General features: G+C 33.9%; 1 protein-coding gene across 2 annotated transcripts; it reads left to right on the top strand.

Moving 5' to 3' along the window:
- The first annotated feature begins 33062 nt into the window (after window positions 1-33062).
- On the top strand, window positions 33063-62743 carry LOC131077970 (homeobox-leucine zipper protein ANTHOCYANINLESS 2). Of its 2 annotated transcripts, none has more exons than XM_058015581.2 (8): window positions 33063-33260; window positions 33508-33862; window positions 34269-34370; window positions 34478-34687; window positions 41346-41514; window positions 41629-41900; window positions 61668-61763; window positions 61909-62743. In XM_058015581.2, the coding sequence occupies exons 2-8, from the start codon at window positions 33587-33589 to the stop codon at window positions 62254-62256; spliced, it is 1473 nt and encodes a 490-aa protein (XP_057871564.2). In that variant the 5' UTR covers window positions 33063-33260; window positions 33508-33586; the 3' UTR covers window positions 62257-62743. The 2 variants fall into 2 exon arrangements, with proteins under 2 accessions (XP_057871564.2, XP_057871563.2); XM_058015580.2 differs by having other exon boundaries at window positions 33065-33260; window positions 41626-41900.
- Window positions 62744-72089: the final 9346 nt, after the last annotated feature.

Raw genomic sequence — 72089 nt, 5'->3', positions numbered from 1 at the left:
GAAACTATCAAATTTTAAATACCATTGTCGGGGTGCTTGCTTTAGGCCATACAGACTTTTCTTCAACCTGCACACCAAGTTCTCCTTACCTTTGACCTCATATCCCTATGGTTGCAACATGTAAATTTCCTCCTCCAAATCTCCATGGAAAAAAGCTATTTTGACATCTAATTGTTCAAGATGTAAATCATCTGCAGCCACAAGACTAAGTACAGTTCTAATTGAAGTCATTTTTATAACTGGAGAAAATATTTCATCATAATCTATACCCTTTTTCTGTGCAAAACCTTTTACCACAAGTCTGGCCTTATATCTTTTCTGACCTCCTTCCTCCTCCTTTAGCCGATAAACCCATTTGTTAGGCAAAACTCTTTTTTCTGCAGGTAAAGGGACTAAGTCCCAAGTCTTATTTTTCATCAAGGAGTCCATCTCCTCTTTCATGCCTAGCTCCAATTGTTGTTTGGCATCTACCTGCATTGCTTCTTCATATTCTTTTGGTTCACCAGAATCCGTTAATAAAATAGAATACAAAGAAGGAGAAAATCTTTCAGAGGGTCTACTTGTCCTCGTAGAACATCTAACACTTGCAGGAGTTTGTGGGACAATCTGTTGTTGTTGAGCATCGGGTACCTGTGGCATTTCATTTTCAGGAATCTCATCCAACACCACATATTCTTGTTTGTCCTGTTCATGCTTCTTTTCCTGCATCTATTCTTTATACATGACCTTCTCATTGAATATAACATCTCTACTTCTAATTATTTTCTTATTTTCAAAATCCCATAACCGATAGCCATATTCATCTATCCCATATCCAATGAAGGTACATTTCTGAATTTTAGCATCAAGCTTGGTTCTATTTTCTTTATCGACATGGACAAAAGCTTCACAACCAAAAGTTTTTAGAAAAGAATAATTTACCTTTTTACCAGTCCATGCCTCCTCTGGAATACCACCATCCAAAGCGGTTGAAGGTCCTCTATTTATCAAATAGACAGCAGTATGTACAGCATCTGCCCAAAAATGTAAGGGCAATCCAGCATGCAATCTCATGCTCCTCGCGCGTTCCATGATAGTCCTATTCATTCTCTCTGACACACCATTTTCCTGTGGAGTTCCTGGAACTGTCTTCTGCTTTCGAATCCCATTTGAGGAGTAGTAATCTTCAAATGCTTTGCTGTAATACTCACCTCCATTATCCGATCTGAGACACTTCAACTTTTTTCCTGTCTCATTCTCAACCAAAGCTTTCCATTTCTTAAAAGTTTCAAAAACATCTGATTTTTGTTTTAGGAAATATACCCATGTTTTTTTGTTTGAGTCATTAATAAAAATAACATAATAACAAGAGCCATCAAGAGATGATACCTAAGCCGGTCCCCATACATCTGAATGTACAAGCTCTAACTTCTCACTCTTCTTCTCTTTCCCAACCTTAAGAAATCTGACTCTTTTCTGTTTACCATAAACACAGTTTTCACATAACTCTAAATCAATCTTCTTTAGTCCTGGCAATACATTTTTGGAGTGAAGGGTTTTCATCCCTTTCTCACTCATGTGCCCAAGCCTATGGTGCCACATTATCGAATCTATTCTTGCAACATTTATTGTTGTTGTCTCTGCAGTAACTTTATCTGTAGCAGCTAGGGTAGAGTAAGTGTTACCTATACACAGATATAATGTGCCTACCTTCGCACCTTTAGCTATTACTAATGATCCTTTAGCGACCTTCCACATACTATCTGAGAGGGTAACTATGCAACTTTCACTACCTAGTTGCCCTGCAGAAATTAAATTTGTTCTTAAATTAGGAACATGTCTTACCTCCTGCAGAAACTAGTCATTTCCATTCTACAACTTGATCTTTATCTTTCCTTTTCCAACAATTTGACAGGGCTCATCATCACCCAAATATACCTGTCCAAAATCACCTTGAACATAATCTAGAAAATATTTTCTATGGGGTGTAGCATGAAATGAAGCCCCAGAATCTATTACCCAGGAATCATTAACATTATCCAAACATAAGATTAAAGCATCTTGTAAAGTATTACTTGCAATATTAGCTTCCTTACTGTCATTTTCATTTTTGTCTCCTTCTTTGTTTTTCCGAGACCAACAGTCTTTCTTTAGATGACCAGGCTTTCCGCAATACCAGCAATCTTTCTTTCCTCTAGATTGAGAGCGTCTTTTCTTTGACTTCCCTTGTGACTTCTCATTCCCAGGGCTTTTTCCTCTTTCCTTTGATCTTCCTCTATTCTCCACATTCAAAACACTACCTGATGATGTTGGAGTCTCACCTGTGCTTTTTCTTCGCATTTCCTCGCTTAGGATAACACCAACAATATCATCAAATACCAAAGTATTTTTACCAGAGACAGAGTTACTTACAGCCATAACCAAGCTATTCCAGCTTTCTGGCAAAGAACATAAAATCAAGAGAGCCCTAACCTCTTCTGCAAAAGTATTTTTTACCGAAGACAATTGACTGGTAATTGTATTAAATTCATTTAAGTGCTCCGCTATAGATCCTTCCTCACTCATTTTCAAATTAAACAGACGCTTCATAAGAAATACCTTATTCGAAGCTGAGGGTTTCTCATACAACTTAGCCAATGTCGCCATCAAATCTACAATCATTTTTGCTTCTGTTATATTGAATGCTACAGACGGTGCAAGGCACAATCAAATGGATCCTAGTGCCTTTCTATCTAAAATGTCCCACTCTTCATTTGACATTGTGGTCACTTTCTTTGCCTTTCCTTCCAATGGCCGCCACAAATCCTTTTGATACAGGTAATCCTCCATCTGCATTTTCCATAACTGATAATTTTGGCCATTAAAATTTTCGACCTTGAATTTGGAATCCTCCATTGCTCCCACTCAAATCTGAAAGTCCTACCAATTTACAGAAAACCTCGCTCTGATACCAATTGTTAGGGTTTCAAGCAGATCCGAAACAAATATGAACTAACAATTATATGCAGATTTAAATACAAAAGATAAAGAAATAAAACAGGACATAGATAACACAGAGATTTAACGTGGTTCACCCATAATGGGTTACGTCCACCATACATAGCCGTCCAATCTTTCTTATTATCCAGCAAAAATAGTACATCAACCTTACAATGCCTTAAGCATCCCAGCCGCTTATAACATGCGTTTTTAGGGCAAAAACAAAGTCGATCATTTTAGGGTTTTAATACAATGTCGATTTTTATCAACGAAAAACGACAAAAAAATTTCTCGGGGGCTCCCACCCTCGAACCCCTGCCCGAGGCCCGGCCCGGTCCCGGACCCTGGCGAGGATACGTGCTGAGTGTACAGTACTTTGCTGATCAGTCACCACATTTCAACACAACAAAGATCAAGGCCTTTTATAAACAACCGAATCGTGAAACTTAGAAAATGAAAAATCAACCAACAAGTAATAAAGGATTATCAATGATCATTCATCAAGATGATTATATCAATTAATGACCATAAGAAGATGTGAATAACATACAAAATTCAGTGTTTATATCTTGATTTTATTGCTAATAATGTACTCTAGGCGACTCAAGGATGCCCATGACTAGAGAAGCTATGATGGGGCATGATTATTTTCTTTGATTGTTGTCTGTGGTTTATCTCTTATTAATGTATGTACTTGTCTAAGGATATGATTGACAAAAGATCAAGGAGGATGTTTCGATTCATGCATGAAGGGGATAATGCTTGTCTGTTCTGCAAGAAATACTCAGGTCAACCTGATTCATTATATCAAGTTGCTTGTATAAACTTGTTATATCATCCATGTAAGAAATACCTAGGTCATCTTGTAATGTCCCCTACTAGGTTGAGACATGTTTTAACCATAATCAATCTATTTCAATATACTTATGACTCAAACTAAATATATTAGAAGACATTTCCACCTTAACATGAATCCAGTCAGGGATATTCCATAGTTCAATCAATCAATTTATTAATAAGTAAATTGTTCATCCCTCATATATCCATAATAAGTTTACAGATCCAAGCCCTTACCTGTCTTGGGACCATGCCCTCAAGGTTTATGGGTCGCTGATCCTTGCCTTGTCTTGGGCTCATCCTATTAGTTGGATTTAAACCGTCCCTCTGTGGAACATCTCAATTCCCAACTTCTAGAATACTGAGAGCAGTAACGAGGATTATATATTCGTCTAACTATTTATTATCTTGTGAACTCTTTCTGATTTTACAATCTATTATTTTTATTTGTCTGATTAAGACATTATATATAATCTTCTTGATATTACATCACTATAATATATATATATATATATATATTTGATTTGAACATTTAAAAAATAAATAAATACATTATATTATATTATATATCATTTATATATTTATTAGTTATTTATTTATGGATTACCAACTATTAATACATTTGTTAATTACCTTTCGTATAAATCACTAATACCACCATTTCCTAAAGAACATAAGTTAATAGCACTTAGTATATTGGTGGTTGTAAAGATAACAGATCTGACATGCGTCAGATCTGGTCTACCATTATAAATTAAATATGACTGCTATACTTATTGCAGTCTAAATTAATATTCCTATTAAATTCTGCATAAGCATTATCAAGCTTCCTATAGTAAGCATTCTTATCAAAGGCATCCCCATGCATACCAAAAAAAAACAAGGATGTTACTGTCTACAAATTAATAACAGTTCTGATGGGGGTTGTTTCGTTCCCTTCCAGCTCTTACAAACTGGAGTAAAGAAAACCGAGATATATCCCCCTCTTGCTAGAATGATTGTGACTTCCTCATTATATATTGTATTTAGGGAGATTGCACCTTTTCATATTAGAGGAGACAAAACTCCTACTAATCGATCCTCCTCATAACTAAATCGGTTTATACTAACAATATCGATTAGTGTTAGCACCATCTTTATTACTAATTGCTATTATCAGTTATGCGAAATGATCTGATATAGTTGTATTATTCCATTAACTTGTGACCATTGATTAATTCCCATGCTGATAACTAATCAATATCGTATCTCTTCATGAAGGTAATTATTTCTTCCTTAATCGATAACTAATAGTTAACCTCGATGTTTATTCAATCGATATTTAATAAATATAGTAATATTTGATATCATATTTAATGTTTAATATTTAATATTACTATTGAATAAATATAGTAATATTTAATATCGTATCGATATTTAATAAATTTTAAATAATCATTCATTGGTAAGTATTATATTAATTAATAATAATGATTGCTTCATATATATATAACGATTAAGGAGGGGACATAACACAACTTGAATCATTATGTCAAGTTGCTTGTATTTTCTTACAACATTTTAAAGCTCAATGATGAAATCAAGCATTGTTACAAGACATCGTATGAAGAATGGAAGTATCATTTTAGTTAGATCATTTTTCCGATTAGCTCATTATTTATCTGCATTATAAGCATTCATTATCAGTTGCATTATAAGCATTTCATTCCATTCAGAGATCAACGGTCATAAATAAAGATTGAGTATACTTGGACAAACAAAAAATTTGCATTTGATCATTGTAGGTGCATTTATCTTTAGAATCATTTCAATCATCATTCATTTCATTTAGTTGCATTTGCATTCAATTAAGTGCATTTCATACTCATGTAGTATATCATCATTATTATTTGCATTAGGATCATTATCATTGTAGTTCTTTTTATCTATTAAAGTCATTTAGTTGCATCTTTGCACTCAGATTCACTCATCATAATCATAAGCATTACACATAAGCATTCCATAAATTGCATTTCATAATTATCATTTACATTTTTAAATCATCAAAATAAAAAATATTTGAATTACATATTCAATCAACATCCATTTGCATTCTTATATAGATCATTGCATTTGCATCATTTAAGTTAGCAATCATTTTCATTTGCATCCATGATCATCAAAATAAGAAAAGCAAAAACATTTTTTATTGCATCATATGGAGCATCATCGTCATGAAAAGAAAAGAAAAGAAAAGATCATCATAACATCATCCATGTAATCAATGCATATAGTTCATCATCATATAGAGTAACATGAATAATAAACCAAAGATCATCATATAGAGTCCATGTCTGCATATAGATCATCATAAAAACAATAAAAAGTCCAAGTATACAATGATATCGGATCAAAAATATAAGTGCCTCATCAAACTAAATCAAGTCAAGGTTGTCCTGTGCCACTACCACCTAACTCTATCCGCCTCTGTGGTTGTGGGCGAGAAGATCCTCCAGACGCCTGTCCCACACAATCACCACTCCTCTGAGGAGGTCCCATGACTCCACCGCTGCTAGTATCCATCCTCACAGTGGTATGATAGCTACTTTCCCTATGGCTCTCTGCAACTAATTCCTCATATAATCATCGCCAATGTGTTGTCTCCTTTCCGACCCGAAATAGTGCTCCGATGGTATCAACTGAGAGAGTGCTAGATCCAACCCACTGAATGTGATCAAGAAGACCCTGAGTATCCTGCTGTCTCCTAACAACTTGTCTCTCTCTATCATGAGTGTATGTACCTATGCTCTAAGTTGATCTATCTGTGCTTTGAGACTATCTAAGGTCTCCTGCTCTGGCACATCCTACTAAGGAACATGACCCTGAATCCCCTCATCTCCACCTCCTTGTCCACCTGTTGGAATCTTAGCTCGAGTAGCTCTTAGAACCCATTGTCTAATGAGAGGAACATGATCCTCTGAATCCTCCTCCTCTCCACCATGAGCTCCAATAACCCTAGGGTCTGGCTGAATCTGACTAAAATTAATGCCTCTCCTGCAACCCCCATCCAGTCCAGTGCTCCTGCCCCCTCCTGTAGAGCGTAATCCTCTCACTGATCTCATACCTGTCATGCCAGTGTTCCTCCCAATTCATCTTGCATCTCTCCCACCCATGGGAAGTGGTCTCCCAATCCTGCCAACCGGTCCAAAAGGTCCTCCCCAGACTCTCAGTCGACCTCCTCTCCGTCTGGGTCTCCTATCGCCTTCGCCTCCATCTCCTCCCTCATCTCCATCACTTTCGACCTCCTGAGCAACTCTAAGCTCTCATCTCCATCTCCGTCTCCTAATGACAGGATCATCTGAATAATCCTCCTCATCTCTTGAGCTGGGAGGAGGGTCTGCTGGATCAATAATCCGAGGAAAAGGGTGTGCAAGCATGTACTGAGCATAACCTGCAGTCACCTTAGGATCTAGAATGTGTAATATCAAATCATAAGCCACCCTAGGAGTAGCCAAAAACTTTGTGCGTGCTATCTCAAAAGACAACGACGGTCCCCAATCTCGCCTATCCATGTACCATCGTGCATACATAGTGACACCAGTAGGCATGTGCTGAATGATACCAAACTATCTCAAAATGTGACTAATCAACTGTCGCTCAATAATGTATGGAGTACGACCAATGAGATATCTACTCTGCATAATAAATGGTAATGTTTGTGCATCATCCATCCATGGCTCACAGTCGATATAAGGTCTCCAAATAACGCTATCCAATGAATCCAGAACCCAACGCCAATACTCCATCTTACCCAACTTATGTTGAGTAAGGATACCTGCATATAAATAGGCATATGGCTGCCTCTCACCACGAACTCTATGATGGATAGGTCGAGTAATAGCAATATGCTCCCAACACCAAATCTATAAAAGTGTGTATTTTGTAGACCGACTAGCACTATCATCGAAAACAACCTGATGAAGATCATGATACAAATGAGCAAGCATGTAAACATTCCATGCATATCGAGTCTGATGTTGCATCATGATCTGAAGAATCTCACCCCAACCAACAGCAAAACCTTGAGATCTCCTGTCTGGACAGATGAATCCCCCTATCAAAATTGCAAGAATCATGGGGGGAGTCTCGTAATACATGATCATATCCTCCCATCGGATCTCTCCTCTGTAAATGCTCTCATCACCAAATACGGCTCTGCAAGCCTCTGTCCCTCCACGATCATGAAAATCATATTGGACTAACTCAATAGTCACGAGGATATGGAGAATCCTGTAGACATCCTCGAGTGTCACACTAATCTCACCAGTGGGTAGGTGGAAAGTGTTATGCTCGCTATGCCATCTCTCTGCTAAAGCAGTCAACAATCCCCTATTATGGGTAATATCAAGCATATATAACAAATGGCATAATCCGCAGGCATCTATATGTCTAACCTCAGCCTGTGTAAGCTCTGGCACTAAGTGGCGCATGGCCAGGAATTTCTCCTGACACTAGAGAACATCAAGTATCTCTTGTTTAACAATAGAATTTGATCTCTATCAATCATCAATCATCTATCTATCAAATCCAAAGAGATTGTTAATCTACCACATCAACAATTGATAAATATTTTCAATGAAGCAAATCAAGCTATCAAATCAATCCAAAACTATCAATCATGGTTTTCTATCAATTAATGAGTTCAATCAAACTCTGTTATTCTCTTCATCAAAAACTGAATCAGTTTCTTAGAGCTAATCTATCAATCTACCAATCAAATCAATCGTTATCCTATCAATCAGCATTATCAAAAATTCTATCAATCAAGACATCAATTGAATACCTATCAATCACATTTGCACATCAAAATACCTAAACCACATCATCAAAATGAATTTTAACATAAACAAAATCAAACAAATTCATCTAAAAGTAAACGTGCTAACCTTTTTAACAAAAGCGCTATTCTATTAAACATAGGCGCTAAACCATTCGAAAGCGCTAACGTTTTAAAACAAATGCGCTAATCAACAAGTCAAAAGAGCTAAATCAATCAAATGCACTAATCTTTTTCATATTTGCGTGAACACATGAAACAAAAGCGTGCATTCTATAAAAGCGCTAACATACCAAGCAAAAGCAGTAACCAAACATTCATATGCACTAACTTAACAAAAGCACTAACATACAACGCAAAAGCGCAAACCAAACAAGCAAAAGCACTAACATGCATAGTAAAAAATCGGAAAATTCAAAAAACAACCTAAAACGTGTCGAAAAGCAAGGAAATTAGTACGGAAAGTTGAAAGCAAGCTTGGAATAAGGTACATACCAGATAACCATAGTCAGGAGGTCAATGATATCATCACACACACTCAAATCGATGGTTCTCGAACGAAATCACCATTTTGCCACCTCACCAAGACAATTCTCTTCACTCCACAAGATGACAAGGATGCAAATGAGATTAAAATTAACTTTCGTTAATTTTATATTTACTATTTGGAAGGGTAATTAATGCTTTTGAGTGGGAAATTTTATTTTATTTTTCACAAATGAATTTAATCGAAGGACCTTTTCAATTATCGTGAGATCAAACGCTTATCCAAAATTTTCAACAAATTTCACCATCAATCTCCCGAGGGGGCACACAATCAAGATTTTTATCTCCATCAGATGCACTATTAAGACTTGATTTAATCTTTGAAACAATATTGTCTCAACATCATTTCAAAGAGGGGCAAAATGTATACACATAAAAATAGCTATGAGTGATTAAATAAATATTTTATATTTATTTAATAATTATTTTTCTATTAAATAGTTAATTTGAAAATATTAATTTATTTAATTCATTTCACGTCTTTCTATTAATTAATGTAATTGAAATATTTTATTAATTAATTTATTTATCCTTTTCCTTTAATCAAATAATTAAATATCTAATATTTAATTATTCCTCTAATCAATTAAATATCTAATATTTAATGGTTATTCTTCTATCCTCTAATCTCAAATATTAAATAATTTCTTAATTATTTAATTCATTTCCAACTCACCTTCCATCTCCACTTCATCTTTCCTTTGCCAACTCATCCATCATGTGGCTAAATTAATTAAACAAAATTAAAATAAATAAAACATTTATTAGCCACTTATCTCCAACTTCCAAAATAAATGAAATATTGTGTACGTACACATATTTCCTAACCTTCTTATATATTCTCTCTAACATCCCTACATCTTAGGAAGGACTTGAGTCCACTTGTCCTCTCATGCCTAAATCTTCTCCAACCATCCCTAGATTCCCTCAGTCGGCAACCCAGTCAAGGTGAGATGAGTGACACTTGCCTTCTCCTTCTCCCTTTCTCTCAACCTTCACCTTTGCTCACATCCATCCCGTTGATCCATGACACATCATCTTATCCTCTGAAAGTCTATAAATGTGGGAGTTTGAGTTGAGAAAGAGTTAGTCTTCAAGTTAACAGTTTGAGTAAAACTTATGCATCCGTGAGTTTTTATCTTGAAGCAATTTAGCATTTCTCATTTAGAATAATCATTTAACTTTAAATCATTTGCATTGCATACCATAGTATCAGTTAACTATCAGTTATCAGTCCATTCTTCATATGCCATCTTGGAAGCTATCGGTGCTTGTTTGAGAGCAAATCATCTGCAACCAGGAACAATGGAGTTAGGACACAATGAGACTTAAGTCATGAAGGTAATAATATGGTTTTTATTTTAATATCAATTTCATGTAGTTTCATTGGTTGAGTTTTGATTTCTTGTCCTTTGTATTTTGTGAAACTAATATGTTGCAGGTAGTATTTTGATGATGAAATTCAAGTCGACACAAATCTAAATAAGGAAAGGGCTAAAATCTTGATTAGATTCACTTGTTATTTGTTTGTTAGCCTCTTTCTTAATTGAAATTGAAAGGTAATTGTGAAATTAGGGTAAAACAATGAATAATTAAAGCAACTTATTGAAAAAATATTGCTACAAATATCCCATGAAGCCATAAACTAAGACCTGGGTGCAAAAGAAGATGTTTAGAACCCGTTCCTAGAAGTTTGGCTTAATTTTTTGAGACCAGGCAGTATAGATTTATCGTAGTCCTCTGAATTCTCTCTGTTGAAAGCTAAACCTATTCGTCGTTGTTGACTTTGTCAGAATCCTTGAGTACAACTCTTGAGCCTATTTCCTGCACATAGAAAGAGAGGGAAAGATGTCGTGGATAGAGGTTTTCCTCAATTCAAACCCTAGTTTGGGAATTAACCTTGAAATTGAGATAGAAATTACTTAAAGATGCTTTCCTTTTGAGGGAAAGGCTAGTTCTAAAACAAAAATGCTTGTAACTGAAATATACCTTGATGAAGTTGTGTTTGATCCTCATATAAGGGTTTTAGGTTTTCATGTAGAATGTCTTCAAAGAAAGTTGATCATTAATCCCATCTTGAATGGATAAAATTGACTTCACTTATTCTCCAATGCTTGATGAATGATTGTTTTCTTGCTCGCTTGAATTGAATTACCATCATAATTTTGCCTCTTGGAAAAGTGAGGTTTTCAAATGAAAGGGGTACACCTCCTTTTTTACTTGATTGTCCAAAAAGTAATTGAATTTCTAGAGTAGGCCGACATGGATCAAATTTCCCGCTCATTTGAGATGACCATTATGGGGACAAAAAATGAGTCCTTATTTAGAGGACTTGGGCACTAGCACCTAGGTCTTGACAATCAAGACTCGGGCTTGGAGGGAAGGTAGAGAAGGAGATGAAAATGCATGTCTATGGATGGTGTGAGAAGAATCAGAGCATGCATCAAGAATCAAAAGCCAAAGCACCAAAGTGAGGTCTAAGTGAAGACAACTTGTAGGGTAAGCACACCAAAATGGTGAATAAAAAAGTGGCCACTAGCAAAAAATAAAGCCTAAAATGGATGAAGCACATACATGTTTTTAATAAATTCAAAGTTTGTGTATGTGGTAAGACTCAAAAAATCCGAGCCAAAACATGTACATGTTATTTAAATTTAAAACATGTACTTGTTCTTTAAATTAAAAATGCGTACGTGTTTAAAAAAAAACAAAAAACGTACATGTTTAAAAAAAAAAAACGCGTATGTGTTATGTTTAGCAAGAAAAATGCATGCATGTTATGTTTATCAAGCAAAAAATGTACGTGTTTTGCTTACATTAACCTAGATAAGGAACATGGACTTAAATGACAATTCTTTTAGCCTTCCCTTAGTTTTTTATTAGGATATAAACATAAAATATAACATTAAGTATAAGTTATATAACTTAAACTTTAAGTTATATTTTATGTATATGTTGTCAAGATGTTTGAGAGTGGTTTCAAATCTCTAGGAGTCATAATGCAGCTTCTTGATTTTAGGAGATCTTATAATTTTTCAAACTTAGTCAAAGTTTAGTAATCAGTGGGCTTATATCGTCGTTCTCTTGCTATCTCTTTGTCTCACGCTCTTTGTCTCCCCTAAGCTCTTGACCTATCTATTTTCCTATCTTTCTTCTTATTATCCCTCTCTACCTCTCTCTATGTCACTCCCTCCGCTCTCCCCAATCTCTATATCTTATAATTTCTCAGACTTAATCAAATTTTAGTAATCACTAAGCTCCTATTATCATTTTCTCTCTATCTCTATTTCACACTCTTTATCTTCCTCCATCTCTAGACCTATTTCTCTTCCTATCACTCCCCTTCTCTCCCCTTCTCTCCCCCGTCTCTCTATCTCACTCTCATCTCTCTCCCCAAGATTTAAACCTATATTTCTCACCTTTTTTTATTATCTCCTCTCTCTTCTCTAAATACCATACACACATTATCTCCACTCTATCTTACCTCTCTCCCCCCCACCCCAAACTCTCTCTCTCTCTCTCTCTCTCTCTCTCTCTCTCTCTCTCTCTCTCTCTCTCTCTCTCTCTCTCTCTCTCTACATACCTCTCCCTCTCTCTCCCCCTTTCTCTTTGTCCTGTTAAATTCTGTGAGAAGCAAGAATTGAGCCAGGATCTGATGTCGGTCATAGATCACATGCAACTCCAAGCAACGGATGATCGAAGATCAAAATAGCTGAATGAAGATAAATCCGATATGAGAGAAAAATAGAGATAAAGAAGAGAATTTAGAGAAGACTCTCACCGAGCTATCACTTCCCTTGTGAAGGTGAGAGTATATTGCTTATTATATAGAAAAATAATAACATATACAACCAAGAGGTGCATTAACTCCCACCTCCATAAAAAGTGGGAGGTTTTACCTACTACCCCATAAAAGGTGGGAGGTTTTTACCTACTTGGTAAATGCCAAAACATGTGGCATAACCTCCTTACATGAAAACAAAAAAGGAGTTATAAGAGGTGGCACATAAGGCCAAAAGAGGGTGAGAAACCCAACTACCCCATAACCCACTTAGGAAATGACAAAATAGTGGTTATGAGAGGTGGCACAACAAGCCAAAAGAGGGTGTGTAACTCAACTACCCATGTGAGGTGGAGAGTTACACATGTAGCTAATGTATTCCGCCACGTGTCCTCATATTAACCACACCTAATAACCTAAGCAAGCTTAATAATATATGTGTAGGAAAAATAAATACCCCCTAACATAAGGAAAATAAAAAAACCTACACTAACACCCCCCCTTAAGCGTAGCTTAGGTGGGTGAAAAGATGGGTCCCGGCAAATGAGGCCATGTTAGGTACCCATGTACATAAATATCCCCCCCAAAAGAAGAAGCCCCCCATAAGAGGAATAGACCCCCCTAAATAGAGAGAGAAAGAATGAAGGACTAAGAAGCCCCTCCTGAAGTAGACACCTTTTGCATCCCAAGCAAAGATCGCAAATGAAGGAACTTGCTTTCAGTGAAAGGTTTGGTGAAGATGTCCGCAGTTTGCTCCGATGTAGAACAATACTTAAGATCAATGATGCCTTCCTGAATGAGCTCCCGAATATAGTGCATATGTATCTCAATGTGTTTCGTCCTCTGATGATGAACTGGATTTCTTGAGATCTGTATAGCACTCTGATTATCACAAAAGATGATGGTAGGCTTTCTGACTGGAATACCAAACTCAGTAAGAATATTTTGAAGCCAAATAGCCTCAGTGGTGGCATTAACTGCCCCTCGATACTCGGCCTCTGTCGATGAAAGAGCAATTGCAGACTGCTTCTTGCTCGACCAACAAACTGGACCAGAACCAAGTGAGAAGCAATACCTAGAAGTAGACTTGCGATCCTGAGAATCACCTGCCCAATCTGAATCCGTATATCCTACCAAGTCAATATCCACACCTACTACATACTGAATTCCATAATTGTGAGTACCCTGAATGTAGTGGAGGATTCGCTTAGCTGCTTTCCAATGCAACTCATGTGGCTCCTCCATGAATCTAGAGACCATGCCCACAGCATAAGAAATGTCGGGTCTCGTATGAGTCAAATAAATGAGGCTTCCAACAAGCTGTCGATATAAAGTGCCATCAACCAAGGGTGAAGAGCACTTAGCCTCAAGTTTGACTCCTGACAAAAATGGAGTAGGTGCAGGCTTACAATCAGCCATGTGAAATCTAGAGAGCATATCAAGTGCATACTTGGGTTGTCCAAGGAAGATTCCTGAAGATGATTGAGTGATCTCAATTCCCAAGAAGTAATGCAGAAGACCCAAGTCTGACATCAAAAATCTATCATGTAGAGCAATTTTCACTGCTTTGATGGTGGATGAGTGACTCCCTGTGAGTAACAAGTCATCAACATAGAGAACCAAAAATGTGAGAGTTTCATCCTGTTGCAGAATGTATACGTTCGGATCAGAATGGCACCGAGTGAAACCAACTGTCAGAAGGAATGAGTCCATCTTGGCATACCAAGCTCAAGGAGCCTGTTTGAGGCCATAGAGAGACTTTCGAAGTCGACACACAAGTGAAGGATCCTGAACAAACCCCTGTGGTTGCTCCATGTAGATTTCCTCCTGAAGGTCACCATGAAGAAATGCACTCTTCACATCCATCTGATGAACTTCCCAACGATGGGCTGCAACTATAGCAAGAACAAGTCGGATGGAATTCATCTTAGCAACTGGAGCAAAAGTCTCAGAGTAATCAACCCCTGGAACTTGGGAAAAACCTTTTGCTACCAAGTGAGCCTTATACTTACCAACCGACCCATCCGCTGCAAATTTTGTTCGATAGATCCACTTGCATCGAACAAGTTTCCTTCCCTTAGGAAGAGGAACTAAATCCCATGTGTGATTCCTTTCCAAGGAATTGAACTCTTCTTGCATTGCAGCATCCCACTCAGGAACACCTGAAGCTTCTCGAAAGGACTGTGGATCAGAAGCTGAAGCAATGAAGAGATGTGGAGCTTGCTGAAATTGTGACCTTGTTCTTCTAGTATCTAATGGATCACCAAGCTAATCTCCTGCTGACTCAAATGTTTGTCGAGTCCAAAGAGGCACTGAGGCTGGAGAGTCTGGGGGAGAATCATCAACCTCTGAATGATGACTATGAGAGGAATGTGAATCCTCATCATCACTGTCACCATCTGAAGTAGAGGAAGAAGACTCCTCATCAAGATTAGGAAGATTAAGATCCTCTGAAGAACTGTCATCATAATGCAATTTCTCCAATGTGATAGTGGATGGAGAAGTGGTATGAGAAGAACTAGAAGAACTCTCCTCAAAATGAACACTCCTCTCAATGAACAACTCATGAGTAGTGGGATGGAGAAGCCTATACCCTTTGACATCATCTGGATATCCAACAAATATGCAAGGCTTACTCTGTGGATCCATAGCCTTGCGTTTTTCAGCTGGAATGTGGGCCCATGCAAGAGAACCAAACACTCTAAAGTGTTTAACTGTGGGTTTTCGACCAGTCCAAGCTTGAAAGGGAGTTACCCCCATCACAGCTTTATGAGGAACTCGATTCTGGATGTAACATGCACAGTTGATGGCCTCTGCCCAATACTGAGGTGCCAAAGACTTGGAGTGAATCATACAATTAGCCATCTCCTTCAAGGACCTATTTTTTCGTTCTACTACACCATTTTGTTGAGGACTGTATGGAACCGTGTGCTGCATGTTGATACCTTCTGAAGCACAAAACTGTTCAAACTGATTATTAACATATTCACCCCCATTATCTGTACGCAGAATCTTGATGAACTTCCCAGATTGTTTCTCTGCAAAAGCTTTGAAATCTAGAAAATTTTCAAAGACTTCAGACTTTTGTTTGAGAAAGTAAACCCATGTATATCTGGAAAAGTCATCAATAAATGTCAAGACATATCTAGCCTTGCTGAAAGATGGTTGTGGAAATGGTCCTGCCAAGTCACTATGTACCAACTCCAATAGTTGTGTAGCTCTCCAAGCTTTACCTTTATCATACTTCTCCTCCGGATGCTTACCAAGAATGCACCCCTGGCACACTCCATCAGAAAATCGAATAGAAGGCAACCCTGAAACCATTTCTTGTTGACTGAGTTGTTGCAAGTAACGGTAGTTCAAGTGGCCAAACCGTTGATGCCACAAACAACTCACCTCATCTGCATGAGTGAGTAAAACTGTCGAAGGAGAGTCAGGAACAAAGTGAGAAAACTGATATAATCTAGAATGATGATCTTCTTTTCCCACAGCAATAGTAGACCCATTATGCATTTCGCTGATTACCACTGCATCTGGTGTGAACTCAACTCACTTGCCAGAACCAATGTGAGTGATCTGATAAACAGATAGGAGATTAGTTGATAAAGATGGAACACAAAGGACATCTTGAAATGTTCCTTCACCCACATCAACAGACCCTCTCCCATGCACTTCAACAGGAGTGTCATCACCCATTAGGATGGAAGGCATAGAACATGGCTCTAAAGATGTGAAATCATCTTCTGAAGAAGCCATGTGGTGTGAAGCACCCGAGTCAATTATCCAAGAATTTGGTTGTGAAGCAATAGCAACTAGGGCCTTACCCTTTCCTTTCCCCTTACTCTTATCTATGTCCTTAGAAGATCCTTCCGATGAACTCTGTTTGACTGAATCAGGAACCTTGATATTATTCTTTTCAAGAAGATTTGAAAGGTGATCAATTTGTTTCCTTAAACACTTATGTTCATCATGACCAGGCCTCTTACAATAAGAACACTTGACCTTCTCCTTCTTAGGTTGTTCACCTTTTGATAAAGAGGTCTCATTGTCTGCTTTTGAAGTAGCAGATTTCTGATCTTTCTTCTTCTCTCCTTGGTTCTTTTGTTTCTTATCTTGCTTACTAGACCCTTTCTGTTCTTTTGTGCCTTGATTTACAACTAAGGCATGTGACTTAGAGGGCTTTATTGTACCCATTTGAACCAATTTGTCCTGCTCCCTAGTGAGTTCTGCAGCAAAATCATCTAAAGAAGGCATTTTGAATGTGGTACCTAGGGCACATTTGGTAGCATAGAATGTAGAAACAAACACTGAATAGTTAGGACCAAGCTTAGAAAGAATACTCAAGATCAGTTGCTTATCATCTTTCTTAGTTCCACACTGTTCCAACTGCAATCTTATAGACTTAAGTTTAGTGAAGAAGTCTTGTATAGTATCAAAATTGGTTGGATTCAACCCTATGAGTTCATTCTCCAATTGATGACCTCTTAGTTCATCCTGCTTACCAAAGAGGTTTCCCAAAGTAGTCCATACTGCATTTGGTGTAGTAGCAGATTCAATGTGAAAAAGAAGGTCAGGAGAGACTGACATGCACAATGTACCAAAAGCTTCATCACATTTATTAAACCATTTAATCTTTTATGCAGCATCTTGAGGTTCAGTTTCAAGTCCCATAGTAACACGATGATATCCATGTCTTTTCAGATATATTATCATCTTAGATTTCCATTCAAAGTAATTATATGGTGTTAAAAGTGGAACTGTAGATGCATCCATGATAGCAGAAAAGAAGATTGCAAAGAGTCAAGAAGAGTGCAAGAAAGAAGACACAAGAGACACCCCCCCCCTTTTCACTAGTCTTTGAAATCACCCCCCCCAAATATTACAAGGTTGGCACTTTATAATTAGTGCATTTACAAGGCTTTTATCAGATTACAATGCTTTCTAAGGCTTTAATGGCCAAAATAGAAAGTTTAAATACATATAAATTTAACACAAAATCTAAAAAAATTAGCCTTATTACTGCTCAATGTATCTTAATACCTTTCCAACAACTATTCATTTTTGTAAAATAGAGTTGTGAAAAGAAAGATATGATCTATAGAATGGAAAAAAACATGCAGCTGATTCAACCTGCAATATCTAAAAAAGAAGGGTAGAATATTTCAATAAGACCTGCAATTATGAAGAGTGCTCATTTCCAGCTTTCCGTCAAGTACTCTGATTTTTTTTTTTACTGTGTTCTCCAAACTCTGAATTTGGTGAAATAAAAGTCACTTATGATTTTCACAAGCCTTCTGGACACTCTGGAAATGCTAAAGAAGCCTCCAATATTACCAAAAATGCTGCAATCACCCAGATCTCAAAGAACACATATATAAAACCAGATTTAACTAGAAGCTTATTTTCCTTTAAACTGTTCTGATTCTCCAGATCACACGAAAATGCAGGAGAAGAGCATACTTGGTTTTTAAGAAAAATATTAGCTATCTAACAATCTCAAATCTCTCAAATAAATCAGAAAAGCAATGAGCTATACCAGACAACACAGCTCTGATACCATGTTAAATTCTGTGAGAAGCAAGAATTGAACCAAGATCTGATGTCGGTCATAGATCACATGCAACTCCAAGCAATGGATGATCGAAGATCAAAATAGCTGAATGAAGATAAATCTGATATGAGAGAAAAATAGAGATAAAGAAGAGAATTTAGAGAAGACTCTCACCGAGCTATCACTTCCCTTGTGAAGGTGAGAGTATATTGCTTATTATATAGAAAAATAATAGCATATACAACCAAGAGGTGCATTAACTCCCACCTCCATAAAAAGTGGGAGGTTTTACCTACTACCCCATAAAAGGTGGGAGGTTTTTACCTACTTGGTAAATGCCAAAACATGTGGCATAACCTCCTTACATGAAAACAAAAAAGGAGTTATAAGAGGTGGCACATAAGGCCAAAAGAGGGTGAGAAACCCAACTACCCCATAACCCACTTAGGAAATGACAAAATAGTGGTTATGAGAGGTGGCACAACAAGCCAAAAGAGGGTGTGTAACTCAACTACCCATGTGAGGTGGAGAGTTACACATGTAGCTAATGTATTCCGCCACGTGTCCTCATATTAACCACACCTAATAGCCTAAGCAAGCTTAATAATATATGTGTAGGAAAAATAAATACCCCCTAATATAAGGAAAATAAAAAAACCTACACTAACATGTCCCACCCTCCCATTTGTCTCCCCTGAGCTCTGGACCTATCTATTTTCCTATCTCTCTCCTTGTTCTCCCTCTCTACCTCTCTCTATGTCACTCCCTCCTCTCTCCCCAATCTCTATATCTTATAATTTCTCAAACTTAATCAAATTTTAGTAATCACTAAGCTCCTATTATCATTTTCTTTCTATCTCTATTTCACTCTTTATCTTCCTCCATCTCTAGACCTATTTCTCTTCCTATCACTCCCCTTCTCTCCCCCATCTCTCTATCTCACTCTCATCTCTCTCCCCAAGATTTAAACCTATCTTTCTCACCTTTTTTATTATCTCCTCTCTCTTCTCTAAATAATATACACGCATTCTCTCTCTCTCTCTCTCTCTCTCTCTCTCTCTCTCTCTCTCTCTCTCTCTCTCTCTCTCTCTCTCTCTCTCTCTATCTATTTTTGTTTATCTCACACTCTTTATCTCCCATGTCCTCTCTACCTACCTCTCTTTTCATCCCTCTACTTTTAACTCCCCCAACTCTCTACCTCCTTCCCTTCATCCCTCTACTTTTAACTCCCCCAACTCTCTACCTCCTTCCCTTCATACTATTATTTCTCAATCTCTGCCTCTCTCGACCTCCCTCCCTCCCTCTTCATACTCTCTCTAATTAATTGTCTCTATTTTCCATCCTCTTTGAAAACCTCGCCTTCCCTCACTCGCTCCAAATATCCCCTCCAAAAGTAGAGGTATTCAAATAAAGAGAGAGAAGGGTATTCAAAGAGAGGTAGGGTAGATAGAAATAAGTAGTTAGAGAGAGAGTATGGAGATGGAAGGAGGGAGGGAGAGAAAGGGAGAGAGAGAGAGTGAGGTGAGATAAATAGTAGTATGGAGGGAAGAAGGTAGAGAGTTAGGAGAGATAAAAGTAGAGGGGGGTGGAAAGAGAGGTAGGTAGAGAGAGGGAGAGGGGAGACAAAGAGAGAGAGAGAGAGAGAGAGAGAGAGAGAGAGAGAGAGAGAGAGAGGAGATAAATACAAAAAGGGAGAGGGGAGATAGATAGTATAGATAGATGGGTAAGTAGAGAGGTGGAGGGAAGAAGGGATGGATGTATGAATGGAGAGAGAGAGAGAGGGTGAGACGGAGAGGTAGGTAGGAAAGGAGGGAGATGTATGTATAAAGAGAGGGAAAGGAGAGAGAGAGAGAGAGAGAGAGAGAGAGAGAGAGAGAGAGAGAGAGAGAGAGAGAGAGAGGGGGGGGAGGTATGTAGGAAGAGGGAGATGGGAGGGAGATAGGAGATAGAGATAAATAGAGGGAAATATAGAGATAGGTGGGGAGGGGGAGAGAGAGTTGAGATGGAGGGGAGAGAATGTGTGCGAGGTAGGTAGAGGAGAGAGGGAAGATACAAAGTAGAAGGGTGAGAGAAATAGGTTTAGAGATTGGGGGGAGAGGAGAGAATGATATAGAAATATGGGGGGAGAGAGGGAGAGGGAGAGTGATAGGAAGAGAGATAGGTCTAGAGATCAAGGGAGACAAAGAGGGTGAAATAGGGATATAGAGAGAATTATAATAGTAGCACAGTGATTATTGAAATTTGACTGATTATTGAAATTTGACTTAGTGTGAAAAATTATAAAATTTAGAGCTTCAAGAGAGAGGAGAGATCGAGATAGAGAGAGGTAGAGAGGGATGAGAAGGAGAGAGATAGGAAAATAGATAGGTCTAGAACTTAGGGGAAACAAAGAGCGTGAGATAGAGAGACAACAAGAGAATGATGATAGAAGCCCACTGATTACTGAAGTTTGACTAAGTCTGAAAAATTATAAGATCTCCTAAAATCTAGAATCTGCATTTTGATTCCTAGAGATTTGAAACCACTCTCAAACATCCTAACAATATATACATAAAATATAACTTGAAGTATAAGAAAGATAAAAGACAAAGAGAAAATATAACTTATACTTAAATGTTATATTTTATTTATATAAAAAAATCTACGCGTTTTTAATTTAAATAATACGTACGCATTTTGCCTTGCACTTAGGTTTGGATGACAAGGTCGAGGCTTATGAGCCTTATTTCCCTCATTTTTACATGTTTTCTTCTTCCAATTTGGTTTCTCAACTTCATCGTCACTAGGTTTACACATTATCAAGTAGGTATTTGTAAAATTTCTACTATAATTTAACCCATCTTCTGAGATTTCTAACCATATGATTTATTTTAGATTTGAACAAAATTAACATATTAATTCTTAATTTACTTTACTAATGTCTCTATAGTTCTTAGAGACATATGTGTACCATTTTTTTAATAACTTTTAAAATAATTATAAAAATCTAAAACAAATTATATATTACTATTTTGCACTTCATTCTTTACACTTCAAATAAAAATTCAATTATTTTGGTGCAAGTTATGTGACGCACACGAACAGGTACATGATTTTCAGGATTCGTCCACTTCGAAAAATCATAAAAAAAATTACAAAAAAATACACAACTTCTAGTACTCACTCTTAACTATATTTTTACCAAAGGGTTTTCAAAACACTAAATGAAACTATAAACTTTTTTGATGCTCACACTAGACACTATGATATGTTTTGCTAAAAAAATAGGAACACTTTTGTGTGCACGAAATATTTGACCCCATAAATCTTATCCATTTTCGAAAAACTCTAGTAGTTTGGAAACTAGATTCAAAGTACTACAATTCTTGTTCTTTTGGTATCTTCAAATTTTGAGTGGTCGAGTCTCAAATAGCTCCTCCCAGTTTAGTTTTAGCTGATTTCAGAAGAAACGCGGCCACTTATAGCCCCCTTTTTGTTCACCATCTTGGTGCACTTACCCTGTATGCGGATACAATTTATGACACTACATTTAGCCCCCACTTTAACAGGAGTATGAGACCAAGCATACTCACGGTAAAGTACAAAGTTGCATTGAAAAACTTTCACTAAGATATCAAAGAGACAAGACACAACAAGCCCCTGAGGCCTTTAGGATCTTACTATTCTAAAATCAAGATAAAAGGGACAACACATGAAAGGAAAAGAGAGAGAATGAATGTAATGGTCTATTAATATTTACTTACTATGAGCCATGAAAAAGAAAAATATGAAATTACAAAGCATAAGACTTATCTTGCAAAGTAACTTGAGTATCATGTCATGGTGTGTGCATAAAGTGTAAAATTCAGCGAAGTGTATGCCCCCACATTAAATCGATTGCATATGCCTAATCGAGAGCAATTGTTTTAAGGTAGCATGCAACCAAAAGACAAGCACATTACTACAATTAGATGCCCCCAAGAAAGGACAAATCAAAGGGGGTCACAAAAAATATAAGCAAAAGCACATAAGGGATCCACTCACTTTAGGGCCAATATTCTCTTATGGTAAATAATGTATGTCAAGGATATTTGTATTGAATTGACCTCATCCTTCAAATGTAGTGGAACTATGAACACAATGGAAGAAGAGCACATTAGAGAACAAACAAATGTCTTTTTGAGTCAACATGGAAGAGACCAAAAAGAGATCTCAACACTTTGAATCGTCCCAAGTAGATGACACAAGTCACAACATATACAATAATTGAGATACAACTAGAAGAATGTCACAAATATGGATTCAACCTCTTTATTACCTTGCACCAATGAAGTAACAAGGGTCATCTAAATAGAACCTAGCATAACACAAAAACATATCAAGCAACAAATCATGGGGAAAGCACATTACAAACAAGAAAACACACAAAAGAGAATCTACGATCCGAATGAAGCTAGTCAACAAAATCATCCACCTCCCAATCTTGTTGAATATCATCTAGAGATGGTGGACAAGATGCAAGAGGAGCCACTTTGAGATCAACAGATGGAGCTACTACAATTTCCAAACAAGGACCATGCTCTAATGATGAGTCACTTTGTTTGTCACTAGGAGCTAGGGTTAATGCTTTTGAACAATGTGAAGATAACTCGTGATTAATCTCAACAAACTCATACATATCATTAGAATGGTTAGAATCAACATTGATAACATGAACAACATTATCATCATCCATATCATCACCTAGATTAATAAAAATAGGATATCTAACATGAAAAGAAGTTGAACCATCATTTTTCTTAAGCATTTTTAATTTAGGTGATTTAAGTCGAACTTCCTCCCTAGGGTTAGGCGAAGGTTCAAGAAATGGAACCAAGTCAATATTTGGTGTCTTCGGGGAGGAAATGGTTTGGGAAGCAAGCTCATGAGCCTTAACACGACATATTCATTGGCATTTTCTCACACAACGATTCCTTTTAGTTTTAGATGATACTTGAGAAGGTTTAGGATCAATGGACATATGCTTCTTTTCTTCCCTTATAGGAGGAGGAACAAAAGAAGCCCTAATAGATTGAGGGAGACTTGATGCCGAGTGCTTTCCTTTGTAAGAAGGAGGAGGTGAGACTAAAGCATATGTAGGAGGAATAGGAGTAGGAGAAATACTAGGTCTATTATGAGGAGGACCTGGATATCCGTAGGTGTAGGGTATCTAGGTTTACTTAAGGCCATGATCATCTCATTTTTCCATTTCTAATAAGATAAGATAAGGATGTCATTTCGAGGCTTAAGAGGCTCAGATTGTTTAGGCCAGAATTAATTGAGTGAAATTTCCATGCTTTGTTGTAGGTTGGTAGAGGGTATGATTAATTGTTATAATAGTACCATTATGAGGGAATTTAAAACATTTATAAATTGTAGAAGGGATAACTTTCATGGAAGAGAGCCATGGATGTCCCAACTTCACACAAAATTGATCTAATGTAGGAATAATAGCAAAGGTGACATCCAAGCACTTAGTACCAAGCTCAATGAGAAGAGTAATTAGAACCAATAGTGTGTGTGTGTGTGTATATATATATGATTTAATAACAGCTGACTACTGTTGTAAATGTGTTGAGTTGGATGCAGGAAAGTAATGATCCTCAAGAGGGGAGGAAGAGTATCACTCAGGAGAGGAATTTGGTTTGGTAATCCTACATATGTGCCTTATTGAGCTATCACACACTCACAACCTAGTTGGTCAAGTTGAGTTAAATTAGTTGGGTAGCGATAAGATGTCTTTTGTCGTTTGGGTAATGTTGTATATTGACGATGTTTAGTGAAGTGTCGATATGTGTTGATTTGAGTATCTTTGTTTGGAATGATGAATTAAATCTCTATGATAGATTTTAGCCTTTATGCTTTCATATCTACCATCGAGATATATATATATATATATATATATATATATATATATATATATATATATATATATAAGAGAGAGAGAATATATATCGATCGTTAATTATAAGTACTATTTCATTATCGAATAATAGATTATATATATTCGATATATTTTGACCATGTCAAAAAGTAAGCGCTTAGTATGGTAAGCGTTGTGTATTATTAAGCTTCCCATTAAAATGGGGTATGCATAGCACTTTAACCAGCATCGACCCCCTTTTTATGAAGCCAGCGCCTATGTGTTTAAACCGCCACCCTTAACACCACGGAGGGAGTGGTTCTGGAGAGTACGTAGGGAGCACCATATCACGTGCCAAATGTTATCGACCCCCCTCCCCATTTCACGGATGCGAAAAGAGTAAAGGTCGTCACTTGACCCTTTCAAAGGGAAGTGACTAATGTATTAAAGTTACCCTATATTAAAGGGGACGATAGTAAAGGTAAGATATTTAAATAATTAAGTTATTCATAGGAATATAGTTAGAAGCTATTCTTAATAAAAGGGAAGAGCTAGTCGATAGGTATATGATATGTATAGGGAAGTGTTGAGATTTATTATTCATCATATTTTGATTTAGTAGAGATGATTCGTAGAATCATTTTTATAGACTATTATGTATAGGCAAATTAGAGAGCTTAATTATAGCCTTAAATCTCTCATACTTTTGTATAAATAGATGAGTTCATTTGGAGCATTGTATTCCATTCCATTCCATCCCATTTCATTTGTCTCATTTTGTCAAATTGCTTAGAGATCATATCATCTCTCACATTTGCTCTCATTCCATCTTAGTTATCCATCTCCATAATCTCTTTCCATTTGCTTGGTGTTCTTTGTTTCATAGTTCTTCATTGAGAGAAGAGGACAGTTCAAGAGTTGCGAGGAAGTGGGCTAGTTGCTATTGGGGAAGTTTGGGAATGTCTGCGTTAGTGGATACTAGCTAGCATCAATGAAGGAAGGAATAGATAATGTATGGTAGCTATAATCCAAGCATGACTATTCTACCTCTTATATATATATATATATATATATATATATATATATATATATATATATATATATATATATATATATATATATATGTTGCATAGGCTCAATTGAAGCTATGATAGGAATTGTGCTACTTGGAGAACATGTGTTATGGTGTGATGGGAATTTGTAATCTTATGATTAGATTCATGTATGTGATTAATTGTGCTTTATTAAAGCAATGATTGAAATTGAGATACTTATAGGATATATATTCTTGAGTTGATAGAAACTCGATAATCCTTATGATTAGATTTACATTATGTATGTAATAGTTAAGATAGAGCTATTCTATGATATGTATCTATAGTACAAAGGAATGATTGATTTGGTTAATCGTGGGGTTAGGTTAATTCGTGGATGGGAGTAAACCTGGATGGTCATACTATTATTTGACCTTATGAGAAAGGTGTGTATCTATAGTATATGGACATAATGAGTTGGTAGTCTAGGGTTAGATTGACCAGGGTTGGGAATAACCTAAAAGTTTCCTATTGGAACTCATGTGATGAATATGGGTTAGATAAATAGTCAGTTTACCAAATAGATAAATGAAGTGGGTGGACATACGACTCTCACTCGAAGTACTGGGTGTGAGATCTTTGGCCAAAGTAGTGTAGGTTGCCACTATCTACACTGTCGGTTCACTGTGACCTAGGATTACATACTAGGCAAGGAACGCCATACATGTAGGTTGTATCCTATGTATGGTAGCTCTAGTTATGTAGGATACAACACTATGTTCAGAAGGCTATATTATATTGTGAGGTTACCAAACCAAACTCTTCGTCGAAGGGTCGGGTCACTTCAGTTAGAAGAGGCACGGGGGACTGTTAAGTCTTGGTTGGGTGGGAAAGTGCTTGAGTGATGCTCTTCCTCATGCAGTTAACGACTGATATTTGAGGATGTATGCCAGGAAGGACATTTGGACAATTATGTTTTACTTAGGTACTCTTTAAGCTCAGTTGAAGCTTTATTTGTATTCAAACATTCCTAAAGCAAATGGAAGTTTGAAAAGGATAATATAAATGCATTTATATTTTTATGAATATGACATTGTATACGTTTCATGTTTCAATGGAAATGAAACGTGGTTTATTTCAATTATGTATCTTGAATTGAAAAGGAAAAAGGGAATTTTTATTACTTGTATTTTGGCAATGTATTTCTTTCACTTGTGGGTTAAAACTTAGTAAAATGAAAGGGTAGAACAAAGGGGATGTTACAATTTCAGACAAAGGTCCTTAGGAGAAAAATCAAGAGACTTGGACTCAACAACATTGGTAGAATGAGAAGGCAACATACTGGTAAAGATTTGGATGTTTTTATTAGGAGGAGATACAGATTTATTTCCTTTGTCATTCACTTTAGCTACAAATATAATGTTGTTATCAATGAATTCTTGGATCTTATTTTCCAATTTGTAACATTTCTCAGTATCATGGGCAAGTTAACGATGATATTGACAAAAAGCTTTAGGATCGTGGTAAGGTGGAAATGGGTTACAATTGTCAATTAGTTTGATAGGAGGAAGTTGAAACACATCAACATTCATCAACCTCGACATTATACTATGCAAAGACTCAGCAATAGGAGTTAATTATTTTTTAAAGTATCTGGATAAAGGGGCCACACCTGATGTTGTGGCTACCACTTGAGTGTTGATGTTGTCATTTATCTTGATAAAATTTTTGTTGGGTTTTAACTTTGTAAATGATTGTTAAGCACTCTTATTCTTATCAACTGCAGCCATTGAAAAGGATGATTCAAATTGACTCACTTGAAGTTGATAATTATGAATCAGTACACACAATTGCATAAAAGAAGTAAACTCAAAAAGTAGAAACTTATCTCTAATGTCTTTTTGTAAATTAGCAATGAAAATTCTTTGAACATCATGACTAGGCACTTGATAAGAAATTTGAGAATGCAAATGTTTTTATCTACCATTAAAATTAGTCACTTTTTCTTCAACTTCTTGCTTGCAACGAATTAAACCATTCAAAATAATCTTAGGACCAATGTTGTTTTAAATTTTTTGAATGAAAGAATTAGCCAATTGTTGAAAATAAGTAATAGAATAAGGAGACAAAGAACAATGCCATTGCAAGGCTTTATCTCTAAAGGTTCTAGTAAATAATTTAGCCATAAGTCTTTGGTCATGAGAAAAATCACTACACAAAGTTTGAAATGCCTTCACATGAGTCAAGGGGTCACCTTTTCCATTATATAACTCCAATTGAGGGACTTCCATATGCTTGGGATGCACCACACAAACAATGCCATTGAATAGTGGGCTCCCTACATCAAAATGTGGGAACATTGAACTCAAATTGAGTTATGGAAGCCAATTGGTGTTGTAAGGATGTAATGGTTTGGGCTAGGTTATTGATGGTTGCTTCAGTGGATGGATTGAAATTGGACATATTGGATTGTGATGGAGGAGCAACATTTTTTAATGTAGGTGGAGGTTGAGAATAAAGAGGAGGAACATTATGGTATGTTGGTGTGAGATATGGTTGTGAAACAAATGGAAGAGTTACAAAAGGAGGCATGCAAGAATATTTATTAATAGAATTTCCCCCATGACTAACATGTGTAGGATTAACATTTTGTGTGGAAGTAGTCATGATGAAATGTAAATGTAGGCACACTAGGCAAGGATGTAGACATAGGAATGGAATGGTTAACTTGGATAGTGGATTGAGAGAAACCAAGGACTTTGACACAACTTTTGATTGACATAATATTAGTATCAACAATATGAGCAAGACCACACAACAATTATTCAATCAAGGGGATTGCCTCGTTGTTCGGGCATTATTGAACCATCCATTGTTGAAGATTTTCTAAATTTAAGTAATTGAATTACAAATATGATTTATGAGTGCAAAAATTAATGTTAAAATGCATTCAAATCAGATACGAGACAATAAATCAGAAACAACCATGAAAGAAGTTGGGTTCCCAAAAATATTTTATGTGTAATTTGGAATTAGGGTTTCAAGTAGGATCTAATAAAACCACTAACAAGCCAAATTAGCCAAAATATTGAAAGAGGGGGTGAATCCAATAGATCTATCCACAATCCAAATAAGAAAAGGAAATTCTAACTAGATTCACTGTTTATTTGTTTGTTACCCTCTTTCCTAGTTGAAATTGGAAGGTAATTGTGAAATTAGGGTAAAACAATGAATATTGAAGCAACTTGTCAAAAACAAATTTCTATAGATATCCCATGAAGCCACAAAATGAGATCCAGACAAAAGAAAATGTTTAGAAGTTGTTCCCAAAAGTTTGGCCTGATTTTTCAGGACTAGGTAGTATAGATTTGCCCTAGTCCTCCAAATTTTGCTATATCAAAAGTTGAACCTGTTCATCGCCATCGACTTTATCAAAATTCGTGAGTACAAATCCTAAGCTTGTTTCTTGCACATAAAAAGAGACAAATTTTGATGTTTTTGATAGGGTTTTGCCTTAGGTCAAACCTCGGTTTAGGAATTATCCTTGAAATTGAGATAGAAATTGAAATGGAAATTACTGCAAGATGCTTTCCTTTAGAGGGAAAGGCTAGATCTAAAACAAAAATGCTTGTAATTGAAATATACCTCGAAGAAGTTGTGTTTGATCCTCATACAAGGGTTTTAGGGTTTCATGTAGAATGTCTTGAAAGAAGGTTGATCACGGATGCCATCTTGAATGCATAAAATTGACTCCACTTCTTTTCCAATGCTTGATGAATGATCGATTGCTTGCTCACTTGAATTGAATTAGGATCGTAATTTTGTCTCCTGGAAAAGTTAGGTTTTCAAATGAGAGAGGTATACCTCCTTTTATACTCAACTTCTCGAAAACTAATTGAATTTTTGTAGTAGGCCAACGCAAGATCAAATTTATTGCTCATCTGAGATGACCGTTATAGGGATAAAAAATGGGCCCTAATTGAGAGGACCATGGCACCCAATGCCCTGGTCTTGACAATCAAGACTCAAGATTGGAGGGAAGGCGAAGAAGGAGATGAAAATGTAGGTCTAGGGATGGTGTGAGTAGAATTAGAACACACATCAGGCATTGAAAGCCGAAGAACTAAGGTGAGGTCTAAACGAGGATGAAATTGTACATGCATTTACAACGCTACATCATAATACTATCCATGAATGGTATTAATGTTATCCACTTCTATATTGCATACTTGAGATCAAGTATGCATGACATTTGGATTTAATTAGATTGTTCCATATGTGGGATCCTTTAGGAAGCTCCTCACTTGTAAGAAAGGATCTATTCTCCCTTCCATTGAGGTATTTACTCTTCATCACCTTCAACCGGTCTGACTTCTCCAAGGTGAGTGTCCATCCAAATTGAACAAGGAGGGCCAAATTGAGGTATTGAGAGTGTTTAATGCCGATACCTCCATATTCTTTACTAGAGAAAAACATTCCCTAGTTAATCAAAGATATTGTATTCTTTTGTTCAACTCCATACCACATGAATCTCCTCTATATTTGATTAAGTTTCTTAGGCCAGGTAGCCAAAATATGGAAAAGAGAGAGGAGGTACATCGAAGCACTTTGAAGAGAAGCTTTCAAGAGTTGAATATTACTAGCATTACTCAACATTGCACCTTTCCAACCTACCGGATTCTTTTGGATCCTTTCAAGCAAATCAAACCAAACAAAATTACCCATGTTACCATAAGTGAGAGGTAAACCCAAATACGAAGCAGGAAGATTCACAATTTGACAACCCAAAACTTTGGCTATGTGATTTCGAAGATGAGGGGAAACATTCATGAAGTAGAGAGCACTCTTGTCTATATATTTTATTTGCCTAGGAGTTATTGCGTACTTAGACAAGATAGAGATCCGCCCTTTAACTTCCATCACCAACGTCAAACCTAGTAGAAGAGTATCATCAACAAAATGCTGATGTGAAATAAGAAAAGGGGTGGAGGAAGCTTCAACTCGCTTCAAGAAACCTTGGTGGATACAAGAGCCAATATTCCCGCCCATAACATCAGCCAAAAGACTGAAGAGGTTGGGGGATAAAGGGTCTCCTTGTCTAATACCTCCAGAAGATGAAAATAACCTTGGGGACTACCATTGACTAAAATAGAGAACATGGGTGAGTGGAAGAAGTCCTCCACCATATTTAAAATTTTTCCTCCAAAACCATATTTACGGAGAACGCTAGAAAGGAAGGGCCATGACACCTTGTCATAGGCTTTGGAGATGTCCAACTTTAAGAGCATGCCCTCTTTTTTCTATTCTCCATAGAATGGGGAGATTAATGAACCATAATAACATTAGAGATCTGATGACCAACAACAAAACCTTTTTGGTGTTCATGGATCAATTTTCTAAGAAGGGGCTTGATTGTGTTAACCAAAAGTTTAGAAAATACCTTGTATAAGGTGTTACAAAGAATAATAGGTCCAAACTTTGTCATTTTATTTTCCCCACTTTTCTTTGGAACCAACACAATATAGGTATTATTGATCTCTTTGAGAAGACTCGTTGAGGAAAGAAACTCCCTAGTATCCATAATGACATCCTTCCCCACAATGTCCCAATATTCCTGAAAGAAAAAGGGGCCAAATCTAGAGATTTTAATGAGCACAAGGAGATAATGCATCTTTGACTTCCTCATTAGTAAAGCCATGCTCCAGAAAAATACAATCTTCGAGGCTTGAAAGATTTGGGATAACCTGAAGGAGCTTCTCATAAATCTCATTAACACCTCTATTTGAGTTAGGGGGAGGGTTGAGCATAGAGGAGAAGTAATTGATCACTTCCCTATGAATGCCATCCTCATTCGAGAGAGGAGAACCATTTGATCCAATCAACTCCTTAATTTTGTTCCTTTTTTTATGCTTAACCATAGATTGGTGGAATAACAGTATTTTTATCACCTTCTTTCACCCATTGGATGCAAGATCTTTATTTCCAAAAGGGATCCTCTTTCAAAACAATGTTATGAAGATCAACCAGAAGACACTTTTCACTCTTAAATTTGTTAGGAGTAACACCAAAACATTCTACATCCTTTTGTAGTTCTTGGAGTTGGGATTTCACATCTTTCTTCTAGACGAAAAATATTACTAAAGGAAGTTTTGCTCCATAATCTCAAGTTCTTCTTGAATAGTTTTAGCTTGCAAGTGATTCTCAACACATTCGTGCCCTTAAAGTAAGAGTTCCACCACTATGCTATCATGTCTTTGAAATCGGGGTGATGAGACCACATGAGTTCAAATTGAAAAGGGTAGAACAAATTAGGCGTATTCAAAACTCAATGAACGAGAATAGGGTAGTGATCATAATCAAAACAGATCTCAGAGGACAAATGACAATAGTTGAAAATATCCCAAGAGGAGGAAATAAGGCAGCTATCAAGCATGACTTGAATAAGACCATCACTTGCCCATAGGTTGGACCAAGTGAAATTTCTACCCTCCAAGTCCAGGTCAACCAACCTTCCTTTAGATAAAAATTCATGAAGGTCCTGCATACTGTCTGTAAAGTCAGGAGTACCTCCCATTTTTTCATAGGGATATAGGGGGCATTAAAATCTCCCGTTAGCTTCCAGTTAGAGTTCAAAAATTTCCCCTGCAAATTAAGAAGCAATCCCAAAAATTTCTTCTTAAGGCCAAGTTGTTAGGCGTGTAGACATCAGTGAGGATCCACTCCACTTTAGTAGTACCATCCTCAAAGGAAATGCTTTGAAATTTTTTGTCCTAGCTCCTAATGGTTCTAATAAGATAATCAGGTTTCCACATAGTAGCTAGGCCACCAGAAGTACCATTAGTGCTCATAGCTATGGAATTAGAGTAGGGCCAAATGAAGATACACACCTTTTTGAAGACATCAACACTCATTAAATTAGTTTTTTGGAGAAGCAAAATTTTCGGCTTCAACTCTTTCACCAAATTTTTCACCAAAATCTTCTCGTGGGAACCATTTAGTCCTCGAATATTCCAAGATAAGATAACCATATCTTTTCTTTATCAGAGCATAACTACTCCAGGCTACTTTGGCTACCATTAGCCACATCTCTAGTTGCAATATTTACACTTAGTTTGTAAATGTTAATCAAATATAGACCATATTGTGATTTTAGTTAATAATTGCTAATGATAATTCTTGATAATACTTGATGCTATCAATAACTAAGAGATGCCTAAAGATACAAATACCTAGTAGTTGTCATGGAATAGAAAGATATAAAAATAACTTTTTTTTATGCTTTCTATCATCTTGATGATGGATCACAAAATGTGATCCTAAACATTAATGCAAAAAAACACTCACACTAATAAAAAACAACACATTCAATTTGCATGAATTATAGAAATAAACATTTTAAGAAATTAATTAATAAAGAAATTAAAATTTGACTTAGGTAGAATAAATCGTCACTTTGAACACTCCCATATTAGCACTTAATAATCTCACGTTAAAAAACAACCATGTAACATACCCTAAAGACCAAAGAAAGAAATGGTTATCTAATAATAATTATTAAAATTTATAATACACTTACAACAGGTAAAAAAAATTAAAAATGCATACGTCCCTTACCGTACTATAATTCCAACAGCTAGTGCGTTGCAGTAAACCCTAGATTCTAAATAAGTGCCTTAAATAGAGCAGATGCCGGCCTGCCAGCAAATTGAAGTTCTTGCAGGCTCGGGAATTTCGAGATTCATCAAACTACAAAACGCTTCTTTTTCTTCATATTTTGCATTCGACACACAATTTCACGAGCCTAGAAGTTGCCTACCGTCTCAAAATTGAAACAGAGAAACGGAAACAGGTGTCAGGTAATAATGGAAGTCTCTCAAATCCCCTCTATTTAAACAATCTCCTCACAATTAATGTACTGGAATTGAAGCAACACATTCATGATTTCCGCAATTGGTGTTTTGTCATCTCAACAAATATGGTAGTGGAGCATTTATGGTATTCGGCAGTAAATTTAATGATATCCCATATGCATTTAATTTTGGTCAGAACGATGTTTGAATTAATGGTGGACTTAAATGAATGCTTTCTTTCTTGTTGGTGCAGGTCAATAATTTGCGTTAATAGCAACTTGGGTAGATCGATCAGAGCTTGTTCTGCATATCAATCTGTAAGAGAAAACATTATGGAGGGGATTCTGATGAGCATAGATAAATCAGTGGCTGCAGAACTTGCCTCGGAAGCAATGGAGGAATTTATGAAGATGGCTATGGATAGGGAAGAGGTTTTATGGTCACAAGGCCATGGCGGTAAAGAAGCTCTCATTTATAAGGAATACTTGAATCAATTCACGAGTGCTGGTATGGGACAGAGCTCTCCTGACTTGAAGACCGATGCAACCAGAGCAACAGCCATGGTCTTCATCAAGAGCTTGAGCTTGGTAGAGGCATTGATGAACATGGTATGTCAAAATCATATAGCAATTACTCATTTTCTTTGTTTTTAACATTTATTTTATCAGGGTGGTAAAAACATTTAAAGCTGGTGTTATTATTGCATCTGACAATTGCAATAAAAACTTACTACAGCTGTGCTTCGTTGGGATTCATCTTTGTTTTGCCCGCTTTAAACTTCTATTTTAAACTTCATAGGTAATTGGTTTTCAAGACCCAAATGCAAGACCCTAAGAGTAGGTTTGTTTCCATGTCGACTGCCATTCTTTCTACTCATTGTAAAATTCTTTGTCAAACACTATTGGGCATCATGTTTAGAAAAAAATATGATACCCAATTCTGTAAAAGTGAATGTGATGATTGTAGCTAATGGTGAACGAAAAAATCTGAATACTGTTCATATTTTCACTTCAGAAACAATGGAAGGATATGCTTTGCTGTATTGTCTCAAGGGCAATTACTGTGGATGTTATATCCAGTGGATCTGGTGGCAGCCTAGATGGTGCCCTCCTTCTGGTATGCATATTTTTCGTGGTTTAGGGTTTAGAGTATTTAAGTTGAGTAGACTGTGCTTTGAGCTGAGTAGACTGTGCTTTGAGCTAAATAGAGCTTTTCTTTTGCAGATTTATGCAGAGCTCCAAGTTCTTTCACCACTAGTGCCAACCAGGGATGTTTTCTTCCTTAGATTTTGCAAGCAACATAAAGAGGGTGTGTGGGCAGTGGTGGATGTATCTGTTGACAGTCTAACTGAAAGCCTATCTTCCTCTTCCTTAAAATGCAGAAAGAGACCATCTGGTTGCCTGATCCAGGATATGCCTAATGGGTTCTCAAAGGTCTGAATTTCTTCCTGTTTTTTGTTAGGTTTCAGAAAATATAGCTAATGCTTAAGGTGAAGGTTAATGCTAGTACTTGTTTGAAGGTGTTAGAGACATGAATTAGATATGTTTAGCTTCTTAGAGCTTAATATACCATATTGTTTTTTTCATTGCTTTAAACATACATCTCAAAATGCTTAAAGGAAAGCCAGTTATGTAGTTTTATCTCAAAAGGGTTCTCCTTGGGGAAGATGGCAAAGTGTCTCATAGATTTAGGTTGTTTAGGAGAAAAGGATTTACAAGAATCTTGCTTGGCCAATCTTGAAAGCCAGAAATTGCAATGAAAAAGGCTTCCTTTAGAAAAAGGGATTTCCATTGGTAATGGGTGCCTGCTTTATTAATGAGAATTGAAAGACAGAAAAATTTTAGGGGGCAGATGAAAATTGAAAGACAGCAGAGGAAAGTTTTAGGAAGAAGAAATGGATTAAAAGGGACCGAGGAAGAAAGGAATGAACTCTCAAATGAAAAGGAGAAACAAAGTTAACTCCAATAAGAAGAGTACGATAAAAATTTAAATGAAGAAAAATATATTAATAATAAGAAATAAAAGATATGAAACATTAAAAAATGAAACTTGAATCACAAATGTTTTATTTAAATATTCACAATTTCCCAATTAACATTGAAAAATAATAAAAAATGATATTTTTTAAATGAATATACAAAATTAAGATTATACTAGTTAACATTAGAAAAGATTGGATAAAATGTTGAAATAAAATTATATTTTTTTTGAAATAAAGACTTGGCATATAATTGTTAACAAAACAATAATTTATAATCTTCCATTAAGAAGTAACAAAATCAGTTGTAAATTTGAAAATAGTAAGTATCTATATAGAAATTCTTAAAAAAGTTAATGCAACACAAATAAATAACCATTTAAAAAATTTAAAGCTTTAAATAAAAATATTTGATAGAAATTTTAGAACTATAAAAAAAAGTAAGAATTTGAAAACAACAAATAATAAATAATATTATGAAAAAAGATTGATCAAGCGAAAGGAAAGCATAAAATGAAAGCTTACTAAAACCTTAAAATTGTAACTTGAACAATTTACAATATAAATCAGTTTTGAGGAGGTACCTTAAGAAGTAAAAGAATTGGATGTCTTAGTAAGATATTAAAGAAAATATCCAATAAAATTGATTGTTCTATAGAGGAAGGAAGGTAATTGAAGTTATAAATTTTTTATAGACATAGTCAAAAGACTATAAGAAACACAAAAGACTATAAGGCAAGGGATACAAAGTAAGATAGAGGTGAGGTGATGGAGATATGCAGTTATAAAAAAATATAAAATTGCAATAAGATAGGAGTGAGGTGATGGAGATATAAAGTTATAAACAAATATGAAATTATCAAAAATTTGAAGCTGTAACATTTTTATAGATAGTCAAAAGACTATTAGCAACACTAATGACCATAAGGCAACAAGGGAAGTGAAGTAAGATAGAGGTAAGGTGACTTAGATATACATTTATAAACAAATATAAAATTATAGTAAGATAGGAGTGAGGTGATGGGGATATAAAGTTATAAACAAATATAATAAAAAATTTGAAGTTGTAACATTTTTATAGACATAGTCAAAAGACTATAAGAAACACCAAAGACCATATGACAAGGGAAGTGAAGTAAGATAGAGGTGAGTTGATAGAGATATACATTTATAAACAAATATAAAATTATAGTAAGATAGAGGTAAGGTGATGGAGATATAAAGTTATAAACAAATATAATATTATAAAAAATATGCAAATTTAAAATTATCAAAAGTATGCAATATGAAGCAATGTTGAGGAGTCACTCTAAAAAGTATTAGAATTAAGCGAAATTAGATAGAGGTGAGGTGATAGAGATATAGACAATATACACTTATGAGAAATATATAAGATGAAACAATATTGAAAATTTTCATACTTTAAGAAGTATTAGAATTAAGTGAAGATAGAGGTGAGGTGATAGAGATATAAAAATATATGAACTTAACAAATATAAACTCAATGAGAAATATATACTATGAAACAATTTTGAGGAGGCACTCTAAAAAGTAGTGGAATTGAATATATAAGTTAAAAATATATCAAATTTAAAAATAATGTAGATATTCATTACAATTGTTAAAATTGATAGTTAAAGTAAAGAAAATAAAAATGAGTCTACATATTTAGGACACTTATTTTGATTAAATAATTAATATATACATATAAATGATCCAAATATTAAATTAATTTAAAATAGACAAATAAAGCCTTATTCAAGCCATCATTGAAGTATCTATTAGGATTTTGAAACATACATTGTCATCATCAATATGGATTTTATTACAATAGTGTAATTAGAATATAAATTGTTATATATATATATATATATATTTATTTATTTTGTCAATACTTACATTGTAACAGTTATATGTCTTTTAATGATGTTGACATTTGAATTAAATGTTTAAATATTGATGTACAACATTTTATTTTTATATGTATCCTTTTTTAAACTTTCTTTTTTATTTATTTAAAAAATCAAAATAGTTGTTCTCCCAAACTTAGTTATTTATAGATTGTTAATTCAATTTTTTTTAGCTAATAGGTTTTTAAGATGATTAGCAACTAAAATTATATATACCTCAAGATTTAAAATGATTTATTAATTGCTTTAAAAATTTTCATTTAATAATCACTTCAAAATATTCAATTAGATTCTTCAAATTATTATGTTGTGATAATTTTTTTTTTTCATTTTTTATATATGAAACAATTAATGATATATATATTTTTTTATTTGAGTATATTAAGCAATTATAGTAATATAATATAAGTTTTCAATATACTAAATTTCATAATGTTTTGAAAGATTTAAAGCACCCAAAGAAGAGAGACAAGAGGGAATAGACTAGGTAGTCCCCCAAGGAGTAGCCTCCTAATCTTGTTGCAAAGCTCTTAGATGAAAGCTCCCTTGAAAAGAGAGAATGTCAAAGCAAACAGCCTCGTTATGAGTGCTAAAGTTGACACCTCTACATTGAACAATGCATATACTTTCAAGAAAAAAGAATATGATGTATATTTGATCAATTCCCACTCTATAGGTTGAATGAAGGTACAAAACATGATAAAGATTTGTATAAAATGTTGAATTTTCTATATGCCAATGTTGAATTGTGATTGGATTTGTTCAATAGACTTAGGTACAACTACAAGATGTTAATTTAGGAAAGCATGTAGGGGTGGAGAGAGAATAGGAAGTTTATTGGTACTCTCACTAAATCTATAAATGTGATGAAGATATAGGAGAGGTTCCATAAAATGTGATCTAACAAGTTCCACAATAGTGTCCAGTTAAGATTCCAAAGGTGACATCGTATAAGAAAACAAGATATTTGTCAAAGTATGTATTCTACCATGGTGGATCTTGTAGACAAGTAAAAATTAGCTTAAGATAGTAATCAAAAGTTTTTGAAGAATTTTGTAGAAGTAGTAGTAGGAGGAATCTTTATAATTAACGAGTAGTCACATCCGTTATTACAAGGATGTCCAAGGAAATGTCACGAATAAATGGTGGTTTAATTGGATCTCAAAATATTTGCCTCTATTATGGTACAAAAGTGTAAGGAATTATTGTACTCTAGGTGATGTAAAATATCATCATGAACAATAATACATATTTAGTTTGCAAACTTTGCCATTATTGTTTGAGCATGCAATCTTTTGAAGAGAATCATTTAGCTTATGAACAATTTCAAATATATAATATGCATTTTGATTCTCTATAAAAGGTTTATTGTTTGGTCGTGCTTCATTTCTATGTAGAATGATTCTTGATCCCACCTCACCAACACACATAGTTTGGGTGACTCAATATGATAAGAAAATGGTGGAAGTAAAAGATTTTGGTACTTTCTTATTGTTTATAACATCCCAAGCTTATAATTCTATAATGATTTACATAATTCAAAAGAAACAGGTGTAAGCAAGAAAAAATATCATTACATTTCTATAATGAACTTAAAACAATTATGCTAAAAAAACATGCAAGAACAAAGTTTTGGAAGTTCTCTTGGTTCGGGTCTACAATCGAATTGATAGTGGATCAATTTAGTGGACACTATTTTAACACATGACAAGACAACCATATAAGAGGGTGTCTATGCTAGTGGCACTGACACCCTTTTAGGGGGTTGTGATGTATTCTTCAAAGGCCCTACCCTATTTTGGGCATTTGGTGTCTTCTAGGGGAGCCATTTTGGCCCTAAGGTCTATGACCTTGTAAACAAAATTTACTTGAAAACTCTCCTTCCTCAAGATTAGTGCATATTATTGCACCTTGAAAACTATACTTTACCTTAAATTTTGTGCTATACAACTTGGAAGGAGAAGAAAAAAATGAGGCAAAGGGTATAGGGCTCTAAAGCTTGACAAGTAATGTGGGGATTTTAGAGCACACTAGGTGTGATGGTGAGCTCAAATTGTTCCAACATGCTTCAAAATGTTTGTTATTTGAAAATAATAATAAATAACAAGAAACTTAAACCCTTGAATTTGGACAGATTAAAAGTCTAAAACAGCTTTTTCAGATTCCCTAGTCACAATGGTGGACTTGGATTTTCTCTTCCATTCACTGAAAATCACTTGTAAACAATCACTATGAAAACTACAATAAAACTCAATAGAATGAAAAATAATCTAGCTAAGTGTATTGTAGCCCTAATTTCATGTAAGATTTACCTGGCAATTTACTCAAAGCCAAAATAGCTAGAACTGATTCAAATGATTGGTTTCTCAAAAACTAGAGAAAAAGTGAATAAGCAACACAATTGTTATTCTAATCATTAGCAATTCAAAGGAAAACAAGCATATATAACATCTTGGACGAATGAGTTATGGTGACACATGTTCAAGAAGATTTAATTTAATTTCAAATAAGAGATGATCGAACTTTAACAAGTAGGGATAATGGTGACATTTAATGAGGCGTACAAGTGATTATTCTAATCATTAGCAATTTAAAGTAAAAACATGCATACACATAACATATTGGATGGATAAATTTTGGTGACACATGTCCAAGAGGATTTGAGTTAATTTCAATCAAGAGGGAGTTAACTTTATCAAGTAGAGACAACTGTGACATTTAATTAGGTGCAAGTGACACTTAATTGTCCCCAATTAAGAAATGATGAGATAGAAGTGGACACTTGATGACTTCAATTATAACAATTATGTTCTTATTGATAAAATATATTAGCTCACTAAATTTGATAAATAAAGTATAACAAAATATTGCACCAATATATCCTATATGGATAAATAATAATATTAAATGTATTCCATAACATAATTATTTTGAATGAAAATTTTAATTTAAACATAATAAATAATGGAAAAATAAAATATTTTCAAATTAAAATAAAAAACAATTCAGAAAAAGCTTTTGAAGGAGAAATATAAACAGGATGAAAGACAGGAGTGTTGAGAATAAATAACAAATATAACCGAAGTTTATGAGTTGGAGACTACTTGTATTAAAATAGTATAAGATGAAAATCAATATTAAAGCAAGAAAGGCTTTGGAAGTAATGTAAATGCAAGCACACGATCTGAAATTATAAATGAAGTAAATTCGTCTCACCTGAATCTAATTATTTTCAATAGAGTGTTTTTTTTTTTTCGGTTCCTTGTTTTTAATTTCTAAATTCTTCCTCTTACGTTATTATTATATTCTTTTGTTAATTTGTAACACTTGGCAAATTTTAGGTTAAAAATTTATTTTGCATCTAAAACAAATTTTTAGTTGTGGTGTAGTTCACAAGTTCATTTGATCAATTTTTTTTAGATAGACATACAAATACAATTAGATTGTGGGAGAATGACTATTTGATCTGGTTTTAAATAAATGGATTATTTTAAATGTGTTATTTTTTACATATTTGGATTCCTCTAAAATGATAGAAATTTCAAAAAAATGATAATTTAATTTAAAGTTTTGTATATAAAAGTTATGATCTTTAGAAGTTGCAAAATCAGATGTCAATGACGTTTTGAGTTGACAGAATCTATCATATAACTTTATACTGTCAAACTTCTCACATACATAACGAAATGACAGAGGTGAAGTTGGATCCTGGAGGTTGAATATCTCCTTTTCTTGACTTGTCAGAAGGGAGACATTTTTCTGTCTTTTGATCGATTCATCCACCCATCCTCTCTTATAAATATGTGAAGAATAAGTAAGATGTGAATATGAACATTACCTATGTTAGCTAAACAATTTATAGTGCAGGAGTTCAGTCAGTGAAAGTGATATGATGCTTGCTAGGTGTTTTGGAGGCTCTTGTGAATAAAGCAAAGGTTGTATAATTGATTTTGATAGTGAACTTTTGTTGGAGTTTACATCGTATTTTGGATTTTTTAACCATAAATTATATGTGTTGATCTTCTTTCATGTGATGTTTCTTTCATTTATTTATGTTTTTTTATTTGCAAGTTTGATAGCAATCTTTTACAAGCATTTGAACATTTGGTCTCACAGATCCATTGGGTAGTCTTTCAATTCAATTTATTAAATTAACTAAACTTTATTTCCCTTTTGAATTCCCTATTGTTTTTTTCTTATCAGGTGACATGGGTGGAGCATTGGGAGTATGATGAGAGTGAGATTCACAGCTTATACCGGCCATTTATCAGTAGTGGGATGGGATTTGGAGCACACAGATGGTTGGCAACTTTGCAACGCCAAACTGAACGTCTTGCTACCGAATTGGCAACTCCACACCTGCAAAACATGGGTATGCATTTGAAATAAGAAATTTTTTAGATCACCAGTTTTAGGTTAAATCTCATTCTTCACTATAAAATCCCCCTAGAGCCTTATTTGTATCTCTCTCCCTCTTGTACAGTAGTGGGTGGAAGAGTGGATGGTGGGCGCAGCTTGTTGAAAGTTGCAGAGAGAATGAGAAATAACTTCTGTTCCATAGTGAATCATTCGACTTTGCATAATGGGAGTCAAGTTTTAGGCCTCAAAGATGGTGGTGTCCGTGTGGCAACAAGGAAAAGGAGTGATGACCCAAGAAAACCTCCTGCAGGAGTACTCAGTGCTGCTGCCTCAATTTGGCTTCCAGTTTCCCCAGAAAGGTTGTTTGATTTCTTAAGAGATGGGAGACTCAGAAATGAGGTAATTAAGCTTGCATCTTGAGGTTTTTTGGTTGAGAGTCTATCAAATTGTTAATATAATTTTTTATATAGAAGAATGTGTTCATCAAAATTGAAATATTTTTGTTTACGTTTGTTGGATCTCTTTTAGGATCTAAGAGATGGGAAAGGAAAAACTGAAATTTGTGAGAGTTATTAAGTTTTGTTTATAGGTTTGGTTTGTTGATTTGGGAAATATAAAAATAAAATTGAGTTTAATTTTTTATATAGAAGAATATGTTCATCAAAATTGAAATATTTTTGTTTAAGTTTGTTGGATCTCCTTTAGGTATCTAAGAGATGGGAAAGGAAAAACTGAAATTTGTGAGAGTTTTTAGGTTCCGTTTGTTGATGATTTGAAAAAATGAAAGTAAAGATTGAGGTTGGATTTGTATTGTGTTTATTAGGATAAAAATATATAAAAATCATAAATATATAGTTTTTTAATTAGTAAGTTTAGAATATCATATAGTATTATAGTATCGTAAAATTTTAAACCATTATAATATTAATTAGCAATGCTGTCCCAATTTTTGGGATGGGGATAACAAACTTAGGATGGATATTTTTTAAATGCATTTTTAAATGATATTTTTTTAGATGGCTATTAAAAAATAGGAAAATTAAAAAAAATATAAGAAAATTTCAAATATTCATATGATAACATTGACTAGACATTCATCATAGACATTATAGAACCTATGTGAGCATGGGCAATTGACTAAGAATTATATGTATGTGTATGTGTATATTTGGTTGAGGGATTTATTAGTGAAGTTTTCATGAAGCCTTCAAAATTTACATGTTCTCCTACCAAACTCATTAACAAAGAGGAATGGTTAAGTAATAATATATTTGGTTATGTTGTAGTTTGACCATAGTTTGGATTCTAGTAGAACTAGATGGGATAGTTTTATGAGTTGTTTGTTTAGGGCATGTTGATATATTTTTGTGTTGTGAAAGTGACATTTCTTGTCGATTATGACTTAACTCGTATTCAATAATATGATGATTGTCATGCCAACTTTGTTTGTGGTAGTCCTTGTATATTGGACGGGTTATCCAATGTATGAAACAAGATAATCTTTAATTGTGATTGATTGTGAAGGTGCAAAGATTTGCAATAGGTGATATGTATGGAACAAGCAATGGTTTTGAATATGCATGAAACAAGCAATGGTTTCTATGATTGAGAAAAAAATGAACCATTGAATCATCAAACCTCTTACTTTGGCTGGAAAATTCTAGAATTGTTGTAAAATGTTCGCTCCTACTCATGTTTATAGTTCTTCTTGTTTGGTGCCCTCCAAAACCTTTTACTTGAAAAGTTAAAAAAATTGTTAGATATTTTCATGGGGCCTACAATGATAGGCATTATGGATTTCATTATGTTGCTTGGGAATATTGTTGTCTTCTCCATAGTGTTGGTGCTTTAGGATTTCCTTCAATTTGTTGGACCCAAGTATTTCCCTTTTGTCAAATGGATTCTTAGGGCTCTTTAGCTAAATAAAGCATGTAAAATTCTCAATACGCATTTTATTAGTTTAGGTTTCCCTTTTAGAAGGCCAACATGGAGAGAATTGGAAAATACTCTTTTCACCATAAGGCAATTCAAATTCAAGACACTTATGTCATTAAATTCATTTGGAATACTTGGGCAGGCTATCAAGCCTTAGTTTCTTTGGAAGGGAAATGATTTTTGCAATGGCTTTTCAATCAACTATCAATTTATTTCTTGATGTCTGGTCCTTACTTGTCAAGATCATCCATTGGCCAAAGTTCCATGAATATTTTCCTTGAAGTTTTTCAAACAAGCTAGTAGAACTCTTCTAGATCTCATTCAGAGATCTTCGAAGAATTTCCTTTATTGTATATAGATTAAAAGAACATATAGACTGTCTAACCAAGATTAGGAGATCTTTTAGACTATTAATAATTTTTTATGCCATTCCTCCTCAAATGGTCCACCAAATTGGGGTTAGGATGTTCAAGCCTTGGTGGAAGGATTGGATATGGCATTTTGATACACCATTTTGTAATTATAAGAGTCACAAAAGATATTTGTGGCTTTCTCCTCTTCTTATGGTTGGCCAATTAAATGATCACCAACAACTTTAGTCTTTTAAGGGAACTTGGCATTGTAGATTCTAGGCTAATTAGTCCTCTATTCATGAGCTTAAATTGACTCATTTTTCCTTGTGTGTTCTTTATCAAGGTCTTGAAGTTGGTTTGTGTTTAATATATTTGGGATCACTCAACCCTATTGTCCATTATATGGACAATTGGAGACTCTTAAACATCTTTTCTAGTTTAGCACTATAGCTCAAGAATCTTGGAATTGGATTCATGATTTTCTCAAGTCTTTTAAACTTGCTCCTTTTTTGTGGATATGTTTTTGTTAGTGGACTGACCTTGTCTCTCTTTCAAATATACCTAAATTTTACGTGCCTGAAGGTTGATATTCTTTTCAACATTTGGAAGGATAATTTTTTTTAATCTTTAGCTCCGATACATTAGAAGAAAGATATGAACAAAGGTAAACAAGGAGGCATAATGTTTGATGCAAACTTTGAGGATGATGATGAAAGTCATAGATTGTATGCATTGTATGATGTAGTTCCTGAAATGGCCTATTTGATCAATCAGAGTTTGACTAAAACATAGGAAGTCATCTCTCTATAAGAAGCATGGTTAGTTAGGAAACCATTGGTTAGACATTTAAGAAACTTCGGGACCATTGCCTATAGAAATTCCAAAATAAAAGAGAGTAATGTTTGATTATATTAAAATTGCATACTTATTGAAACATCATCCTTGTTGGATATTATGACTCTAGTAAAGCCTATGGATTGTAAGATCCTCAAATGAATGAATTTAACAACTCTAAAGATGCCATTCTCGAGAAAGAGTGTCACTTTCAAGTATTTTCCATGTTGATAATACAAAAGAGAAAATGACAATGATACATCATTGCACTCACCCAAAAAGGTTGAGTAAGAACTACAAAACGCTATTGAATCAATAGAAGAAAGAAAATGGAATGATGAGCTAAATTCAACATCATTGCCCACTCCACAGATCTAGTGTTCCTCCAAGGAGATTGGAATGAGCAAGGAAAATCCCTATTATATTGCAAGACAGTGAGGACATTTATGCATTGATAACAACTATTCTAAATGCTTTCGAATTGACACTATTGAGGAAGCAATAAAATCTAGAAGAAAAATGACAAAATGCCATGAATCACTAGATGGATTCAATTCATTGAAACCATTTGGTACTTTTTGGCCAAAAATCCCTTTATTGTAAATAGGTGTTCAAAATCAAGTTCAAATTTGATGGCTCAATTGATAAGCGTAAAGCAAGCATATGTCAAGCCTAGATCATTATATGTAAGCAAAAGTATAAGCTAATACCTCTTTGGTTCAAAGCCAAGGATTGAGGGGGTATCCATCTTATCAATGTCAAGATCATGGTCTCATTCCTTATTTATTACTTCTACGTAATTATGAAAAATCGAAAAAAATGAAAGAGAGAGTAATTTGTTTTTACAAGAATTCATTCCTTATTTATTGCACCTCCAACATATTTGAACTACAAAATAAATATGAAAAAATTACTTCTACGTAAATATGAAAAATCGAAAAAAATGAAAGAGATAGTAATTGTGTTTTTACAAGAATGTTAAATTCTTTTATTAAGAGAATAAAAGAAATTGAAAAACATGTAAAATATATAGTAATAAAGTCATAATTTGTTGAAGATTCCCATGCTACTAGAGGCATAGAGCTAAAGTCTTAAATTGAGCTTAGTACGATAAAACTATAAAATTGTGATATCTAGGAAAGATTTTATATATAACACGTTAACATCGGGGAGGGCATTTGATGAAAATTTTTAGTGTGATTGTCTATTTATAATTAATGACATCATATTTTTTAAATAATTAATTTTGTTGAAAGATTAGAAATGGTACTTATATAGGTTATTTTGCAACTACAAGGGTTGCAAGGGTTATCATTGGCTTTTTCAACATCTTCACATGGTGTCTAAATTGAACAACAAATGGATTCTCTAAAACTCTTTGGGCTTCTAATGAGGCGTTGTAAGGGTTAAGCTTTTTCGGCATCTTCATATGGTGTTTAAATTGAACAACAAATGGCTTCTCTAGTCTTCTTTTTCTTTTTATTCACAAAATTTAGATTATCTGTTCAATTATTCTTGAATTTAAGTGTGCCCATTTTGCTTGGTGCATACTTCTTTAGGGCCTTCCTATTGGTACTAAATCAAATCATATGGGAGTTGTTAACCCACAATGAGCATTCTATGGACGACATGAGACTTCCAAGCACCTTTTTTGGTTTTGTCTTAGAGCTCAAGAAGCTTGGAATTAGATTCATAACTTTTTCAAGCCTTTTAGGCTTGAGATTTTCTCATGATGCATGGCTTTGTTAGGAGTCTGGCTTAGAATTCTTGCTAAACATACTTATAATGAGGATTATTTTTTTAGCATTTGGGAAGGCATAAATTTTGTTATATTCATTGATTTTTTTGACATCCACTTCTTGCTTTTACTAAGGTTACGATTTATTCCAATATTCTTAAACAAATATAGGTGCAAGCAAATAAAATTGCACTTAACTTGAAGTATCTACAAGTGATTTTAGATCATTGGGGTAACACCTTGTGTATGACTGTTGAAGTTCCATCAGCTTCAACTTCTAGCAAGGGCCACTTTCCTCCTCATGGATGTGGATGTCAACAAAGACACAAATATGGTTCAAATGCTTGGGAAGGTCATGACTTAGTCACATACATTCTAGCCCCTTTTAGAAAAGCTAGGGATCAAACTGCTCGTGGTGGGTCTCATCCATATTGCATGCCTTGAGCTTCTTCTTAGCCTCATGATTGAGGAACTTTTGGATGGTCGTACTCTTGCAAAGTTTCCCCGGTTTTGCATTGACCATTTCTCCTATTATTGCTAGTTAGTGACCTATAGAGGAAGAAAATGAAGGAGTTGTGATTACCAGCTCAGAGCTTATTCGTGATGACTTAGACCTTGTTGATGTACATGGAGAAGTGGGTGAAAATGACTCCCCTCTGGATGAAAAAGCAGCTTTTGTTTTGTCTTTTTGGTTTCTCGATTGGGCTTGGCCTTGTTTGGACTTTTAGGGTGTGACTTATTTCAACCATATATACTCTTTTTAAATACAAGTAATATAAGACACTTATTCATAAAAAAAAAAATCTAAATAAATGTGTTGATGTTTAAAATAAGAATGCGTATAGATAAAATGTAGAAGTATATATAAAAATTTTTATACTGTAAAATTGATATTATATAAGTTATTGCAATGTTTTGTTCAATTCTTCATCTATATTCTATCTCATCTAATGTTGTATATTTAATAAAAGCTCAACTTTTTCCAATATATTTTTTAAGTTTCCATCTCTGTACAAAACTAATGTAAAGCTAAAAGCCTAAAAATTTGATAATTTCTACCACAAATTAATTACATTCTAGTCAAATCTATGTAATTAAATGCTCTTGTATGAACGGGTTGTATATATTAAATGTCAATAATCTCTTTGATGAAATAAAATTTGGTATCAACATGTTAACTTCTTCCATAGAAAACTAGATTGTTTGCTTTAGTAGATATGTTATTACAAAAAATCATATTGCTCGACAATGCTATGGTAGATATATTAATACAAAAAATTATTATTGCTCCATTTTGCTGTTGATGTGAATTCAATAAATCTTTTCCAACCTAATTGGCTGACATGATGCTGAAGTTGTTGCAACATATTTAGCTTTTGCTGTTGACAATAACACAATGGGCTGCTCCTTTCACACCCATGAAATTTTGTTTAAAATGAAAAAAATATGTTTGGAAGTGCTCTTCATATCATCAATGCTACCTGCCCAATCATTTTTTTGTGTAGCCAGTTAACTCAAAAAAAATTAGATGTAGTATATCAAATACCATGATTCTTGGTGCCACTAAAATGTCTTAAGATCATTTTTCTTGCTTGCAGGTGAGTGTCTTTGTGTTTCCACGAGCATGGTGACTGAACTCATTGCATACGTAATATAAGTACACCTTTATGACTCAAAACAAATGGTGTCTATATTGGTTTGCTATTCAATATTCTAAATCTTTTCAATAACTCATTAACATACTTCTTTTTATATAAAAATACCTTCATTCATTTGATTAACGTCTATACCAAGAAAATATTATATCAATTCTAAATATCTTTATCTTAAATGTTTTCTTCATTGGAGATTTGAACCTTTCTTTTAACAAAATTTTATTCCCCCAAAAATTAAATCATCGACATGCAAGGAAATTCTAAAAATTTTCACCTTCTTTGTTTGTCTTAATGTAGAGTTTGGGCTTGCTGTAGCTTTTGCTTAAAAATGACTTTATGTAATTGCATCAAGCCTTGGGCGTTTGCTTGAGTCTATATTTTTTCAGCTTATAAATTTTGTTTTCTTGATCCGTCGAAATCTTATTAACAAGTGGTCGCTCAGCATAAATATCTTCTTCCAAGATACTATTTAAGAACATATGTTTTATATCCATTTGATTCTCTTATGTTGGGCTGCTATTTTGCTCTAACCATTTCCAACGTTGCTACAGGTAAAATTGTTTCATTATAATCATTCTCAGGCTGCTATAAATACCCTTTGCCAACAATCTTGCTTTATGCCTTTCTGTTTCATCACTTTCATTGTATTTAGTTTTGTACACCCAGTTGACTCTACCCACTTCTTTTCTCATTGAAAGATCCACCAATTCCCAAGATTTATTTTTCTCAATCGTTGCAATCTACTTATTTACTATTCTTTAGCTTCTTAATAATCAATATTTTTTTTATGCTTTTTTGTTTTATGTTGCCTCATAATTTTTTCTTAAACTTGTTGTTTTCCTTGGCATTGGAGTTGGAACTTTATCTTGCATTTGGTTGCACCGTTGATGGTGAAACAAGGCTGCTAATTACACTAGAGCTGGCTGATTTGTGCCTTTTTTTTCATTTGAATATTCCATTTCAATGTTTACTAATTTTTGCCATTCTTCGCTTCCTTTCTATCGCCAGTCTTTGTCTTCATCAAAATTAGTATTTCTGCTGATCAAAAGCTTGTAAGTTAATTAAATTGTATAGCTTGTAAACCTTTGATTGGTTACTATAATCCACAAATATACATTTTTCTCTTTAACATCTATTTCTTTTCTTTTCTCTTCTTATACATGCATGCAATGCATCTAAAAATTCATAAATAAGCCACAGTTCGTTTTTCTTTAATTCCATGCCTGTAGAATCACATGTCAAACACTCTTTGCTAGACTTTTATTCTATAAGCAGATTGAGCAAGCTACAATTAAGCCCAAAAACTATTTATAAGCACTTCTACTTTGCTAAACTTATTAACCTATTTTAACTAGTCTTATACCTTTTCTTTGCTTTACCATTTTGTTGTAAATTACCTTCCATTCATGATTATTGCTATTAACACATTTTAACTAGTCTTATACTTTTTCCTTCCTACACCATTTTGTTGTAAATTACCTTCCATTCAGATTGCAATTATCATGAAATTCTTTTGATACAAATTTTCCTCCTACATGCATTCGTAATATTTTCACATTGTAGTCACTTCGTTTCTCTACTAAGGTTTTGAATTGATGAAAAACACCGAGTGATTCTAATTTTTGTTTTAAAAAGAACACTTGTATGTGTTGTTGCCAATTGGATGGCATTTGCTTAGCTACACACAAATTCGAATGTACCAAATGGAGAGGTGCTCTTGCTCTACCCCATTTGCAAGCTAGAAATGCATCTTTTGGTTGTTTTCACATCCTTCATCAATTTGGTTTGGTTGTTCTATAATGGGCACTTCTTTAACCATATGCTTCTTGGATAACAAATTTAGCTTATTAAACTGTAAATGATCAAAACTCAATTGACTTTTACAACCATGGTTGATCTTTTATTAAGAGCTTTAAATGCAATATACAATTTATTTGTATTTTTAATGGAAACATTCTTTTTTTTTGTCATTGATATTTTTGTAATCGACTTAGTGCTTCTATTTTTCTCAAGGATGGTGTATGTTCCGTTTTCAAAATAAATTCTGTTGGCTTTTTTGCATTAATTATGCAATACTTATTAAATTATGCTTTATACTAGGAATATGCTTTTTCTCACCTTGTTTGGTTTGGATTGAAATTGTCTTCTATTCCAATCAGTGGAACTTTGTTACTATTCTTAATTTTTATTTTTGATTGAATTGATTTGTTAATGTTTTCAAATCAATTTCAATTTTTTAGTTTTATGATTGCCACATTCAATATCCAAATACCACAAATCCTCTACTCTCTTCAACAAAATTCAAACTAATAAGCATCTAAACACGATTTTATTTAAATTTTCTTCGAAATTTTTAGTAAGTTCTGCCAATTTTGATCATATAGGGATATGCTTTTCTCACCTGGTTTGGTTCACATTGAAATGTCACCTTTTCCCATCACTTACACTTTGTTATTTTACCTAATTTTAACTTTTAATTTAATTGATTTGCTAATGTTTAGAAAATATTTTTTATTTTTGTCATATGATTGCTACATCCACTTATCAAATGCCACAAATCATTTTTACTCACTTCAACAACATTCCAAGTAATAAGCATGGAACCCCAATTTTTATTTTTTATTTTATTTTTGAAATTTTACACTTTTCCTATTTTGACACATAAAGATATGCTTTTTATCACCTTTCCTAGTTTGGATTGAAATGTCATCTTTTCCCATTATTGACACTTTGTTATTATTCCTAATTTAACCTTTTAATTGAATTGGTTCATTAATGTTTTCAAAACACTTTTTTAACTTTTAGTCATATGATTGCTACAATCTACTATCCAAATACCACAAATCTTTTGTATTCCCTTCAACAAAATTCCAAGTAAATCTAATGATTGTATTTTTTGCAATAATGGCTTTGGGTTTTTGATTTATTGTGTCCCTTTGATTGCTTCCTTGTTTATAGCTATTGGTCATTATTTTTTATACTTGCTTCATGATATTTACAATTGTTCCTTCCTCCATGTTTATTGTTGTTCTTCCTTCCTATTTCCTTTTCTACTTATACCCATGTTTGGATATGTTGATTGTGGAAATTTCTCTTTTTTTTTTGTTTAGCCCTTTGAGTCCTTGACAATGGCTTGTGATTCATATGCTTACTTCGAGGAGGTATTTGCTGTTCTATTCAAAATTTGTTCACAAGTTTGTAAAGATCCCACAAACTTGTCAATAGACATATTTTGATAGCTCCTTCGATTTTTCTATATCAATCACAATTGGATCAAACTTCATAATATCTTCTCCACCACTCTTGCATCTATTGATATACCTCCATAAGATTTTACTTGATTAACCATACCCCTTACATCTTACCAAAAAAAATATTTCATTGATGTCTTGATAAACATATTGTAGACTATCATACCCATGCTTCCTTAAACCTTATTACTACTGCACCTCTTGGAAATATTGATTCACCCATTCACTATTGTATGAACAAGAAGGTTTTAGCATATATCCTTATATTTTCTTTGAGAAGATCATTCTATGCTTGTGTTACAATGTTATAAGCTACCTAGTTTGTTGGTTTTGATAAGCTATTATACACTACAACTTGTAGATCTTGTGAAGAAAATAATTTAGTCATCTTAATGCTTTAATAATCACGATTCTTGTGATAGGGGATGACTAGAGGTGCCAATGGTGATTTAATTGGTCCACCGTTGGGAGATGAGGCATAATCCATAAGTATTCCATGTGGGGTTTGTAATTATGAAATGATATTTTAGGATGCTATTTTCAATCTTTTCACTATAGCTTAAAAGGACCTAAATGCAATTTTTGTGACCCATATAGGGAGGGATGGCATTAGTAATGGTTTGGAAGGTCTCTTGATCTTGATTGGATAACTTAAATTTCAACTTGGCCTCAAGCTACAATCGAAAATTCTTGGTAGCTTTATCAAGGATACCTAGAAGAGTTTTGATTACGATGCTAAACAATTTCCCATCATAAACTTAAGGGGTTTTATCAACAGGATGATCTTGAATGGATAGAACTGGAGACCACCAAATAAATTGGTGGTTAATTGAGAGGCTATTGTAGAAGTCATTGCTATACCAAAGAAGCTAGGACTTCATGGATTCCTATGCCTTTCAAATGCTCTTAGTAACAAATTTGCCTTTTATTTGGATATGCTCCATGGTAAGGAGAATATAATGTCCAAGTTATTTCAAAGCTTCATGGTGAGGAGAGTACAAAGTTAAAGTCCTTTCCCAATTAGTTGCCTAGTAGAAACTCTTGATGAAACACAATGCTTAATGAGATTTTCCCAAGAATCATACCCTTGTAGAGCTTTGATTGTCCATTTAGAACAAAGATTGGTGCCTTGACAATTGATTAAAATAAGTCCTAAACAACCAACATCAAGAGGGAGACAAAAAAATTCCAAGCAACATGATGAAATTTTTTATTCTCGCTCGTAGAGGTGTAAATGATTCCTCAGAGTAGTTTCATGGATTTTAGGTCCAATAGGCCTTAGAAGGGACCTAACAACAAGAGTAATAAACATGGGTAGTGGTGGAAATTTTAGAGCACACTTGGAATTTGCTAGCCAAATAGAAAGGGTTAGTGATTTGTTGACTTGGCCTTTTTTCAATTTTGTCAATGAAAAAGCAAAGGGAATGCCAAGAAATTGAAATAATTCCCCACTATCAATTCATTTCTTGTCAAAAGAGTCCAAACAATTGGAAATAAATTTTTTCCTATAGCATTGGGTCTTTTTCCATTAAAAATACTCGAGGTCAATAATTTGCAAAATATATAAATGGCAAATATAGGCTTGTTTGATTTTATTCTCATCCTCAAAAAGAGAGAGAAAACAATCAACAAAATGCCCATTGACTAGTTGGGTTAATAAATTGAGGTGGATATTCCTTTAACAAGTATTTGGGAGATTGAATGGATCAAAAGATAGCCAAATTCTTTAGTTCTCATAAATTTAAAAGCTAAAAGTCGTCCTTGGTAGATAGATCGAAAAATCCCAAAAGGTTTGGATTGTTGACCATTCATAGATAGTGATGCAAGCTAAGATGATAGTGAAGAACATTTGGATAGAATGAATAAAATGGGTCCCAAAGCCAAGTGCTTAAGCTAGGCAAGAATGAAGAATTATTCAATGCAATTGTTGGCCTTGGCAAAGTCAATTTCGATGACCACAAGTTGTTGATAATACCAGGGCCATCCCATCACTTCTCCCACAATAATAATGTTGTCGAAGATGTTTTGTGAGTTGATAAAAATAGTTTGTTCATGCCAAACCAACTAAGGATGGATTGGACTTAACTTAAGAACAAAAGCTTTCGAAATGATCTCGTGGAGACATTTAATAAGGTGATAGGCCACTAGTTGGATATTTCCTTAGCTTCAGGTATGAACTTAATATTATCTTTGTTGATTATATTTCCTAAAAGAATCTCATGGAAAGCTTCCATATAGACCTTGTGAAGGTCTTCATCCACAACATCCAAATTTTTTTTACAGAACCCACATGGGAATCCCTCCAAGCCAATGGCTTTATCATTGGACATAGATAAGGGTCAGTGCAAGAAGATGAGTCCACTTTTTGGCCAAAAAGTGGAAGTGTTTTCCCTGATTTTCAGATTGTCTTATTTGAGCTTAAATTTTGAAACACTTCGAGATTGAATCTTGGAAAAATTCAGTAATATAAAAGATAGCCCTCTGAGTGTACTTTCCAAATATATAATTTATTTTAATACCCACATAATAAAAAATAACTTTTTAAATGGAGTTCTGAAAACTATGTTTTAAAAATCCCTGTTTCAGGACCATACCATGCATGTGTACGACCCACACTTTTTGACACAATTAAAATTATTTTCTCAAACTGTTTTGGGAAATGGTTTGTTGTAACACATTGAAGATTGATGAGCATATTTTTCTGTATTTTTTTTTCTAATATTTGTTTTTTAATTAATTTTTTAATGGCCATAATTATCTTTTTAAAAATTTGACGTGTACGACCCACATAATTTGATGTAAACTTAACATTTTTTGATTTTTTTTTTTTAAATACAAAAGAATTTTGTGTAGACTGATGACATAATTTTTTTTCCAAAATTCTTTAAAATAAAAAAGTTATAAAATTAACAAAATTAGTTAATATTTCAAATTTATGGACCCGATTTAGTATAAATTAAATGAAAAATAGTTAAAATAATCAATTTTTAAATAAATTTACATATTTAGAATCTAGACAGTATAATCTGAAATGAGTTTTAATTTCGTATAAAAATTCTCTGATTAGAGGCGCGTAAACTATTTCTGAAGTTCATATTTGTGCTTTCATTCATGGAAATTTGAATTTGCAGGCCCATGTCTTAGGTGTGGCCATCCTAGGGCTATCCCGGGCCTAATCTTGAGCCAAGTGGTGGGTTGTGGAATCAACTTCCACAAAACGGGCCCCCGTTTTCAAACAAGGGCGGCTTGTGGAAAAAAAAGGAAAAATGCCATTTAGAAACGGGGGCCTGCTTTTAAACAAAACAGGCCCCCGTTTTGTTTAAAAGCGGGCCCCTGTTTTAGAACAAAACGGGGGCCCGTTTTTTTTGCTTCAAACCCCCGTTACCTTTCGGCTCGGGAGCTCGAAGCACAAACGGGCCCCCGTTTATAAGAGCGCGTTTTCCAACGCACGGACTTCCGCGAATTTGTGACTCATTACCTTGCACTTGCCCATAAGACAACCTCACATAAATATTCCTTGGTGAGATGTTGGTCACAAAGAATGTGTTGAGATGTGGAAACTTGACAATGAACTACATTTAGGCATTGTTTAGAACAATGTTTCAAGCAATAAAAACTTGACCATGATGTTTGACAAAGGTCTAGAGAATATTTGGAAGCTTAGTAGTGAGTTATTTCCCCTTCTTTATTTTCATAGCTTGAGATGTACAATGAGCTCATAGAGCCCAAAATCTTAAGCCAATGAAGTTGAGCTTCCAAAGTGGCAGTGACTTGAAGGGTCTTTAAAGTGGTGGCTATGTAAAATTAGTGGTGGAAACATACAAGTTGATGCCCATGAACACAAAGGAAGTAGGAGGTGCAATTGACAGTTTAATTCCACTATGCTATCCAGCCTATATATCATGCATGGGGTGTGGCTCCAAATTCCAAACATTTTTAGTATGAGTTGTCATGACCTTGTGAGTAGTAGTAGTGTGTTTGGAAACAAAAAAGAGTTTTCATGGTCTTTGGGTTTGGCAAGTTTCCATTCAATACGAAATTGTATTGTAAAGTGATCTCAAAAGACAATATCCAATAAAGAGTACACAAGAAAAGAGTAACAATTGTAAAAATAAAAGAATGATTAAGTAGACAACATGGCTGTATTAAGCCACTCAAGGACAATGTCAATTCCAACTTTGAGGCTATTCCATGTGTACCATGTTGTAAATGTAAGGAAGCTAAGGTAGCAGAAGAACTTCCTATACTAATCTTGAGAGGAGAATTATGTAAAAGTTTTTCAAAACTTCTTTAGATCTTTACAATAGATACAAAAATTAAATAGAAATAAACAGAAATACCACAACATGGTGATTTATGTGGGGAAAACCCTTTCAAGAGAAAAACCCCAAACTCCAAAATTCGCTCAATATATATAAAAAAATTAACAAGATTGCAATATACTTGGAGAGCAAGCTTCCAAAGGAGTATCACCAACAAGAGACTTAGAGGAAACTCAACATCTCTATGACTCAATCTTCATCTCGAGCACTTAATATATAGGAAATACAATACATTCACCAACAAAAGATTTGGAGGCAACTCAACATCTATAAAAAATCTAACACTCAATCTCTATCTCAAGTACTTGATATGTATGAAATATGACATATGACATATGAAACTGTCAAATGGTCTTTATAAAACCATGAGCTAAAACCACCCAAAAAGTGTTGCCCAGCATATCTCCAATCAAAGATACCCCATGATGTGTCAAAACACACACCAACATGTGCTACTCTCCATCATAGCTCTTTTTTTTTTTTTTGTGTCCAACACATTTTTCAGTTCAGGAGGCTGATTGACAAACCGTTTAAATCATTGGAAAGCAAGTTTGAAGTGCTCTATCAAGCTTGACTTTAAAACTTCAAAAATAGAAACTTTAATATCTTGAAATCTAGACATGATCTTAGGTCGAAACTTTATTAGTATGTTTATCTGTCAATTGTGTAGCTTAAATATAAACTCACTATAAATAGTAACATTTTGTAATTACAAGATTGAAACACCTTTTTGCTAATAGTATGATCATGCAACAACCCAGATTGATCATAGAGCCCCAATTTATTGTGTATAAAGTATCATGCGTCTAGTTTGTCAATTTTCTAATGCGTAGGCAATGACCCACATATAGCATGTAGTTCATCTCAATCATAATTCATTGCATAGAACTGAGGTGGCGATAAGGATATAATTTGTGATCCATCTCCAGAGGGAAGATCTCTGAATAACATCATTTCAGACAAAAACATTATTTACTTCATATGAATGATTATTAATCTTGAAAAGAGCCCACGACACTCAATTGGTTGGGTCACATCCTTGATCAACTAAGTGTTGATCCTTCATAGGAGAGAGAAAGCTGACAACACCACCGCAACTCATTTTATGATTGCTACACAAAAAATAAACTAGAAGTTTAAATAACATGTTATCCTACGGAAAGAAAAAATCGAAAATTTAAACTCTTAATAAGTAGGCTTGGGAAACGTTGACAATGTCATAAAGGAAATGCTTCCATTGGAGATATATCAGACCTTGAATTTTTCAGGAGACAATTCATGAATGAGCGTCAAGAGTCATATCCTCATAATCCAGCTCATTTAGAGCTGAGTAACTATTTTGAAGAAATGCTTCCTCCATATTGACAGTGCCTATCTAGATGGAAGGTTGGATAGGAAATTGTTTGTCTAGCACATTTTCTCCTTCCATCTGCTCCAAGGGTTGCAAGACATGTGTTGCACAGCTAGGGGTGGGAAAGTATATCAGGCAATGGTGACAATTAATTTGAGATGCCAGAATTGATTTTGCTAAGAAGTTTGCCTAGCTACATATCTCCCCATGGAGGGGAGTTGACAAATTTCCTCAAGTGTATGAATTTTTGAAATCGTATTGGGATTTTGAGGATTGATTTTTTGAGCCTGAGTATGGCTTAGTTGTGGGGCCATGTTCCTAGGTTTCTTGGCTTTGTGACTCACCCGTATAGACCAGAGGTGGAGTCCCAAAAGCAGGCTGAATGCTAGGCTTATACCTACATATCACACGCTTTATATTGGCCAAAGGCTTATTAAATATATCAGTCATATTCTCATTCATGTTACAGTACATCAAATCAATCTCTCTTGATTGAATTGTTTATTACAAAATAACATTCAGTCTCAAATAAGTCTCTCTTGATCGAATGCTTTGGTACAAAATGACATTGAGTCTCAATGTGCTTTGATTTAGCATGATAAATTGAGCTGCTTGCCAATTTTATTGAGTTTTTATTATCACACTTGATGGGTCTTGGTCTTTGTTACTTTTTGAGTTTTTTCCCATTTCCTCAAGAATGTGCCTTAATCAAAAGCTTCATAGGTAGCACTGTACAATCTTGGTTTCAGTAGAGGCCAAAGAAATAGTTAATTAGTTTTGCTACTTGAAAAACACAATGTCTAGTCCTATATTAAATGCATGTCCATTTGATCTAAATGGATCATTAAAAATACAACAAATCACAATAATTGGAATTATTGTGATAAGTTTGGATTTTGGATAACAAAATGCAAGTGCGGGTGTTGAAAACTTGGAATTTGAACCAAACAATCTCCTTTCTGACTTCATGTGTTTGTATAGCTTCTTGTTGGGCTTGAGAGAACTTTATTGTGCACATAGATCTATATAATGTGGTTGCATTGGTTATAAGAGGCATGGGAGGGTTGAATAATATTGTAATGAGCAAGATTAGAAGCTTCCAGCCGTTCATAGATGTTTTGTAAAGGCTGAGACAAAAAATTTTAGCCGTTAAAAGGAGTAAGGGGTAAGTTACTTCCAAGCATTTTTCTATACTTGGTAAGCTACTATTTGCTTACTAAATGTAGTGGGTATTTCTCACTACCTTTCCATCTGCTTTTTCTCTCTTCCTAGATTGTAGGATAAAATCTTGTGTCTCTTCTAGTGATTGACATGTTTATTTCTACTTGTGTTATCTCTCTCTAAATTATTAACAACTATCATTTGTAATTGGTAGCATAGTTTATTAATTTTTGGTTTATATATTCTAAAGTAGAAGTTTATAGATCACGAGTGGTGAATTTTCTATAATCTAGATCATCCGCTCAATTAGAATTTGAATAACTTGTCAAAACATTTAAGTGATTAGTCTATTCAATACCAAAGTCAATAGTTTCTTGTAGGATCAAATAACTCCCTTGGTTTCTTTTCAAGGGGTATCACATGGCTTAGCCATAATTGATCAAGCATGCCGACTAAGAATGTGATACTGGGTCTTCTTGTGGTTAAGTAGGTCAAACTTCTGACCAGCTGTATAAACAAAGAGCCATTTACTTGTTCTGTATTGTCACTAATGTAAAGCTTAGCATTTTGCTCTGATAAAGTATAGAGTGGTTGGCACTCATGCATGTTGAATCTTTTTAATATGAATCTTTTCGTTTACGTCACCGTTCAAAATGCAACTTAATATCCATCTAATATCCATCTGATGCAAGTTCCAATTATATTTACTAGCAAGTGCAATCATAAGCTTAATGATGTAATTCTTTTTAGCTACATTTATGCAAATTTGTTTTTATAATCTATTCGTTTATTTTGTGAATAGCATTTTGCAATCAATATTGCTTTAAATTTGTTTATACTTCCACAAACATTGAATTTAGAGTTTGACAATTATATTGAGCCTCTAGGAAAACCGAAAACTTTATTCAGAGATAATTTAGATAGTTCCCATCTGTCATTTTTCATAGTAGAATCATATTTTCCTGGCATAGCAGTCACTCATTGTTTATGATCATTAGAGTCTTCAAAATTTAGAGGTTCATCTACACTCGTTACTTGAGGCGTCAAAACCCAGCCCTAATGTTTGATCGGTGTCTTGATTTATCTCATTGATCTTTTGCCTCATTGCTTGGTAGAGTATTTTCACTCTTTTGAACTTTTCTGGTGCATTCTTTCTGTTTTTAGCTTTAATGTTAGTTTGAATTTGAATTTCAAGATCATCTTGTTTATCTTCAATTTCTTCCACTTTGGACTTTCAATGTCTTGTTTAGGAAGTCTCTAAACATCTATCTAAATTATCTTCCTATCATCTTTATATTCATGAAATATAACATCCCTACTTGCAAAGAAATTATGAGTAACATGATGTACTCATGAAATATTGTTATCCCTTATACAAGGAATTATATTCGAAGCAAATCTGAAGTTTGTTGTCTATAATCTACATTCATCCTTCTCTTCTTGTAGAAGGATACTTCCTAAATTATCCTTAAGGTGCATTTTCCTCTACGACCAAATTGGTGATAAACACTTGTTATTCATCAACATGCCATTCAATGTAACTAGATCACTCTTCGTTACTTTTTAGACAGTATCACCAAGTTCATCCTTTTTTTCCAATATGGATAGATAAGTAACAATATCACGGAATCCATCCCTTCTGTTAATATGGATCTAGATAACCATTGATATTTTCATTTGCTTCCATTATAATCGAAATAAGTTTGCTTTTTAGAAAATAAAATTCTATTTATACTCACATATTCATATAAACTTTTTAATATTGCCATTTTGCAATGGATGTATTGCCCTCCCTTAATAAAGAATCATTTATCTTTGACAAACATTTGCAAAAGAATCTATACTTTGGTGTCTGTTTTCTTATAAACATTAACATAATTTAGATGATGGAGTTTTACACAATCTAAAGGTTAAAGTGAGAGATTCTCATTATTGAATCTTTACTTTGATTTCTGTTTTCTTATAAACATTAAGATAATCTAGATGACGAGTTTTACACAATCTAAAGGTTGAAGTGAGAGATTCTTGTTATTTTATTGGAGAAAAGTGAGTTTTTTTATAATGAAGAATTTTATTGTGCTTTTTTAATGTAAAGGGGTTTTTCTATTAGAATAAATGATTTCTCCCACCCCCAAATTACATAATTGTCTTCAATAATTAATATTTGCTACTGAGTTTTTATCTTTTATATGTCACTAAGTTTCTAGAAAATGCATTGTAATCTCAAGTCCTCTATACATTGAGATAATTGTAATGTTTTGTTTATCAAGTGAATATAATTTGTTGAACATTTTAGATCCCCTCCATGGTGCATTGTGCATTGTGCATTGTGTGTTTGCCTCTATCTACCATTATCGTGGTGTCAGAAATAAGTTTCCAATTTGAGAACAATGTATGTAGGCAAAATTGGATCATAGTTGTTAGAAGGAAGATCAAAAGTTTTGGAAATGAAAATTGCTGCGGCTAAATGAAGACAGCTTTTTTCATGTTCTCATGTGGCTGTTTAAGTGTTTTTTCTGTTTAAATTTGAGTAGGTGGAATGTTCCGTGCAAATTTTTAATTATGGAAAAATGATAAATTTGAAATCTTTTCCATTTTAATAAAGCACCTACAATTAGAAATTGAAAATAAATTGTACAGAAAGGGCTGGTTCCCTCTTTTTTAATATTTGTTTCCACCTGTTTCCCTGAAGCTGCCAAAATTCAATTACAGAATTTGCCAGAAAAGACAGGGAATGGATCGTTGTAATAGATCGTAGTAGAGTACGTGACAGCAACAACAACAACATGTCAAGCAGTTTAGATGCCTAGAGTATTGTCAAATTTATTGCATGAACATGAGAATCCTAACACTAATATTTTGTGAAGTAGCTCAGCAATTGGTACCATTTGGCCATAGAGCTAGGGAATAATGTAAAACTCTATTTGGAGTTTTGTAGATGTGAGGATTAGCTGACAGATATATTCAAAGGAGAATTAAGAGTACCTAGGGGCTAGGATAATTTTGAGTACCCAGGACATAATTTGGGTGTTGTACATACTGAAGCAGCTAGCAGGAGTTTTTGAAATAAATTAGAATAACTTATTAATTTCTTCAACAATAAAAAATTAGTAAATGCATGAAGGAGAAAAAAATAATAAATATTGAATTGCATAATAGTTATTAGTTTTTATTTATATTAATTTCTAAAATCTCTCTACATGATGAGGAATTACGTAATTCATTTAAGCAAAATTATTGCAGTACAGCGATCTGTATAAGTTTTTGCCTATATCCCTACAAAGAATACAGCAGAGAAACAAGAAGCAGGATCCAACATAAATAAATATTGCAGCAGTAAACATAGAGTGTTAAGAGGAAGAAACTTGTGCAAGCAAAAGACTAAAAAGTAAGCTAAAACAATTAGAAAGCAGAGCAAACTGGAAAGAGAGGTAATGTAAACCGCATGGAGGGGATCTAAAATGGAAACGGCATGAACTATGATTTTAAACATGCATTAAGTTTTATGACAAAAGCTTCGTAATATTTTCTGCAAGACTAACAACAATATTGGACCCTTGGTGCAGTGGGATATGCTATCAAATGGAGGACCAATGCATGAAACTGCTTATATTGCCACCGGACAAGATCCAGGGAACAATGTCTCTCTACTCACAGCGAGTGTAAGTGTCTACAAATATCTCTACACCTTGGCTTTTGTATTAAGCATTTTAACAGATTGATCAAAAGGATAAGGATAGCTTAGGAGTAAAGTATTTAGAATATAAAGAAAAAATCATGTTTTTTGCACTGCAACTTATATTGCAGGCCCAGAGTAAAACATTAATACTACAAGAGAGTTGTAAGGATTCATCAGGCTTCCTTGTTGTGTACTCTCCTGTTGATATCTCACAACTCAATGAAGTTATCAACGGTGAAGAAGACTCGGCTTATGTTGATCTTCTTCCTTGTGGCTTTTCTATTCTCCCACCTGGATCTCAAGTTGAAGTCGATGATTCAAACAAAGAAAATGGAGCACTTTTAACAGTTGTGATTCAAATAACGGTGAGCACTTACAATCCTCGGAAGGCAAGGTTAACGGCGGAATCTGTGAAGACAGTAAGCAACTTGATATCCTGTACGGTCCGTAAAATAAAATCAGCATTATCATTATAGCCTCTACAATTGTGGACATAAAATTAAAACTAACATTTGTGATGGAGCTGATTTTTTGAGCACATGGGTAGCAATAGTTGTATACAATGCTTCCTTACAAGTACCCACTTAAAATTGTGGGCTATATATTCAAAACATTTCAATGTGCACTTGAAATTAAGTCTGCCATTGTCATGGAGCTAAGAGCTTGTGAGCACATTGGTACAAGTATTGTTCCAGGTCTTCCTTCCAAGCCTCTACATTAAAGTTTTCAGCAAAATACTTAAAAAGAATTTTTCATATGATCTACATTAAAGTTTTCAGCAAAATACTTAAAAAGAATTTTTCATATGATAAATGTTTATAGCGCACAAGAAAGAGAGCTCTAAACTATACGAAAACTAAATGTCATTGTAGTGGGGCTATTCTATTAGTATTTTATGAGTCGCTAGCTGTATGCTTGTAATCTGTAAGAATAAAATAATGTCAAAGTTATCGTGGGTAGCAATATTGTTGCATGCTTGTGTTATAACAGTGAGTTTTCTGTTTTTGTTTTCTCCAAAGTGTTGAAATAGAAGGATAAGTGTTGTACCTTTTGCGAACCATTGAAATTTAAGTCTATGATTTGCTTAAACCAGTGCATTCATAAACTGCAATGTTATGGCGTCGAATTGCATCATGTTACGAATCGGTGTCAAAATTTGCTCAGTCATGGCAAGCCTGGAATTATCAAGGATGATTTTTTCCAAATTAAAAGTACGTTGGAAAATCATTCATCGACTGATTATTCGAGGTAATTTAATACATTTGATGCAATTAAGACTTAAATTTAATAGTCATATTGTTGTATTTAGATATTTTTGTTATAAATAATCAAAATTTTAAAGATTTTCATATAAAAGAAAAATATTTGATAGATTGTTAGAATTATATATATTAACTTAAATGTTATAAATAAATTCCATGATAAGCAGGGTCGGCCGTCAAATATAAGATCAATGTATAGAGATATATTTTTGTAAATTAAAAACATACAGAAAAAGATTTCAATAGAAAGTTTGTCAATGGAACCATGAACAACATATAACCATAAACATACTTATGCCCAAGAATGTGAAGTTCAGTAGTCACATGACCGACCTTCTTCTGGCCTCTTCATTTGTTAGCTATCTCTTCATATTTCAAGAGCTAAACATTTGTATAAATGAACGAGTGCAGATCATGTACGGTGTATTGGTGCAATGATTAAAACAGTTTTCCCTGCTCGAAAGTGGATGTAGCCAATTGATGAACCATGATAAATCTGATGTTTATTTGTCTTGTTTATTTTTATTTTTATTTTTATTTTGTTTCAATTCTTCTATCTGGTTTTAATTATTTAACAGTTGGTATCAAAACTTGGTTAGAGCCAAGGAGAAGTTGTGAGGAATTGAGCAGAGATGAAAGATGTTTTGGTGTTGGATTTTTGAGCTGGGTGTTTTTATGTAACTTAGACTTTGATGAACCACAATAAATCTGATGTTTTTTTGTTTTTTTAATTTTAATTTTAATTTTGTTTCAATTCTTCTATCTTGTTTTAATTATTTAATAGTTGGTATCAAAACTTGGTTAGAGCCAAGGAGAAGTTGTGAGGAATTGAGCAGAGATGAAAGATGTTTTGGTGTTGGATTTTTGAGCTGGGTGTTTTTATGTAACTTAGACTTGTGTTGATGTGGGAGTTGTTCATCCTGCTTCAAATTTGCCTTTGTGTGAGATTTTGGCTCGGAAGAGGTTGTTTGATCAATTAGATGATGAAACTGATTTAGTCATTGAATAATTTCTTGGCATGTTGGAATCTTATAAAAGCCCAATAGCTATTGGTTGTGAAATGGAGTATTTTGCAGTAGAAGCAAGGCTTAAAACCAGATCCTTCGGATAATGAGGATTTGCATGTTTTGGTAGAGGTTGAGAATTAGGATGCCTAGGAGAAATCGTTAATTGAAGGGAAAGATATTTGGCAATCCACCTTTGTGGAAGTTGAAACAATGTGTTGTGTACATTGACAGGATGATGAAAGTGATAATACTTGTGTTTGACGGGATTGGTAGAGAATTGACAATGAATCTTCATTGTTGCAAAGTGAATTTAATGTGGTGAAGTGTGATGATGTATTCCAAGGGCATGTTGTTTGCAATCCAGGTACAGTTGAAACAGTATCTTTTTAGGATTACAAAGAAGATGTAGATCAACATTGAAATGTGGGAGAGATTAGAAGAGCAACATCTGCCCACCTTAAAGAGTCCTCTTCCAAGCATAGAATTGTCAAAGAAAAATAACTTTAGTGATATGGGTTGTTTTGGTTTTGGAATTTAGGAACACATTGATCCATTATTACCAATAGAGAAGGCAAATGAATTGAAACAAGTGTTGGCTGTTCTAGATGAGTTAGTCGTTGAAGCTCTGTGACAAAGATGTGAATTTATTTCTGACCATAGATTTATGCGTGAGTTTGTGCCTATAAAAGTAGTAAGTGAAGATATTTTTTGTAAGAGAATTTTTGACTCTAGAATCACTTGGAGAAGACTCATTAGGGGTTTCCTTGAACACTCTTTGATGAAGTTAAAATCTTCTTAGGGCTTATTTACAATGTGACCTTAAAAACGGAAATGCAGGGAATGTCACTGTTCATAGCTATATGAGTTGGACTTCAAGTGGGGGATTGTTGAGAATGTGAAGTCCAACGATCAGATGACTTCCCTTCTCTTCATATTTCAAGAGCTAAACATTTGTATAAATGAATGAGTGTAGATCATGTATGGTGCATTGGTGTAACAATTAATAAGAATTTTCCCTTGCTTGAAAGTGGATGTAGCCAATTGGTGAACCACTATAAATCTAGTGTTTTTTGTCTTGTTTATTGTTTCTGATTTTGTTTCGAATTCTTCTATCTTGTTTAAATTATTTAACATGAATATGACAAATGTATGACACCCATAGCTAACACTGAACACCAACAACATAAACCATAGTAAACAACATATTTGTCCAATGTATGAAAGGTCGACATTTTTTTACTTTTGGTTTCTAGCATCCATCATATCCAAAAAGTAAATATTATCATTTATTATGAAAATACATTATATTTGGTTTTTAATTGCAAATTTAAAAAATGATAATTGATTTTAGTGTAGAAATAGATACTTAGTTTATATTGTATAATAAAGCCACATTTTGAGGTTGAATGGATGAGCCACACAATTAAATGAAAGCCAAATTGATAGCTCACCCAATTATGATATCTAATGGCACTAGTCTCATTGTTCTAATGGTTGTGAATAAAAATATTAATAAATTTATAATAAGGTATTATTCATTGCTTATTTGATTGGTTGTTTTAATTTAATTTTAATATATTGCTAAAATATAAAAATATTATTTTAGTATTATTCATTGCTACTTTGATGTGCCATCTCATGTTTTAATTGTAATAGGCATTAGACTATAGTTTCAAATGGGATATAAGGTAATTTAATAAAATATTGTTATTATCAATTTAACGATTTTATTATGTATAATTTTATTAATATGTGTAAACAAATAATATATTATATTAATTTTTGAAAATTTAATATGATTTTAAAAAATAAAAATAAAATAACATCAAATTTATAATTTTAAATCAAATAAAATTAAATAAATTTTATTAATTTATCATATTTTATAAGAAATATTTTTTTAATTCTAAATTATATGCAATGAAAATGCTTTACAACCTCAATCATCATATGTTATAGTATTTGTGAGAGCATGAATCACATTTGATGCATATTTCAAATGTGAAATTCAAAAAGTAAATTTAAATCAAATTTCAAATTGGATACCCTCTTTATCCAAACAAACCCTTTCCCATTAATATAAATAAAGTTGGTAAAATTAAACAAATTACAAATTTAGGAGGGAAAAAAAGTATATTGAACCAAAGATTTAATAATTATTTCCATTTAAAATGATAAATATGAATACATATTTTTTTATTGTAAAGAATGAGATATGCAAAAATGATGATGTATTAGATTGTTTTTTATCCATCTTGTTGTAATCAAATTAATTTTTTTTATGTTTTTTGGTATTATGTTTCATAAAGGTTTTTTCTTTACGAAATATTCTTTTGGCATTACATTAAATAAAGTTTTTATTTTTAGTAAGATTAATGTAATACAAAAAATATTATTCAAAAAAATAAAAATAAAAATAAAAATAAATTGAACTTGAATTTACAAAGAAAATGCGCCAAAACTCACCAGTTTACATCATAAACAAATTGGAATGTTTAAAAATACTAATTTTGAATTTCACTTAATAAAAAAGTGGAACACATTACAATGTGATCACTCTTAAAAACCTCTATCAATGAAACTAGAATGTCCATTTTTTAAGAACACTCTATAGATAGCCATTAATGTTGACACCACAACAGTGATAAATGATAATGAAATTTATCCCATTCTTCCAAGACAAGAAAAATAATAATGAATATTTATTCCTGTATGACTATTACATGGGATTCTATCCTATATTCTTGTGTTTCCTATCTTCATTCTCTCTCTTATCCATTCTTTATATACCTTCCTTATCCCTTTGCCTTTACTTATAACCATGTTAAAGTAAAAGGTGTTTCTTTATCTTTTGTCTTGACAATTGATATGATCTCCTTGTGATGGATGGATATTCTTTGTTGTTTGTTGTATCCTACTAATATACATTACTTTTATACACACATATTAGAGGAATCACATCAAATACAATTAAAATAATTATTTTGATTTCTCTAGTATGTATTTGTTTATATATGCATACAAGATGTACATGTTCAACACCCTACTAGAAGAATCAAATTTTAAAAAAAACTATAGATAAACACAGTTATTTACTCTTTGAGGACTATAAATTTCTATTCTCATATTTGAATATGATATTATCTATATTATATAATTAAGGGATATTCATAGATAAATTGATAGTTTAGCCTTATTTTAAGATACATGTCAACTTCAAGTTAGTTTGGAGAAAATAAAAGTAATTGGTTTCAACATTTCAAAAGACAAGTTAGAGGAGGGGAGTCTTACTCATAGAGATTAGAAGGTTGAGTTGAGACTAAGAAAGCAATATGTTGCCATTACCACCTTAACATAGATAGCCTATTTCACATATTGGTCATGCATACCCTCTTGTATTGTTGTGGGATTTGGGGAACATACTTTCAAGAATGATGGATTGAAGTTAGATAAAAAGAGAACAGTTTATCATAATATCTAAACATATTCATGCTAAGATAATGGTTCCTCAACTCATCATTTTTACAATATTTGAAATAATGCCTCTCAACACTTTAAGATTATCCATGTAGTGACTATGATGCATAGATTGAGACTAAGGAACACCTCCTAGATTGGTCATCTTAGATATCCTTATCTTACTTTAGATCTTTCAATGACACTAATAGATCATGAGCTTGAGTCTTGCTAATATGCAAGGTCTTTCTCCTTCTTGCACATCATTAAACTTGATATTTCTAAACCACTACCTCAAAGCTTGATGTAGTCAGGAATGGAGGGGGCCAAGTAAATGGTTGTCCAAATGTGCAACCTTGACAATTCGGACCACACAATGTGAAGAAGTTAAATAAAAATATGTACAGAATAGAGCACATCCAATTAATCATACAATTTATAATTCAACCGCAAAGGAAGACAAGTGAAACATACATGGAACAAAAGAACATCCAACAAATTAGAGAGACAGGGCACAAGATTTATCTTGGAAAACCCTCAAAGGAAAAAACTCATCACATTTGCTAATATCAAATGATTTATCCTCATTATATGAGATCTCAAAACTCATCACATCTGCCAATAGGCTTTTGACATGCTAGGCTGCAACGTAAGATTACAATACTCATAGAAACACCCAAGCACATCACCTCCGAAAACATATATCTAGATCCTTTTCATCTTGTCGTTGTCCTTGGCTCTGTTAAACACTTCTCTATCCTCCTGTTCTAGACATCCTCTACCTTTTCTAATGCCTCGCAACAATACAGTTTTTCTTAAACACTAGACCTCATGAACGTGTAGTCGGCCACCCCTCGGTCTTAAATTACCTCTAGACATAAAAAAAAAAAATTATATGATTTTGAATACAGGCTTTAATGGTCCTAATTCATCTCCACACATTTCCCTTTGCTTGCAAAAACACTCAGACCTCTATACAATCATCCCTTTTGTACAACCAGAAAACATAGTCTCCACTCTGTCACCTACATAATTTGTTCTGATAACTCAAACCTCTAGAAATTGACACTAACACTCCTCACAGCTAGATCTACCTTCCTTCCAAATGGAAAGGCCAAACAATAAAAAGTGGTAGAATACAGTATTCTACAATGCCCCTCTTTGAAACTTGACACTCTGTGACAATCGACAATTCAAATCTTCCAAATGCTTCTGGGTTCTCCTCAAGTGAATTGAAAAGTGAGCCTCTCAGTTCCCCAACTATCCATCCCCAGTTGCCTCTCAACCTCAAGTACGGTGGTCTTATCATGAATCATTGCACTGCCTCAATAGTCGACGGTCTTGTTTGGAAGTTGCCTGATGATGAATTTGATGGTCTGCTCATGGATCAATGCATTGCCTCAATAATCAACGGTTTGTACAAGTCCTTTTTGGAAGCAACCTCAAGATGAGACCAGGAGTGCCTTTGGACCACAACTTGGTGCCAACTTTTCTTTAGCTAATATTAAAATTCTCCCAGCACTGCTCTCTCCTTCCAGACTTGCCTACAACTCAGTCCACATACCTAACACGATTGCTTAGAAATGTCGATCTTAAGTTTCTATCACCATTCACACAGAACTCAGTTCTTCCTTTGCAATATCAGTCATTATAGTTGAAATTTATCCATACTTCTTTTGTCTGACATGCTTTTTGGCTTCTTGTCCTTCTGCACTGTATAATCTTCTATCTCCCCTTCCTGCACTTTCTTCATTGTTATGCTTTGCATGTGTCCTCCCTTGTCGCAAATTGATTTGTCTCCCTCCACACTTGAATGACTATGATTGTACAACTTTCTAGAGGTATTCACTTGTCATCAAATGTTATCCCTCTTACGAGATTTGAAGAAAAAAATTTCTCTTTGGATATTCACCTATTTTTTCTAGGCTCTCATGCCTTATTGGGACTAGAGATCTCTTGCTCTCTTCTTATATCCCTCTTAAATAGGAAGAAGTCTAATTTGCAACTTTCAAGTTTATGTTATAGATCTACAAAGTATTACAAACCTAGTGACTCCCATGGCCTGACACCCATCATGCTCTTTGTTTTATGTCCTTGGATATATCAGGAATATTATTTCAGATCTTTAGGGTTTGTCTTTGGATCATGATTTCCTTTTCTTCATTGTTCACTTTATGTTTTTACTTTTCTCGGGATGTCTACCATTCACTTCCTTTGTCCCCTCTACCTTATTCTTCGTCAATCCCATGGATCAAATTTTAGTCCTCTCTTGACATTATACATATAAAACATAATTGAAAGGTATTAGCAAGTAAGGCTAGAAGTATCCATTAAGTTCATGGTACTTTACAAATATTGTACATCATATGTAGGCATCCTACGTTTTCCATTTTATATGTCTTAAATCTTATCACATCTGCTGTTAATGTATTAATCTTTAGGTTAAAACTTAGTTATTTTAGGTTAATTTTAGTTTTGTTTGATTTTATTAGTTTTTGTATAGTTATAACTTATTTGTTCCATCCGACAGTTTTTGTGTAACTGTGCAAACTGTTCGTTGCCTTTATTATGCAGCAATTACTTCTTGAATTTTAATTGAAATGTGTTTCATTTTATCAATTCATTTACATTTCTGCCCTAACAGTGGTATCAGAGCAGAGAAATAAGAGCAGAGAATTCTACAGAAACAATAAATTGATTCAGGTGATATCAATTTATTTATTCTCTATTTTTAAAGGATTGAGAAGTTATTTTAAAGTTGCAGGCCTTGTAAATAGTGTTTATTTATTTTAAATTCAGAATGCAGTCTATTGTTTCATTGATTGGAGAAACTTTAACAGGAAAAGATAATTGGATGGAATGGCATAGAAAAATTGAAAACACTCTCATTTTTAATGATTTATGGTCTAAAATTTGTGATGGAAATGCACAACCTACAACACCAATTGATGCTAAAGAAAAAGAAATTTGGCAATATAAAAATTCCAAAGCTTTGGCTTTGATAAGAGCTTCTGTTAATGGAGATGTGTATCGACATATACAAGGATGCACATTTGCATGGGAAGCTCTTCACAAATTAAAAGATTTATTTGATTCTCATTCAGAATTAGAGTTTATTCAGTTACAATTAAAATTGTTTAATCTTGAATTGAAAAATGGTGATGTTATGAGTTTGGCTTCTGAAATCAGAGCTATAAAACATGATGTTGATGCTGCGGGTGGAAAAGTTGATATCTATCTCACTGCTTTCATCAAGGCACTTCTTCCAACACATTCCACTTATCTAGAGTCTCTTCAAGCAAGTAATCAATTGAAAACCATTTCATTTGATACATTGGTTGAAAAGTTAGCAGAACGTGAAAAAGCTTTTGGAAGGAAAATAGATACTACTACTGAAAATGTTTGTTTTGCTCATCAAAAAGAAAAATCTATCAATAAAATCTCTTCAAAGTATAGTTATAATGATAAAGGAAAAACTAGAGGTCAATGGAGGCAACATGATAATCAAAATGATAGGCAGTATTTATATTGTAAAAGATGTGGTAGAAAAGGTAGTCATGAAGCACATGAATGTAAGCTCTCATGGGACAAGATAGAAAGTTTTAGAGAAAATTCATTTAAACAGAAAGATAAAACAAAAATGCACAGTGATGATAAAATTTCAGAGGATAAAATTTCAGGAGCAGCCCAATTTGCTTGTGACAGTGATAGTGATCAATATGTGCTTTCTGTTTCAGATTTTACATCTAATTCCTCATGGTATGATTCTTGGATCTTAGATACTGGAGCCACACAACATATGACATTTCGGCGTGATTGTTTTGAAGAATTTCATGAAGGTGCCTATGGTCCAATTTATTTAGCAGATAAATCTAGTCTGAAACCTCTTGGAAAAGGAACTATTCGATTTAAGTTGCCTAATCTTCAAGACCTTGTGCTTCATGATGTATTATTTATTCCAGAATTACAACGAAATTTGCTATCATTAGTATTGATTCGACAAAAAGGCTATTCTATTTTCTTAAAAGATGGGCAGGTTGTTGTAAGAAAAACATCTAACAATCAAATTGTTTTCACTGGGTGTGAAGATGGAAGATTATTAAAATTAAATGGTGCCTCCACGCAGGATCTCTGCTGTAATCTCTTGGAAATCTAAAAAACAACCAGTCCCAGCTCTCTCTTCTGCAGAAGCAGAATATATAGCAGCATCTGAGGCAACTAGAGAAATCTTATGGCTTCGAAGAATTCTTGCAGATTTGCAGGCATCACAAGCTTCTTCCACACCACTCTTTATTGACAATCAATCTACTATAAAAATGGCTAAGAACCCAGTGTTTCATGATCGTACCAAACATATCAACACCAAGTTTCATTTTATTCGGCACTATGTGAAAGATGGCAGTATCTCCCCTCAATATTGTGCTACTACAGACCAACCTGCAGATATCCTTACCAAAGCATTGGGTCGTGTTAAGTTTGAAAAATTTCGTGACATGATTGGTTTAACTCCTTCAGATTAAGGGGGAGATGTTAATGTATTAATCTTTAGGTTAAAACTTAGTTATTTTAGGTTAATTTTAGTTT

The sequence above is a fragment of the Cryptomeria japonica genome, chromosome 5 (assembly GCF_030272615.1).
Source record: "Cryptomeria japonica chromosome 5, Sugi_1.0, whole genome shotgun sequence".
Classification (NCBI taxonomy): Eukaryota; Viridiplantae; Streptophyta; class Pinopsida; order Cupressales; family Cupressaceae; genus Cryptomeria; species Cryptomeria japonica.
The sequence above is the reverse complement of the archived record's forward strand: the minus strand, read 5'-3'. Positions and strand labels throughout refer to the sequence as shown.

Excerpts from the sequence above, each read along its gene's own strand:
- LOC131077970 (XM_058015580.2), top strand. The coding sequence starts at position 33,587 with ATGGAGGGGATTCTGATGAGCATAGATAAATCAGTGGCTGCAGAACTT. Across the intron at positions 33,863-34,268 it reads TAGAGGCATTGATGAACATG|AAACAATGGAAGGATATGCT; the intron begins GTATGTCAAAAT and ends TTTTCACTTCAG. Across the intron at positions 41,901-61,667 it reads ATGGGAGACTCAGAAATGAG|TGGGATATGCTATCAAATGG; the intron begins GTAATTAAGCTT and ends CCCTTGGTGCAG.